The sequence below is a fragment of the Conger conger genome, chromosome 6, assembly GCF_963514075.1.
Source record: "Conger conger chromosome 6, fConCon1.1, whole genome shotgun sequence".
NCBI lineage: Eukaryota > Metazoa > Chordata > Actinopteri > Anguilliformes > Congridae > Conger > Conger conger.
Window position 1 is genome coordinate 54,556,626 of NC_083765.1, and position 52,249 is coordinate 54,608,874.

The 52,249-nt window shown below is 44.3% G+C and overlaps 2 protein-coding genes across 3 annotated transcripts in view; both read left to right on the top strand.

The window, feature by feature from the left end:
• The window catches only part of LOC133130817 (leucine-rich repeat-containing protein 49-like), a 54,214-nt gene extending 52,293 nt beyond the window's left edge, over positions 1–1,921 (top strand). For both annotated transcript variants that reach the window (XM_061245691.1, XM_061245690.1), the window contains exons 17-18: positions 333–486; positions 1,072–1,921. In XM_061245691.1, coding sequence (XP_061101675.1) covers positions 333–486; positions 1,072–1,287 — 370 coding nt within the window. In that variant the 3' untranslated portion in view covers positions 1,288–1,921. The remainder of the gene's footprint in view (positions 1–332; positions 487–1,071) is intronic.
• A 5,140-nt stretch (positions 1,922–7,061) lies between these two features.
• Positions 7,062–51,835, top strand: LOC133131604 (thrombospondin type-1 domain-containing protein 4-like). The gene is made up of 18 exons (XM_061246975.1): positions 7,062–7,391; positions 9,232–9,288; positions 9,641–9,710; positions 11,255–11,580; positions 12,976–13,375; positions 14,191–14,293; positions 18,703–18,839; positions 40,142–40,346; positions 42,905–43,080; positions 43,723–43,822; positions 44,295–44,450; positions 45,210–45,339; positions 46,110–46,314; positions 47,157–47,330; positions 48,425–48,598; positions 49,114–49,293; positions 49,817–49,961; positions 50,579–51,835. Exons 1-18 carry the CDS (start codon positions 7,357–7,359, stop codon positions 50,719–50,721), a joined length of 2,916 nt encoding a protein of 971 aa, XP_061102959.1. The 5' UTR covers positions 7,062–7,356; the 3' UTR covers positions 50,722–51,835.
• Positions 51,836–52,249: the final 414 nt, after the last annotated feature.

Consider the following 52,249-nt stretch of genomic DNA (forward strand, 5'->3'; position numbering starts at 1 on the left):
ATCCTTGTCTTGACATGTTATCATTCCTGCTATTGTTGTTCGTGGCAGCGTAGCCGTGCAGGCAGCATGCAGACGGTGTAGGCAGGGAGCAGGCAGGGTGTAGGCAGGGTGTAGACAAGGTGCCGACAGAGTGCAGGAAGGGTGTAGGCAGGGTGCAGGAAGGGTGTAGGCAGGGTGTAGGCAGGGAGCAGGAAGGGTGTAGGCAGGGTGTAGGCAGGGAGCAAGCGGGGTGCAGGCAGAATGATCTCTGTTCCTCTGCAGGGAGTGTCAGCTGCAGTTCACTGTCCCTCTCTCTCTCCCTGTCCCTCTCTCTCTCCCTGTCCCCTCTACAGGAAGCGTCAGCTGCAGTTCCTTCTGGAGGGACGTGGGCGCCGGGCCGGTCTGAGTCCTGAGGAGCTGCGTGAGAACGGCAGGCTGCTGGGCGAGGGCCTGAGCAGAGCGCTCTTCAACTACCCCAGCCGGGACGCCAACTCAGAGGGCCCTGAGGTGACCGCGGACCGGCGTGGTCACAACCCGAAACCACCTTAACCGCCTCGACATGGCTTACCCTCAGATGGCAGGGTCTTATCCAGAGCGATGATATAGATAATAAGGGGGGGTGATAGATAAGCACTTCAGGAATTTGAATCCTCTTTGCAGTTCTCTCTTTTTAGAACATGTACCGGTTCCCTGCGGTTTTGTGCTCTCCTGTAAGAATCACGTTGGCGCGATGCTGGAGGGTCCACTCATGTCAAGTCACTACTGCACACATGATGAGGTTATGTGAGGTATCTTGACTGTAACCCAGTCGAAACAAAGCACCATTGTACAAAACGCATTATCACACATCGCTGCCGTGAGGTAGGGGACATAATCTCATAATTGCCAAAAGTCCCCGCCCTGTACACTGTGCTGTGTGGGATGCCGGTACCCTCAGTGGTGGATTCTGGTATGTAGTGAAACGCTCAATGGCCTAGTTGTACTTTTACAGCTGTCCAACTAATAACACCGGATGCACTGCTTCACCACACCATAATGCTGTATGCTACGCTTCACTCTTTACGCTAACGGCCTTTTCCTCCCCGGCCTCAGGAGGGCAGCGTGGAGGCGTCGGAGCGGGCAGAGGTCACCCAGCAGTACCTCCGGGGGCTGGTGCAGCGGGCGTCGGACACCAACGTGAAGGGCGAGTCCCTGCACAAGCTGTGGCCCTCCATGTTTGTGGAGATGGTGAGGGACTGTGTGCTGGAGATGAGGGACCAGCCGGCCTACCGCCAGGCCTGCCTGAACAGACACGCTCGCGGCAAGTGAGCCGGGGAGGAGGGAAACGCTCCGCCCACGCGTTACACGCCCGACCGTCCTGCGACCGCCACACCCCCTCCGTCTCCCGAAGCAGACTAGTCTCGACTGAGCGGTCCTGATGGTTTTCCACTGTTGCGCCACTCTTTTCCAAAAGGACCTGAATCCACACCTCACAAAGGGGCCGCCTTTGAAATGGCGGTCTACAGACTAATACGTACCAGGACCTTCTGGTTGAATGTTCATATACGCACATACCGCTATGGAACCTGTTTTTTTTTTTCGGTTCAGTCGCTAGCAAACTGCATTTAGGAGGGTGAAGCTACGCTCCAGACCGACGGCGAGATACTGATGATGCGTCTTCCCTTCATGTAATCCTCGACACAAGGCCCCCTTTCCCTGGCGTGTTGGATTTCACTTCAGTTTTTTTAATTTTTTTAAATCTTTTTTATTTTTATTTTTATTCTGATTACCAGTGTACACTCTTCCAGTACAGATGGGCTCGGGCTAGAATATAACTCTTTGCCAGAAGAGGACAAATGGCAACAACGCATTTTAGTTTCCCAAAACTGTATGTTTTATTTAGTGTTTGAGTCCTTTGTAATTACCAGATTAACTGAATTAAAATGAAATGCCCTTTAAAAGACTCATTTTGGTTTTATTAACTAATGCTTGTGTTTTGGTCATATTGCATTTTTTTTTATCACAAAGCGGTCTTCCTTCACTCTGCGTCTGTCTTTCTTTCTTTGGAGAGGTGGCGCTGTTTCTACACACGGCTTGTGAATCTTGGGCTTCGATCGAGGGAACGCAACAAACTTTTGGCCTGAGCCAGAGCTGATGGGAGCAGATTATGGCAGTTGGCAGTTATCTTGTACCTTCAGTAACTGGTCCGTTAACTTGTAATGAATTATTTTCATGCAAGAGTCTTAAAACCTGGATTGGGGGAAAAATGCTAAAAATGATAAATGGTAATAAAGAGGTCCTGCTTCAGGCTTACACTCTAAACCAGGGATGTCAAACTCCAGTCCCGGAGGGCCGCAGTGTCTGCTGGTATTTGTGGTTTCCTTTCAATCAGCAGCCAATTAAGGCCTTTAGAACAAGGTGTGTGGACTCTTTAGCCAATGAAAGACTTGTATCTCTAAAATGTATCTCTCGTGCTGAAACACACCAAGAACCAGCAGACACTGCGGCCCTCCAGGACTGGAGTTTGACACCCCTGCTCTAAACAAAAGGCTCCAGAAGATAATGACCTGGCAGCCATACTTTGTGGGTTGATGAAGGCTTTCCTAACAGCTTTCTCTGTTACTGGATCATACACTTACGATCCTGTCCACTTTTCCTTGGATAGGCTAGTCCTGTACGTTCCTTTTAATGGAGAAGCAGAGACACGCGTGGTGGACTGTGACCCTGACTCGCCGGTAGTCACCCCGCTCTTTTAGCCGACGGCCTTCGTGGCTGAGCAGGCCTCGGGGCTCCTGCGGCAGCACAAAGCATCGGCTGCAGCTGCTGCAGAGATACTGTCAGAGCAGGGCCAGGGCTGACCTCAGACAAGAGATCCAGGAACACCACAATGGCCCCAGAAACAACGGCGAGAGAGAGAGAGGCGCGCAGTGCAGATACCCAGAGGAACCTTATAATGAAGATGCAGCAAAATGGGGAAACAAAACTCTTTGAAAAGGGTGGTGCGGGTAACAGAGAAAATATTAGAGACCATCGAGGGAGACCAATGCCTGAACGGAATGAAGTGTTTGACATCCACGGTGGTGTAGAGGGCAATGTAGCCGTCTCTAGGGTCGATTCTGTGCAGATGACTTGAATTGAGCCAAAACCAAATTAGCTACGTGGCCCAGATTCCCGATGGTGGGGGAAAAGAGTGGGGGATAGAGTAGTAACTATCAAAAACAGCTGACGATATAGTGGATATGTTTCACTGCATGTCCTCTCAGAAATGTTTTCGCATCACACTACTTCTGTGATTTGACGGTGCTTAATTTGTATTGACAGTGCAATGGAAAACTAAGCTGGATGAAAAGGCAGGATGGTGGAATTTAACACACTGCACCTCAGATCCAGAAGCAGACTAGATTAACTGCCTCATGCCCTGTAGGCCTGCTTCTTGGTGATGGGAGACTGAAGCTTCCTCAGATTCAACAGTGCGTAAGCCATCATAATATGTTCACTGATATGAACCAATATTTGTGGTTTGCTGTAGCGAGTAAATGTTTTTCTTCAGTAATCGACAGTTCATTGTTTCTCCGCCTAGTACGTGGTTCCTGAATCTTCTCAAAGTCCAAGTGTACAGCTTTCCATTCTTCCTCCATGACGCGTTGAGCAGAAGTGCTCCCCTCCTGATGGAAACGGTGAGCTCCAGACTCGCTGACAGCCGAGGGCACCGCGGCCCTCCCTGCCTCCCGTGAGCTCCTGACAGAGCAGGTGTGCTCCCCCGGTCCGTCTGTGTGGTGCTCCAGGAGGAATGTAGGAAGAACTGAGCGAATAATTCCTCGCTGACACTGACCCAAGGGAGAATTGTCCGCGTGAAGACGGAGAGATACTTTTTTAATTACCGGAGCTGTCAAGAGAGTCGTTTGCGAGACCTCCACTGGCAGCGTTAACGAACACGTCCTCCCTTCAAACCACCAGCGCTCGTATTACATTTTGCTTGTGTAACTACGCACAAGATTCCTGCAGTCTCTTGCACAGATGGGCAAACTCTCAGCTGAGAATCGAGGCTCCGTGGCAGTCACGCAGTTCCCTATACGTTAGACAAACAGGAAGTGCATTTGCTTGTTGCAAAGCACTGTTTGCACCAGTCCTGCGCGCATATACAAATTCTGAACCCATCCACCTGAGCAGTGGTGACAATGCAAAACTTGCTGTGTAATTAGATTTTTTGATTAAATGCTGGGTGTTGCAGTCAAACAGAAGACCTGCATTTTGACTTAGTCATTTCATCAAGTCGAGACCAGCATCAAGGTCATGAAAACAAACATATTTTCAGTTGGAGCTCCAGGCAAGTTAGAACTTGTTCTTGTCTAGATTAAATAATAGGAAGGTATCCTGTTTAGGAATCCAGGTCAGAAATTCTGACAGCTCATTTCCATTCAAACAGTAGCAATGTGCTGAAGTGTTTCGACCAACTGGGTGTTGCCACTAAAGTGGATGAGACAGAGACAAAGGTGTTTATGGATTGCTTAGCCCTGACCGCTGCTTCCCACTGCTGTCTGACCACTACTCCACTACTGCTTTCTGAACCCCTGATCCAAACTGCTGCTCTGACCGCTGGTCCACACTCTTGCCTGGTCCAATGCTCCCCAAAGTTTTCTTCTCAGGAACCAAATCTGTCACTGTTGTGGTGGGAAGCTTTGGTATTAATGAGCATTTGTATAAAGCTTATACAAAGAAGCTATCTTAGAGTGACATTATCACAATACCTTACAATACTACACAAGCAATACTTGGAATGATGAATATTTCTGTATGATCTGGAGAATCCCCTTCTGCAAAAAGGCCTCTAGCTGAACTTTGAGCTGTTATAATATAAGCAGAAAGGTACATGAAATGTGGCCATCCTTCTGAATTGCTGCCACATTGAAGATGTAGCTTCCTTCTCTTTGAAGTGGATATAGAAGACAAAGATTATATAATCATATTAATGCAACTGTAGTATGCATCCTGAATTTTGTAAATATTTAGACAAATTTAGATATTTAGACCTAATGTATTCCATGCATAATAGATATGACCATACACACACACACAGAGCATACATACTGAACAATATACAGGATATCCTGTAGCCCATGTAAATGTACATTTAGTGAATGAAATTATATGATCACTCATAGATTATGTTTGTAGGATTGTGCGATCACTTTATATTCCATTTTAATCAGTGACCATTATTATAATACTCATTTTCTATGTTAATGGCTTTATATTCAAGAGGGCTTAAATCATGAATGTCATCATTTAAAGCCATTAATAGAATAGAACACAGTTATTTTCTTAAAGAGAAGTAATAAATACCATTAGCAATAAATATTGTATAACTTGAGTGTCATCCTATCTGTCCCTGTGAAACTTTCAGTGTCACTGAAATGGCAGCTACATCTATCCAAAATTAATGAATTGCTATCCAACATGAATTAATTGCTATCCGACATTAATTCATTGCTATCCAACATTAATTTGTACCCTGCCTTTTGCATGTTTCTTTTTTTGTTGTGTTGTGTTATGGTGTGTGGTAAGTGGTGAACTACACCCTGCAATGTTAGAGCAATGACACAGCCTTTTTTTTTTGTGTCACTCACAAGCTGGGAGTGACTACGAAACATCACACATTGTTTATTGTTAACCTTAAAGCGGGTACTGAGGGATTCACATTTTTATCTGATGAAACACCTTTGCTGCAAGCCCTGTGTGTTGTATACTGTGAATTGGTTATTCGGACTCGAAATTCATTTGAAATTCGGTTCAGTCGACCATGACCTGCACCCGGCGGTTGTGGGGTCAATGGTTAATTTTGATGCCAAGGCCAAATATCACCCCAGTGCGGTAAAGCAACTGTTTAAAGACACTTGCTACTGTAAGTGGATCCAAATAGAAATTAATGTATTATTAGTTAAGGCTCCACACCGCTATGGCTCCACGGCTGCATGAGCGTCCGGGGAAGGCCTCAGAGTGAGCACTGGATGGAGACCCAACCAAGCGTGAACTCCATTTATCGAGTCAAATGAAGCAATTCCACAAACGGCGGGGAGCAAAAGCCACAGACCCTCAGAAAAGCCTTTTTTTTTTATTTTACGGAGTGGCAGCTCTGCTTTTACCGGTGGAGTGAGACTCTCAACACATCACTCTCAGTGTTCCAAACCAGCAACAACCATCTTAGCTTTATGTATATTCTGAAAGCTTCTTGGTTGGTCAGCTTCAAGCTGATATGGTACTTGAAAACACATACATATAACTATAATATACAGTACTGTATATACAGTGAGCCCCATAAAGTTGTCTAATGACAAATACATATTTTTTCTTGAATTAGCTCTGTACTCCATAATTTGAGATTTGAGATTTAGAATTGCACATGGTTAGTGCACCTTCTCAGGGGGGGAAGTAGTGTAATTTCTACATGGTGAAACCAAAATATCTAAACATGGCATTCATTAAAAGCTAAGCATCTGCACACACACTGTGACTTGTTTGATTACAAATCCAAAATTGTGGCGCACAGAGCCAAATGAAGAAGAGTCATCATGTGCCTGTAGTCTCACTTCATGCTAGCAAATACCTGTTATTGTCCAGGTTAGGAGTGATCAAGCATGATTCCCTGAATGTGATGTGATACAGGCATCTGTTGTCACAGGGGACTTGCCATAGTCCACTTCTCATTTCTCTCGTTCTGGCAGACTGGTAACCACCCAAGGTGCACGATTCTCTTGTGGGGTGGGTGGGCCTCGGAGCTGTGAATGTGAACTGGTTCTTCAAAAACGTAGTTCTCCTTGAATAAGATCAGGATGACTCCCCGGTGTCTGTACTCTCCCGTGCACAATGGTAGCACAGCGACTGGACCGTTTTCTATACCATTCCTATTCACACATCTTACACAGGCGTGTTCTGCATGTGCAGCCCTGATTTAAGATTTCTTCTTTGAAGCCTGTGGCTTGATAGAGACATAAATGTGCTAAAGAGCCGACCAGCTGTAGCTCTTTTGTTTAGAAACTCGAAACCCTGACCTTTACGCACACTCTCTCACACCGAGATTACTCGATGAAAGTAGCGAAAGGGGGCGCAGCAATTTGTTTTCTCTATGCCGTTCCCATGGCTTTAACTTACTGAGTAAAAAGGCTGCCCAGAATGCGGAGGACCGAAAGGACCATAGTGGGACGGAACGCCGCTCATGGACGGTCACACAGGCTAACCTTGGATTTTGGAAAAGGTTTGGCAATGCGATATCGTGCTTCGGAGGATTTAAGTTTAAACGCGCGGACTCAGGATTTATAAAGATCACAGTGTGTGGGTGTGTGGGATTACAAGTCTCAAAGCACCGTTCTGAGGCTCATTGAAGATACTTGCTTTGAAGGAATGCGAATACATCACCTTGTACACAATCCCGCAAGGTAATATTCAGACATCTGTATTGGATTCAATTAATTTAACGAGTGCATTATACATGATTATGATTCAATTATTATTAATGAATATGAATGAATAAATACACGAATATTATAATTTCCGTTGATGTTGGTAGTAGAAGTAGTTGCAGTATTATTCTATACAATTGCATACTTTGGAATACTTTTTGAGGGGGGTGGCTTTTTGCTTCAAGGTTCATGCAGTTTATTTCAACCTTGCGTCCAATCTTACTTCTAGTCTAAATGTTGTAAGCCCTAAACTATACCATATGCATATATCTCACTGCAGGATGACACAGAAACAATTTTTACAATAATTGATCCTTGTAATCTTTTGCGCGTAAATACCGTATAAAGTTGATGGTGGTTAGGCTTTCAATTGACTGTTTCTCCGGCGCGTGCTTGGATTGTTTTCCGGTCGCACATTTGTACTGCCAACTTTTACTTGCAAAAATATCTCGGCATTCTCCTTCTTGTGATTTGTGTAACTGTAATTTTTTCAACTGTCCACATTTTTCTGTTGTCAGGATATAACACTGTGCACATCTGTACTGTATGTCATATACGAAAGATTTGCTTGGGGTCGACCGATGGTGTGCTCTGGTTGAGGACAGACACTCTTTAGGGACAGCTGCCGTTTTTAAAATAGACTGAAAGAGAAACTTTTTAGCGTGGAAAATAAACCGAGCATGTTGCAGATGGCTCCAGCCGAAATATTCATTTAGATATTTTTTATTTGATTTTAGGGAATATGCGTAGGCTACCCTCCCATCGTGCTGTGAGCTTTCACACAATTGTTTGAATTCGAGATATGAGCTGTTGGAGCAGTTCAAATGCTGAGTTAAACTTGTTACAGCCGCTATTGAAGCGGGTGTTGCTGGATGTCACTGCGTCATCAGAACGTTTACTCACGAAGCCAAGTTCTTCGACAGTCCCTTCTCCATCAAACATCGCCGAAGATGCGTAAATTGAAGCAACACTTGATATAATGAATTATTCGTCTGATTGCATAGCTTGTCCATCTCCAGTGTCTTGCTCAGCATGGTGCTTTGCCGAACCGTTTTTACCCTATATGATATGGGAAAAATGAATAGAGATTTTTTGTATGTTAGCATTGCTTCTTGAGACAACAGAAATAGTCCATACTCTATGTTACAATCTGCAGACAATAGGTAGACAGTAGTTTTGATATAGCTTCACCTTCTTCACGTACCTTGCAATCACATTGTCTAAATAACCGTATAGTTGCTCAACTAATTACTGTCAGCCAGTGCCCAAGAGCTCTATCCTTTATAAACACAATACTACATCCAGACTTACTATTGTGATATGTGCCCTTACTGTCACCCAAAAACGGACTGTTTGCTGTCTGTCTGCTTCATTTTAGTGTTTTAGTTATTTGTGAGAGGTAGCCAAAACAAAAGGTTTTATCATTTGACAAAAAAAAGCAGTGGGACAGCTACCACAGTAAGAGGACAGTTGTCAACACAAAGAAGGTCAGGGGTTATAGTACAAGGTCAAGCAGACAGAGGAGAGAGTTGATATGTCCCATGAGACTGGATAGATGACCTCATCTTTGTTGTTGCATTTGGTATACAAATCTGACCGTCTGCTCATAACTATGAAACTTTTTAAAAAGCAGAAAGCAAACATAATTTGTGGATGATCTGGAGCCTTGTAATTTTGTGTTTGTAGAATGATTTAATGCTTCATTTGCTTTCATAAAGTTGTTGGTAATGAATAATTAATTGTCTAGGCTCTGATTGCAAAGGGAAACCACTAAATTCTGATTCCTCTTTTAAATGCAACATGGCTACCTCTTCAGACGCCAGTGCCCTCACAGTCGACAAGCAATGATAGAAACCTTCACCCGAATACTCAGGTAAGGGAACCCAGATGGGCCATTGCCCTCCAAAACAGGCCTGGGATGTGGGTTCAAATTTACTTCCTTGATTTTTGCCTCCCTTAGTTAATTGGTGGCATGTTTCCCTTGCAACAATCTTTTGAAGGCTGCAGATTGAATGGATATTTATTAATTTACTCATTTTAACCAGGACACTGTATAATATTTAACATTGACTGATTGAATCAGTGCATATTCAACCAGAGATGATACGTAGGCTAATCTTTACCCTAATATTTTCTTTACCAGAAATATTTGAGAATTAAACGAATGTGGTATTATGTCTGTCCTCTGACAGAGCCACCTGAACTAATGGGTTTTTCCAACACAGAATTTCTATGGTTTTGCTGCTGCTGGGCCCAGAACTGCTGAACTGTCAGTACGGCAATCAACACAGGAAGGTAAGTGAAGAGGTCTGGTGTAGACCCTTTAGTTCGAGAGAGCACCAGACTCTTTCATGCCTTATCAAATTTCTCCAATCGGTGTTCCTGGAAATGTGGAAGGAGGCATGTGTTGATGGACCTGCCGACCTCCCGTGCAAGTTCACGGCTGTAGAAGCTGGTGTCCTTGCAGCAACACAATGACTAAGTACTACTGGAACATACGGTTTTAACCAGGGGTCATGACTGTGTCTCCTCGACGGAGCCAAGACATTCATTCGGTGCCATCATTTATGGAGAGTGCATCTCACTTTAACTTCACGCCAGCACGTTTATAGTGCCTGCAAAGGGAAAGCTTTTTTTATGCCCCCCCACCCCCACTGTATAGCTTAATTCAACTGGACTTTCCTGTTAAAAATTCAGACTTGATATTAGTCTATAAAAGATCTCCTGGGAAATTTGAGGAAGTATAAATCTGTCTGCTGGCAGACGAGAGCAGCAGCAGGAGGGCACAGGAGGCAGTCTCAGAGATTTTTGGGTGAAGGTGCTGCCAGCTGTCATGGGTCCTTCCCCCTCCCCCATGGGACTTGGGAGCATGAATAGACTGAGAGTGAGGAGTGGGATGAGAGTGCTCTGAGAGGTCAGGCGATAGCCTATCCTCAGTCTGGCTTCCTTTCCTCTTGACCTCTGAACGACCCTGGAGTTGACAGTGGCCCTTAGGCCACTGGGGTTGTGGGGCGAAGTTCGGGTGGACGAGGCCATCGTGAATAGCTGAAAAGCAGCACAGGAGCCTACACAGTTGTGTGTCTTGGGACCTTCTATTAAAAGCCTTCCCGTTTTATTTTCATGTTTGCGCATTTATTTTGAGAGGCCGGGAATTCTGTTAGATGGGAACAGAATTCCTCTCCTTAGAGCCAGATTTCTGCATAGCTTCCTGACAGTCAGAGCTGGCATGTCCGCAGGTTGTCGCTGGCAGGGTCCCCTCGGCCAGTGAAAGACTAATACCTGCTCTGGTGAAAGCTATCGTGAGCGTGAGAATACGGATACTCAGTACTAGGCTGGGTTACAGTTACAGAAAACCACATATTTGGGATTGATGAAAATAAATACAAAAGAGCAGCTCTGTGAATGTCAATATTGTCTAGGTCACGATTCAATTTTGTATAAGGCAAGTAATAATACCAAGATAATAATTAAAGCCTATTGCTGTAACTGATCCATCTGAGACTATATGGGTCTGGCTGTTCCATGCTTGCACACACACACTTGTGTGTGTGTGTGTGTGTGTGTGTGTGTGCGTGTGTGTGTGTGCCAGACCTTGGTCAAATACATAATCGTTTTGGATTCAAATACTTTTCTGTGCTCGATTGAGATCTTGAGATTGCACTTTCTGAGAGTATTTCATACGTTGCTAGACACCAGACAACCTCATTAAAGCGTAGAAAAGTATTTGAATCCAAAACAATTACGTGTTTGACCCAGGTCTGATATATAGCATATTTATAAATGTGTGTGTGTGTTTTGTGTTAATAGTCTGTAAGTTCCACAGCTCTGTGTCTACTCAGGTTCCTCAGAGGATAGAGGCCCAGCAGGACGCTGAATTTGGGGAGGCAGCAGAGCCAGGTTCCTGGGGGCCCTGGGGGCCCTGGGGGGGCTGCTCCCGCACTTGTGGGGGAGGGGTGCAGGAACAGACCCGACCCTGCCTGTCATCTTACCCGTCCCAAACCGCCCACCCCCCTCTGCCGTCCGGGCACGTGGTGTCAGCCCTGCGGCCCTCCGTCCCCCTGCACCGCGACACGGGACAGCCTCTGTACTCCAATGGGACCGGGACGCACCCCGGGGCCCGCCGGAAGCTGATCGGCCTGCAGCGAGACCCCCGCTTCGGCCGCAGGTGCTGCTCCCACCCCCGAAAGGGACTGCCCTGCTGTAAAATCCAGCTATGCCAGCTTGACCAGCTCGAAAATTGAGCTGGTCAAGCTGGCCATACAGTAAGTCGGGTATGAGCTGGTTAATCAGCATGGCCAAGCTGGTTATAAAGCTGGCCTAGCTGGTTATAAAGCTGGCCTAGCTGGGTATAAGCTGGTCAACCAGCTACCAGCTGTTTCAAAACATAGCTTGAACTGGTTAAAACTTGAGCTGGTCTGAACTGGTCAACCAGCTAACTTATGTCAAGATGGCTGCTGGTCTGAACTGGTCAACCACCGACTGTTTCAAAGCCTTGCTGCTGGTTTTTTTCAGCAGGGTGATCTCTCCTCTATGTGAAGCGAATGGCAGGGCAGGACTTCCAGCTTCAGCGCAGTGGTTGAGCCAAGTCCAAATCGTGTATTTTCAGCGATGAATTGCAGTGCATTCTGAGCAGCCCTGACTGAAATGCGACTCATTGCTTATTTGACTTGTGTCCAGTTTTAAAGATATTCTTTTATAAATAGAGTCAATGTCTCTGCTTGTGCCAGGCCTGTTTGTGACCTCCTTGCTGCGGGGCAACTTTTATAAAAGCTTTAAATACACAGCCACTGACAGTTGATTAATGGGGTTTTTATTGAGCCCAGCAGCAGGTTAAATTTAACAGTGAATCTTTCATTGAATTGACATGGATGAAAAGCACTGCTTGGTGGACGAGAATATCTTATTTTTTTCATTTTTTTGAATAAGGAACAGTTTCTCTTGTTTTGATGTTCTCTCCCAGTACTTTGAACATGAACCCTCCTATTATGTTTGGGGTCAATTTTACCCCATTCAATTTTTGGCATCTCTTAAAAACCAGTTAACCCTTTTTTATATTGATACTGTATGATTTATGAAATTTTCTAATTTGGTGGGATTAAATATAGTAAAAATGCAATAAACAAAATGCTATGTGAAGTCCTGTACCAACTTGCCATACAAATGTGTTGTGTAGTCTTATTTTAACCCTCTGTAACTGCATAAAATTTAAGAAAATATAGAACCATTTTAATTTCTATATTTCTCAGAGTGAATGATTCTGGTGGCACTTTCCCATACATGTGCCAAACTTTCACTTATTGTTCCTTAGGCTCTAATGAGATGTTTTTCACAGATTTTTTCACCTTTATGGATAAAAGGCATTTGGGAGACAATAAGAAGGTGCCATACTACGTCTCTAGATTTTTCTATTACAATATTTTTATGTTTATTTCAACTATTTCAATTTGACCCCAAATGTAAAACCGGTCATAAAATCTTAACTGAATAGGAGGGTTAACACTGAGCAGTGGCTCCAATAGTAAGGAGAGCGTGGTGTGTGTGTGTGTGTGTGTGTGTGCAGGAGGGGCAGCGATGGCAAGCGCATCACCCCCGGCAGGTACGGCTACGGAAAGATGCCCTTCGTCATGCCGCTGCAGACAGACTCCGGGCAGGAGCAGGGTGGCCCTCCAGCCCGGAGACTGCGGCGGGCCCCTGCATCCGGCCCCCAGTACGGGGGCCACCAGAGCGCCTACAGGCAGCACGGCCCCAACTACGGCTACAGCGGGGCCCATCACTGGCCCCAGGAGTCCCAGCCAAGGACACACCCAGCCCAGACCTCACTGTACCAACCCGGCCCCGTCCACAACCCACAGCCTGGCCTGCATCCTGATGGCCAGACCACGCACGATGGACCCCACAGTCCCCTGCCTGCCTCCTCCTGCACAGGATCCCCGAAGCGGCACAAGATCTGCAACATCGATGTAAGACGTGTTCATGTGCTCATGTTGGCAGTGTTCATTCTTAAACCTTCGAGTAGGCGTGCTTTCTTACTATCGAGCTTGGCAATGATTCAGTTTCAACAAGTTGTAATGATTAGGTTCCGCTGTTTCGAGTACAGTACGTGTGATTTAATTGTGAGACCAGCTTTGGGAGCTCGTAAAAAGTTTTATTGGTCTGGATACAGGTGTGTGTGACTTTCATGCACTTCATGTGGCAGCAGGGTTATAATTTGCATGTGAATCTTTCACCGCCCGTCGATGTGTAATGAATGAGAAAGAGAGAGGGAGCTCACATGGCAGACTGCTTGTGTGGAACAGAACAACAGCGGGCTGGTGGAAACAGGCTAGAGTTTTGCTTGACATGTGGAGAAGGACTTCCTTTGGCTTCGGCCATCAAGTCGGGAATTGTCCGGGGGGAAGAATGCAGTTTGGCTGGTCCCACTGCGGTTCTTGCCAGCAGCCGGAGTGACAGAGGTCAAACCCCCCAGAAAGCTCACCCCAAGCCCAAGAGGCAGAGGTTGCCCCGCCTCCCCCCCAACTCCTACTCTCATCTCTTGTAGTTCCGTCAGGAGTCATTTCACTTCAGCACACATATGCCGATCGCAAATTCACAGACCCATCATCATCTCCTGGCCTGTAACTACAGTATTATGGTTTCAAATCCCAGATGGTAGACTTATTTTGTGCCATTAAAATAACTTCTGTAAATAACCGGAATAACCAACCAAATATTAGCTGCCCTGGATTTGGGTCTCCATTTGGGTATAATGTTTGTTTGTTTGTATTTCTGTCTGCAGTCTTGTCCCCCCACCAGCCAAAGTGTGAGAGAAACGCAGTGCTCTTCTTACAACAACCACCCCTTCATGGGTCGCTTGTATCAGTGGGAGCCTTTTAATGAAGGTAAGAGTCTCTCCGGGTCGTGTCTGTTACCTTCCCCTTCCATTACATCAGAATGGAGTCATCAGTGTCATGGCGTTCATAACTGTGTTGCCTATCATCATTGCTTCCAAGCAGCTTCTTCTTGTTGGAGTGCTTATGGAGGATTTTTCATCAGTAAACTACAGTCTAAATCCTGGCTGTGGTCATTGCACTCAATGCAGCTCGGCTCAACTCGGCACAACCCACAACCAAGACCTGGGTTGAAATTTTATTGGTTTTGGATTCAAGGCTCTATTAACCTTACCTGGTGCATTTGAGCCTGCAAGGAGGGTGGAGTTTACACTTTTGGGATCATTTAATTTGTTCCAATATAACAGACAAGCTTAGTCAAATGCAGAAAAGTATTTTAATCCAACCCAGGCCTGCTCACAACAAAAACAAAGTCCATTGTAGGACAGCTTTAAAAAAATGCATGCGTAGCTAAGGCATCATCATGGCATACTGAAATTCTCCTTCGTCTGTCGAAGAGCTAGACTACCCGAACCTGTGCATGTTGCTAGAAAACTGCCTCACGTTGGCAGACAAGATAATGCTAGGCTGCTGGAACGGTGCTTTTAAGGGACATTCCTCTTTCACTAAATGTACAGAGACCAAGTGATTGTGCTGCGTGAAACTTTACAATCAATGTTTTCGATGACAAATGGGATTACCTGTAGTGAGATTACCTAGCTGTAGAGAAAGCTATACTGTGGCATTTAAATACAATATGGCAAATTGTATTTATTTTAGCATTTATTTCCATTGACTTCTCAGCCTGCAGTTGTTTCCCTGGCAACCCATAGCTCTGGTTACTAGCCAAAATAAAATATCTTGTCTCCTGCAAAATTCATTACCTTGAGTAATACAGAGGCCAAACCCCTAACCGCAGCCATACCTCATAACTACAGTCTGGTGTACTGTAAGCCTGATGGTTAAGGCATTGTTTTCTTTTGTCTTAATGGTTTAAAGAATATAAATAGTGAGGCAGCTGCTAAATGAAATAATTCTACCAAGGAATCCCATGGGGATTACATGTTTGCTATTACATTTTTTGAAAACCATTTGCCAAGCCTCACAGGTAAACCTCATACGTTCAACATGATTGTCTGCCCACTTTCACAGTTTTGGCAGCCAGATTTGCTTACGAATGTATTTGGGATATTAATTAGATCACTGTGTGTTTTTATACAGTGTGTGATGCACTGTGCAAAGTGATTGTTCAGCATCTTAAGGCTCAACGATGATGGTGTAATTTTGAATTGGGGGGTCCATTAACAAACAAAGGAGTTCCTTATTCTGTAGTCATGCAGTGTGGGGTAAATTGCATCCAGCCTGATCTTCCAGTTTACTGATGTTGATGATTACACAAGCTATGCCTGTGCTGTGCTGCTGCTCTCATTGTCTAATTCTGTCTGTATAGTGGCTCCACTTCTCACAAGGAGCTAGTCCCTTTAAAAGGCTGTTCTCTACAGATTATTTATGGTAGCATGTTAAAAATGTGTGTGTGTGTGTGTGTGTGTGTGTGTGCGTGCATGTGTGTGTGTGCGTGCATGTATGTATGTGTGTGTGTATGTGCACGTGTGTGTGTGTGTGCATATATGTGTGTGTGCGTGTGCATATATGTGTGTGTGTTTGTGTGTGTATGTGAGTGTGTGTGTGTGTGTGTGTGTGCATATATGTGTGTGTGTGAGTGTGAGTGTGTGTGTGTGTCTGTGTGTGTATCTGTGTGTGTGTGTGTGTGTGTGTGTGTGTGTGTGTGTGTGCGCACGTGTGTATAAACACCCCCTTCCCCTTCCACCAGTTAAAGTAAACCACATAAGAATATGAATAGCACCTCCAAGAACCCATTCTCCCTAATTAACTTTGGAATCCTTGTCCATCACCAAATCCAATTACTTCAATGGAGCTCAGTTTGAGGGGGGATGGGGGCGCAAATTAGCCGAATGACTCTGGAGTCTGTATGTGAACTGTCTGAGGTGAAGTTCTTTGAGTTATCTGAGGGCTGGTGGATGGATTCGTGTGCTCAGTAAATCCACTTTGTCAATGTTGGTGTGCTTCGACTTGATGGCCCTCCAAGATGGCCGCTGGGTTCCACCGTAATCTGCTGCCACACCTGGATGTTCATACCAGGTTCATTCCCGCACTCACTCTGTGCGTTTAGATGTGAATGTGTTTAATTGTGGTGCTGTGGCGATGATGCTCGTTATTCAGTTCTCTCTGGCAGATGCGTGTTTCAGGACCGTTTCTGCCTCATTACTGTTGCAAGTAACGCTACAGCGGCTGATCTAACAAAGCAAACCCCCCACATCTAAAGCACATACGAGTCACAGGAGGGGGACAGTAATGGGGGAGGTGGGGAGGGGGGGGGTCTCCAACACTAAAAGGTCAGGGATTTCTTTCTAGATCAGAGAGCGAGAGAGAGAGAGAGGGGTGAGTGAGCGAGGTATTGGACCCATTTAGCTAACAAGATTATTGAAAATGAAATGAGAACCCAGAAGAAACCATGTGTACTGAATTTTATGTGCAAAATCACAAGATAATGACGACATCCTATAAACTGTGATGATATAGGTACACTTACATGGAAGTATTTAATTATCCAGAGTGACTTACATTACATTCATACATATCATTCATTACATATTTACTGAAACAGTTCAGGTAAAGTAGCTTGCTCAAGGGTACAGTGGCTGTTCCCCACTCAGAGCCGTGGGTCGGACCCCATGTTGGGGCGCTCGATTTCGGGATGGGGTCGCCTGAAAATCTTTCATTTTTGTCTCTCTAAAATATGTGAATGTAGGCCACTACAAGATTAACATTACAACAACAACCCAGCTATAATAAAGCAATGAGGCAGGAAAGGTTGTGGTATATTTCCAGTATAGTCGTGGCTAAAGGCACGAGATGTGTGTGGGTGGGGTGCTGGGGTCGTGTAAGTTTGTGAACATTAATTTGGGGTCACATTAGGGAAATGTTTGGGAACCCCTACTCTAACCATTATACTCTACTGTGGCCTGGAAATGAAGTATTGCAGGACTGGGGCAGCAAATCTACTGTAGGTCATTTTTGGCTTGGCCTCACTCCATTCCCAGTAGCCCATATTTTGAAGCAGGCTTATCACTCTTCAACAACGGATGATAAACATCCAAGCCACTGTGAAATGAGGTGAAATGAGGAGTGACCTTATTTTCCCCTAACAGCCAACTTGAGACGGATTGTCTAGAGCTATAAAATGTGAAAATAAGTAGGGATGTTGTATGTTTTGCTGTATTTCAGCTCATGAGTTTTATGTGTGTACTGGGCGACCATTGGCTATTTTCCACAGAACGTCCTCTGAACATCAGGGAAATTCATGAATTTTATCTTATTTTTGATATGAATACATTTAAATACAAAATGTTGCCATTTAAATTTGTCAACACTTGCCTGTTTTATGTGTTTATTTGTGACTGTAAATGAAGACATAACATATAAACAGAGGGGACTGCCTCACTGTACATCCAGACTTTACTTGCTCCCTACACCCGAGCAAGACCTCTCCGGTCTGCCAGCTCTGGTCACCTTGTGCTCCACTCATAATGAGCACCAGGTGGTCGAGCTGCACATTCACGCCTGTTTTTCCGTTCTGGTTCCTCAGTGGTGGAATGACTTGCCTACCACTGTCAGAACAGCAGATCCCCTCCCCCTATTTCCCCAAATATCCATCTTGTATAATCTCTAAGAGAAAACGTGCACTTACAATGACTATTTTTTTGGTTACAAGTGCTCTACGTGTGTGTTTTGCTATTTATGGATTTGATACATTTCACTTGTTGTCCTCATGTTATGTGTACTTATGCACTTGTGAGTCGCTTTGGATTAAAAGCATCTGCTAAATAAGGTGTATAATCAGTCATGAATGTACTTACATTCTTTTGGGTATCCTAAAAAATGTTGAATGTAAAATAGTTTTTGTTGCTATAATAGTAATCCATAATGTACGCATGACTACCCCAGCTAGATATTAAGTATTGTGGTCATTAAATAAATAATAAACATAAACCCATTCATCTTTTTTCACTCATTTGGTTTTGCAATGTTTACACAGGCAAATACATACAGGCCTACACACAATACAGTTATGGCAGTTATCTAGTTCACACTAAAATACAATACAAAATGTAAATACAAACAGTAAACATAAAAATAACTACAGACTGTTTCCTTTTCAATTGTTTTAACTAGTTATTGTTACTTTTGTGAATGTTTAATGTTCTGCATTTAATTGGAAGAGGTCAAGTACAACGCTGCCCTCTTATGGATACTTCCAGAAGATTGCGTTGTGCTTGAGATGGGAGATGACAGCCAGTGGTGCCAGTCTATTCAACAGCATAACGTGTCTGCTCTTTCAGTCCGGGGGGACCAGCCCTGTGAGCTCAACTGCCGAGCCATTGGATTCCGTTTCTACGTGCGACAGGCAGAGAAAGTCATCGACGGGACGCCATGCGGAGACAACGAGACCTCTGTTTGTGTGGAGGGGACGTGTCAGGTAGGGCCCGTGTTAGAAGTCAAATATCTTCCCCAGAGAAAATAATCATGTGCTGCTCTGTATTCTACTTATGTATGAATTTACTGACATAGTAAACCCCTGTCTTCTATAAACATGAATACTTCATAAAAGCAATGTTTTTACTGCTTGGGTAGGCAATGTAAATATTTTCATGGGACCTTTTTCTTTATTGAGTATGAAGAGGCTAGTGGTTCCCATGCACCAGGCATAATCGTTTTCAGGGCAGATGGGATTGTATCTGTAAGATGTTTTTAAAATGATAGAATAATCCGTAATTGTCTCCCATAAACGTTCCACCAGTAGAGGGCAGCAGAAGATAACTGTGGCCACAGCGTATCGGGAAACTTTAAATACAGTATGTCAATGCACATTTTAAGGGGAGAGGGTTACATTTTGCATAATACTAACATAAATCTGACCTGCACATATTTGAGGGATATTGTGTTAAACTTGTTCAATCTATAAATCTATCTATCTATTGTAAATGGTTGGCATTTATATAGTGCCTTTATCCAAAATCCTGTACATTTGATGCCTCTTATTCACCCATTCATACACACACTCACACACCAACAGCGATTAGCTGCCATGCAAGACACCAACCAGCTCGTCAGGAGCATTTAGGGGTTAGGTGTCTTGCTCAGGAACACTTAGACACGTGCAGGGTGGAATTGAACTGGCAACCCTCCGACTGCTGCGTTCTATTGCAATTGCTTGTCTATGGTTAATTTGTTTTTAAACTGCAGATTCAAATATCGTAGTCTATCAATACCTCTGTTTTGCATGATACCGTAGTCATGTGCAGAAATCATTGATCACACCTAGCACTGTATGTTTGCAAGTACAGTGGGGAAACTCTCACCATGTTGTCCTTGGTCCCAGTAGTAAAGGTTTCTGCCAGTTCCATAATAGTTTGGGTGCATTTTTTTTACAGTTTGGGTGCACTCATAATGATTGTGAGTAATCACCTTCATCTGATGTTGTAGAATATACACTCGGTGAGCACTTTATTAGGTATTTATTAGACTTATTTTTTACACTTATTGGTCTTCTGCTGCTGTAGCCTACCCACTTAGAGGTTTGACACGTTTTGTGTTCCGAAATGCTTTTTTGGACCACTCTCTGCAGACTGTTGTGCGTGAAAATCCCTGGATATCAGCAGTTTCTGAGATACTCTAACCACCCTGTCTGGCACCAACAATCATTCCACAGTCAAAGTCACTTTAGACACATTTCTTCACCATTCTGACATTTGGTCTGTAAAACAGCTGAATCTGTTGACCAGGTCTGCATGCGTTTATGCATTTCGTTGCTGCCACATGATTGGCTGAATACATATTTGCATTGCCAAGCTGGTGTACAGGTCTACCTAATAAAGTGATCACTGAGTGTAATTTATTTCCTGCCGAGATGGGTGTCTTCTAGGAAGATGATCCTCCTATTCATAAAGCATGTGCGGTCACTTAGTGCCTGGATGAGCTGTACAGCAACGTTATCCATATGCCATGGCCCTGGCCGTCTCTACCACTGGATCTGAACCTGCTCGTGCATTATGGGATATTCTTTGGCCACGCCTGAGACATGTTTTCCACCTCCATCAACGAATCATTAGCTGTCTGACATTCCTGTGGTAGAATGGTGTTACATCACTCATGCTGGTAGATTCTGTGCCAAGCTGTTCTGGCAGCCTATGTTGGCGGAATTCCCTATTAAATGTCTTTATACTGATGTTTTCAGCTTTGTGGATAATACAATACTTCTGATATACACTCAGTGAGCATTTTATTGGGTATTTATTAAACTTATTTTTTAGATATATTGGTCTGCTGTAGCCTATCCACTTAAGAGATTTGTCGCTTTGTGTGTTCAGAGATGCTGTTCTGCATACCACCGTTTTAATATGTGGTTATTTGCGTTACTATCACCTTCCTGTCAGCTTCGACCAGTCTGGCCCTTCTCCTCTGACCTCTCTCATTAACGAGGCGTTTCTACCCACAGAACTGCTGCTCACTGGATGTTTTTTGATTTTCGCACCATTCTCTGCAAATTCTGTTGTGTTGATGACAAAATGACTGTTGTGTGTAAAAATCCCAGGAGATCAGTAGTTTCTGAGATACTCAAACCACCCTGTCTGACACCAACAATCATTCCATGTTCAAAGTCACTTAGATCACATTTCTTTCCCATTCTGACATTTGGTCTGAAAAACAGCTGAACCTCTTGACCATGTCTGAATGCTTGTATGTATTTAGTTGCTGCTACATGATTGGCTGATAAAAACTTTTGCATTAACAAGCTGGTGTACAGGTCTACCTAGTGCTCAGTGAGTGTACTATCTGTCAAGTTACAGTTTTGATAGTATTGGTGCACCCATTCCCTTAGAAGGGAATATCCAATGCCTACTGATACCCAATGCCTCTACAAGAGTTTGGCACTTTTTAAAGTTTCCCTCAGAAGCAGTCCACTTCACTTTTGGTAGTGGGCAGTGTGCCTCAGCAATAGGAGGTGCGTTCAAGATCACAAACGTTAGGTAACGTTAGCTAGCTATTTGAAAAGGTAGTGCGCCGTGAACAGTAATGGCTGCCGATGGGGGAGACACGGAGAGAACAACAGTTGACAATTATTTGGCTGTTATAATACACTTTAATCAATATAATATTTGTTCTTGCCTTAACCACAGATAAGCAATGAATCAGCTAGCTGGCATTGTTCTAAGTAGCATCCATTTGTTTTCAAAATGCGTTGGTGGCGAACTAAATGGAATGTTCATTTAAAATCGTTCAACAGTAACCATTTGCTGTTACTGTTTACTGTATATCATGCTAAATTCAAGCTACACAGTGAAAAAATTTCATTTTCAATGAAGCGGAGATTATTTGAGTCCAAGCGGAGTAGACGATAGAGACTGAGAAGATGTGGTACATAGCAGATGGTGAGAATGCACTCATATGACAGCAGGGATGACCTTGAAATACTCAAGATATTGAATGACAGCTGTCCTCTGAGTAACACGGTCAGGTATTTCAAGGAAATGCACACTGCTCCCTCCACTACACAGTCTGTGCTATGCCAGCAGAGATGAGGGCTACTGGGGTCAATCAGAGCTCTGGGGAGGGTAATGGAGATGCCCCGATACTCGGCTACACGTGCATTCATCCATTATTCATTTCACGAAATTATTTTTAATAAGTATCACATTACATTACCACCATTGGGAGCTTATTAGAAAGGAACAAAAACATTGGATATGACATCAAATTGTTTTCCGCACCACGTTTTTCTACCAGGGGCTAACTGTGGTCCCTTTCATGTTCGCCAGTGCCTGTACTTGCCACGAAACAGGCGGGCGACTTCCTGGATCCGGATGAGAGCCCCACGGCTCAAACAGTCGCCGTCTGTTCTCGTTCCTCGGCCCCCATTTGAGAAGTGAGCAAATTTGTTCAGCTTTTCTTTGAGGGCCTGTCTTCCTCCAGCTGTGCTTGCAGTGGCACAAGAGAGACAATTCACTGCGAGCTAAACGCTGTCCACAGTTGATTAAACAACGCAGGACGCTGAAATGGGCAAGCCCCAGTGAACAACCAGTGAAGGCCCATTCACAAAATAAGGGAGGGTTGCCAGGTTCTGAGGCCGTCTCTTGCATGCGCTGGAGTGGTGATACTCTGGAGGCCAGTGCAGCTCCCTTCCCCGGCCTGTAGGGGTCAGTAATGCTCCGGAGCCTTGACAGATACTGTGGTGTGATACACCCACGGCATCTCTGAAATCAACCCCGACATGTGGTGTAATATCATCCAGAATCTGTTTAGCCTCACATAGGCTTGAGGGGATGTATGTCTTCTTGTCTATGAAGCCATCAGTCACTCTGTAGGACTGTACGATAAGAGTATATACTGTACAATGCATAGCTTGGCTATTTCTTTGCTTATTTTGTGGATTCCTTCATGGCTTTTTAGGTTGTGTAGCCAGATGATGGTGAAAACACGCTGTGGAACAGTGGTGCGTGCTTGCTGTGGGTTCATTTAATGGTCCATTTTCAAAGAATGCAAGACAGAATTGTAGAATAAATGCTTATAAATCCCTCAAGGGGAAGTTGTTAGAAGTTGTTACTGAATTAGATTTTTTATATGGGATTCACCACTATTTTCCTCCTGATTCTATGCTGTGATCAAATTCCTGTCTCAAGCAACTAGATCTTGCTCCTCTAATCGCTGCAGTAATATAAGATGCCCACAGGGCAGTTTTATTCCATGAAAAGGTATTTGCAGTGCAGTAAAATCGAACAGTTGAGTTTGTGAGTGCATGTAACAGTTATGATAAATTAATGATAGATTTACATTTTGTTCTAATACTTTTATTCTGAAAGTCGACTTCAAGAGTCAGAAGAAGTGGAAAAAGAAGTGTTTTTTGGTCAGATCTGTGTTAAATACAACTGTATGTGCCTAGTTTGGGGACTTCTGCCCTCACCCCCACCTTTATTTAATTCAGACAAATACTCTTAATTCATACAAAGTTCCTTCTACCTCACTTTGAATGCATTCCAGTAGTGTCCACAGTTTTCCTAGAGTTTTCTCCTGACGATGACTACTCACAAATCACAGCTTTTCTTTTTGATCTTAACACGGATCAGGGAATGTAATGTGAATTGCACATTTGCCAGAAGCTTGGTATCGAGGAAAATCCTATACTGGACGTGACTGGGCATTTCAGATGGAGGTATAATACTTCCTTCATCAAGGGATGGTGTCGGGTTGGGAGCCTGTGTCTATGCCAGGAAGGTAGACTCCAGAAGAGTGTGTATATTTGTAAAGGCTGTTCGCTAACCGCACACATTTCTGGGGAGATTCTGGGCTCGGATGAGGCTGAAATCGATAGGGGCAGGTCTGTTATTTTGCCTATTGCATGTAACCAGTGTGCCTCCTGGAGATTCATTGAGGCATGGGGCTTCGCCCAATTCTTCGAGTGTAAGCAACCGAAAAGCCCAAACTAAACCCCTTAAATCCACCACTAAGCACACCAAGTTAAACTCATTCTTATTTATTGGAGGGCTAAGGAGTTATTATTCCGATGGAGCATCAAATGACTGGATGGCTCGTTGAGATCATTGTTGACCCACCCTTGCCTCCTGAAGTAATTACTAGTTGTGCTTCTTTGGGGAAAGAAGAACATGTTATACAGTTCCTTAACTGATGGAGGATGCACACTGCTGTCCTTCATTGGTTGCTGAATTCTCCTCTCCCTCTTGTCCGTCAGCCAGGACTTGGTTCATAACAGGAGTTAACCCTCCTATTATATTTGGGGTCAATTTGACCCCATTCAGTGTTTGACATCTCATAAAAACCAGTTCACCTTTTTTTCATCTTTTATTCAAGTCCTGTACCAACTTTGCATGTGTTGTATGGGCTTATTTTGACTGTATAAAATGTCAGAAAATATACAACCATTTTTATTTTTGTCTTCGATTCCTTTGTGGATTATTCTGGTGGCACTTTCCCATACAGGTGCCAAACTGTCACTTCCATGCTCTAAAATGAGATGTTTCTCACATTTCTGGCTAGTAATTTGGGAGACAATAAGAATTTGTCTTGTGCAGTAATTTTGTGTTTATTTAAACTGTCAATTTGACCCCAAACATAAAAGCAGTCATAAACTCTCAACATAATAGGAGGGTTAAAGTTTGGGTTCTCTCCCTTCCTGTCCTCCAGAAGCCGCCACACCCTGGATGTGCAGCATCCCAGCTCTTTCCACTGCCCTGCCCGTTCACCTCCATCGCTCTTATTCTTCTGGTAGCATCTGTTTTTCTGCCTTTTCCCACCAAGAGAGCTGACAGATTTGTTCAGGCATAAGAAGGAACAGAGAGACGAGAGAGCTCATCCATACAGCTGGCAGGGAGTTGGAGAGGTCACAACCTTTCTTCCTCTCCCACGGTATGCCCCAGATATAAGCCCTGTGCATGCCATTGGCTGTTCAAAGGAAATTTAGGCAATTATGTCATTTTACATTAACATTTTAAGACATTGTGCTGGATGTTACAAAAGAAGGGATGTTGTCACATTGATATATTACATGGGATTATATTCCTCCTGTATATACTATAATTTTACAGTACGTAAAGGTGAGTGGTTGATACACTGCTCTCATCTCTGGATAGGACATAGTCGACAGCACCGCAAGCATGTCCACTTAGTGCTGTGAGCTTTATTTTAACATTTCCTCAATCTATTGGTTCCCACCGTGAATCCTGATTTTTGGAAAAAGGATATTCCTTCTGTATTTGTGGTGAAGTTTGAAATGAGATTGTTATCGTTCCCTGAATATCCAGTATTGTTTTCAGCTCAATGAGTATTGTACATAATGGTTTGTTTTGAGTCGGGATCAAAAGAGACACATGGAGTTAGCATGGTGCCAAACCCCAGTAAGCATCACTACAAAGAAAATTAAGTTAAGAAAAAGGAAGAAACTCCAGGCAGAAATTAGATTAAAAATATGTGTGGTTTACAGCTTGGATTTCCAGAAGCCTGTTTGTGAATGTAACCAGGAAGCAAGCAACTGCAACATTGAAATTAGCTGGAGTAAGTATAAACAAAATCACAAAATCAGATAAAAATGGCTTTTCTTCCAATGTATTAAAAACTGTGTCCTTGTCTTTAACACTTGCCTTCTGTGGTTACACTGCTGATCTTTAAACTCACCATGCAATGGCATTGGTCACATATCTAGCCTGAGTGTCTTCTGTGACCCTGTGCATGTATGAAACAGCTGAGGCACAGGTCTGGCACAGCTCAGTAATGCAGGCAGAACTGTGGAATCTTTCTGTAGGGACTGCAAGCATCAGGGAGACACAAATATGTTTTTAAATGGTTGGTTGTCATAAGTGTCATTGGAATGAATCTGCATCCTTTTTCTGATGCTTCCCTCTTCTCTCTTGACTGTGTAACCTGGGTGACAGTGTGGGTGATGGATTGGACAAGTCCCTGACCCTCTTCCCCCTCTGTGTAGGGACAGTGGCAGCTTCACTGCGGAGTGCACCAGTGAATTTGGGGCTCATTTCAGTGAAGAACTGCTACAACGCTTTTCACTTTCTCTTTCAGCTGATTGTAAACAAGTTTTGTGCGTCCATGTTTTATTGTTTGGGCCGCATATTTGGTGTGTTAGTGGATGTAGTGCTACTGAGTGTATGTGTGTTTAGAGACGAGAGTGTCGAAGTGTCCCTGAGCAAGACACCTAACCCCCAAATGCTCCTGACGAGCTGATCGGGGCCTTGCATGGCAGCCAATCGCCGTCAGTGTGGGAGTGTGTGTATGAATGGGTGAATGGAGAAGCATCAATTGTACAGCGCTTTGGATAAAGGCGCTAGATAAATGCCTGCCATTTACCATTTGCCATTTTTTTATTTACAAGGCATTAATGGTTCCCCATCAGAGCAAGTGTGTAACTGAAAGTGAACTTTTTAGTGCCACTGACTGGACATTGACAGAGCGCTGCCCTTGGTGTGGAGCTGGTGTGATGCATTGAGCTATTGTCTCAACGCACTGTCTGTGTGCTGAGCTCCTCAGCAAATATGGCATGGGCTATTAGCCATCAGTTTGACTGTGAAGAGTGAAACAACCCCCCCCCCACACACACACGCACACTTCACGGTGCATTGTTTTAATGTGTTACCCCTGTACAGAGGATGACCCTTTCTCATTCTGGTGCCTCCTCCCCCTGTGTCAGCTGGGTTTATGGTCCGAAGAGGTCAAAGACAAATAGTAGCTCCCCTCCTACCCCCTCTCCCCACAACCAGCATCCAGCAATTCACCCTCCTGTTTTCTTCATTAACAGGCCTCTGCGCTGTCCTAATTCAAATGCATAGCTTGAAGGAAACAATCAAGGGACCTGCATGCCTAGCCTTGCTGCCGCTAATACGTATCCCAGATGCACAGAATATATGGCTTTTCTGTCTTTTTTTTTGCCTCCACTGCTTGAGCTCCTGACACAGAGAGGCTGCTGGGAATATTTCAAACAGGAAAAAGCAGGTTAAGCAAGTACTGAAAGTTTGATTGTGGAAAAAATGGCCCGGACGTCTCCGCTGATGGACTTCTGGCTCTGATGTAGGAATCCAGACGGGGGATTACACACTCTGTGATAATAGGCAGTTGGGGAGCGCACAGTTTGGCCGAACGATGATTTAAATGACAAAACCCTTGAGTCGTATATCAGAGGGGAGACGACCGATCTACTGTATGTGTGATTCATTCTCATTTTTAAATATAACGAATGTTTTCTTGCTTCTTTAAGTTTTGTAATCTGTCATGTACAAATGCATCAAAAACAGGCATGCATACAGACATACACATGTATACACTCAGTGAACACTTCATTAGGTAGACCTGTACACCAGGTTGTTAATGCAAATATTTATTCAACCAATCATTTGACTGAAACTAAATGCATAAAAGCATGCATTACATTACATTAATGGCATTTGGCAGACGCTCTTATCCAGAGTGACGTGCAACAAAGTGCAAAGTGCATACTTATACCCAAGGATGCAGACATGGTTAAGAGGTTCAACTATTTTTCAGACCAAATCAGAATGGGGAAGAAATGTGATCTAAGTGATTTTGACCGTGATTGGGTGGTTTGAGTATCTCAGAAACTGCTGATCACACGCAAAAGTCTCTAGAGTTTACAGAGAATGCGAACGTTATTTTCCATAAGCAGCAGTTCTGCGGGCAGAAACGCGTTGTTAATGAGAGAGGTCAGAGGAGAAGGGCCAGATTGGCCGAAGCTGACAGGAAGGTGACAGTAATACAAATAACCGCACATTGCAACAGTGGTATGCAGAAGAGCATCTCTGAACAAGTCATGAAATTTACTTTTTAATTTACTTTTTTAATTCCAATGTTTGCCAATGAATGCTGTTTGACATTGAAAATACTCTGACCTAGCTTTATGTTTGCAGTGAAATTTTTGACCCAAGCTAAAGTATCATCAAGCTAAATTGCTGTAGTATTGAAGATGACTCTGAGTTGTATGCACAGCTTTCGAAGCATAGATCTGCAGCCAGAGGTCTAATGTGTGGTCTACGTGTGTTCCTGCATGCATGTTTGTGTGTGTCCACGTGTCTGTGTGTGTGTGTGTGTGTGTGTGTGTGTGTGTGTGTGTGTGTGTGTGTGAAAGTGTGTGCGTGCACACGTGTATGTTTACTTGGGAATGTGTGCGCCTGTGTGCGTGTGTGTGTGTGTGTGTGTGTGTGTGTGTCTGTCTGTTACTAATCCAGTTCACACCCTGCCCTTGGGCTGTGACATTTGGATGAGCAATGTGCTGCTTTCCTAGATTTATTAAAAGCCATAATAGTTATTTCGAATGGTTATTATTCAGTGGAAAAATTGTGCAGAATCCAAATGTGTGCATCTTTGTGGAGTGCTGGAGCAGACCTCTCCTGTAAGAGACACAGACCCCAGTGGAGACGTGAGTGGGGGCTTCTTTCACCAGCACTCTGTGTAGGTGTGGAAATATGGAGGTTTGAGGACAATCTGGCGGTAACCTCAGTCCTGGCAGAACCTCTGCTCACACTGCCTATTGTCTAGTGGTCTTTGTGAAATATTTTGGCTGTAAGAATGATCTCCAATGTTGTACTCTGAAATGCTGTATAAATAATGGTCACATATATTAATAGACTCTGAGACTGGAATTACATTGGATGTGTAGAGTTCGCAGTACAGAGCCCCCAAGCTAGTGGATTATAGCTGTTACTCACCTGGTACCTGGGTCAAGCACCTAATTGTTTTGGATTAAAATAATTTTCTTTGCTTTACTGAGCTTGTCTGGTTTATTGGAACTTATTAAATACTCTCAAAAAGTGCAAACCCCACCTCTGTGTCCTCTTGGTTGGCAAAATTATACCGGGCAAGATCAGTCGAGCACAGAAAATGATTTGAATCCAAAACAATAATGTGTTTGGCCCAGGTCTGCAGCCCACATACTGCATCACCCTGTCTGTGGTTCACACGTGTGGTTTACTGCTGCTAGGTAAAGGGACTCACAGGGGAATCGGTGTCCATCTGAGGCATGATGTACAGCCATGGAACCCGACCTGTACCCCCACACCCTCCGTTTTGGTTTTCCAACATTCATCAGAAGTGGAAAATTATTCAGCAATCTTGTAATCGCTTCATGGACATGATTGGAAAAATGCACAGAGTTCCGGCCACGATACCCAGACTCATTCAGTGTGGTCATTTCAATTTTACGTGAAATTGCAACTTGAATATTATCCCGTGAAGAGAATTCTTTACCTCATCATGTCCTGGCCAATCAGGGATTAAGGGCATGGAAACGGTAGAGATGCTGCTGGAAAAATCATAATGTATGCGTTCAAGGCATTTGGCTCAGGCTTGCTGTTTCGAGCTTCCACTGCTTGTCCTGTAATTTAGTGCTTTAATGGGCTTTTGGCGAAGTACTGATTTGTGTTATGGAATCAGTGTATTTCTCAACAGTCCTGGGAGAATCCTGGTTTGAGAAAATATGAAATTTCCATCAGGCACAAGCTACTCAGGCCTTATCATCCCCTGATTTCATTGGCAAAATAATGTTTTCTCTCTCCACCTCGGCTGATGTGTGGTGAGCATTCTGGCATACATCTATCTGTCTATCTATCTATCTATCTATCTATCTATCTATCTATTGTTATCTTTCTATCTTATCTAGCTATATATCTATCTACTTGAGGGAACCCATGGCAGGTCTTCAGCCCTGAGTATACGGTTGTCGGTGTGAAAGGGCTACATTTGCAGTGCTTGCAGTGTAAGTACCCAGTGTTGGGTCTGTTTTATCCCAGGAGCAGCTCTCAACAAGCATTTTCAGTGGAGCTTTTCCAACACCTGCTCTTCGCTGACTGAGCATGTTTGAGCGTCGGTTCTGTGGCTGACGTCCGGGGAAGTTTGTAGTTCTTCTCCAGCTAAACCACCCCCCTTCAACATTCTGTCTCTTCCTCCCTCCTTCTCTCTTTCTCTCTCTCTCTCTCTCTCTCTCTCTCTCTCTCTCTCGCCTCGAAAATGCATAAGCACCCTTACACACCCCTTCCTACCCCCAGCTCATTTTACAAGTCTCTCCTCTGGAGTGATGCAGCGGTGCAGGCCTGGTCTTCAGCACAGACGCAAGGAAGAGGGAGAGAGTGAGGAGAGAGAGAGAAGAAGGGAGAGAGTGAGGAGAGAGAGAGAAGAGGGAGAGCCAATACAGGAGCCGGCAGGCTTGCCTCAATGTGCGAATGAACGCTGGCTTCTCGGCTGCAGGGGAGAATGCTATCCGCTCTTGCTCTTCTTGCGTTCCTTTGCCTCCAAGTGCGTGTCCTGGGGAAGCCGTGGTCACAGGTCAGGAGAGTCCTATATTACATCCATGTATGACCATGGTAGCTAGTGGTTTTGTAGGGTTTATTTTTTTGTTGGTGAACCCTTGTTAGAAGCAAATTATTTGCTGTAGATAGTTTTATTTGCAGTACCTGTCATCATATTACTACTTTTGAGTAATGTGATTTCTTTCTTTAAGAAATATGATGCTCATAACTTTCTGGGAATGAAATGCGTTCTGTGTGATGGAAGTATTGAAAATTTGGCATGGGTGTGGGTTTGACTACGTAAATTGGTTTCCTGGGTCTGGAATGGCTCTCCGCTTTTATTGTCCTCAGATGAGTCTGGCTTGTGCTGATTCTTCTCTCAGCTGCTCTTCTGTCTGTCCATCATATATCTTCCTTTGCATTTGTGCCCTACTGTACATGCGTAACGTGCTTCATCACCTTGCCTGGCTCTCACTCCACTGTGTCTATGACCAATCCTACCAATGTCCTACCAGACTGATAGATGTGCAGTAAACCCTGCAGCAGCCTGGCACAAATTGGTCTGTCCTACGGTCATTATAAATGGTGCTTAGGTTCAGAATTTGAAGGGATGTCTTGTTTGATGGGTGATGATTATCCTTGTGCATGCTTATGAGTGCACAGAGCGCAGGGGGAAGATTTCTGAATGGGAAGGTTTCTGTGCTCGGGATATTTACCAAATTAAATGAACGCAACCCTACCTCTGGGTCAACATGCCTGTTTAGGGCTTCCCAGAACAGGAGCAGCATATCCTGCCGACTGTTTCACCATTACATTTGTTCACACATAAGCTGCTGCCTTTACATATACTTTAAGCAGTTACACCTTTTGAGTTTCCAAACCGGACCGACAATATCTCACAGGAAATATATATGTATATATTTTTCATTAGCCTTGAGTAAGATTTGCCTTTTTCTCAAATGTATCATGAATTTGGAAGCTATAGTATTTTTCAATAGCTGTAGACCTGCAGAAAGGACACCGTTCACGTTTCAATCCGGTTCACAAATTCTGTGTGTTTACAGCTTAGTGTCGCTCTTTGCCACTGGCAGCGAGAGCAGGGTGGTGTATGTACTGTATACATGGAGCTTTTACTGCTGGGCTTAAGGGATCCGACTGCTTTCCTGTCAAACAACAGCACTATCCTCGCTAGGTTCGCATTCTTCTTTACCGTCTTTAACTACTACTCCGGCTCAGTTGAAATCCATTATCTCTATGGATGTTCTGATCGATTTGGGCAGAAATATTTAACACAGTCACAGTAATACAGTCTGGTGAGACATGGCAGATATACAGCAGATAACTGCTAAAAGTCCTACTTTTCTATAAATGGTTCTTCATCTGACACCTAAGAGAATCAGTTCAGTATATGCATCTAAACTGAGCTAAACCGACAGATTGAAGTAAAGGAAAACAGCAATAGCCATTGCACCATTATTACATTACATTACGTGGCATTTAGCAGACGCTCTTATCGAGAGCGACGTACAACAATTATGACTCACTAATGCAGTCCACATATCCCAAATGTCTCAAATATCCACAGACTACATTGTATACGTGTACCCATGATTTCGGCGCCATATACGACATAAATACTGCCAGTACATTGTAAAATCTCAACCATCTTAATGGTAGAAAATAGTTTTCAAAAGATATTCACAAAAAATATCAGTAGGCAGATACTGTTCAATAAAGTGGACCAATTGGAGAGTAAGTCATAATAATCTTTTTGAAATAAGTTTAAATCTGTTGTATAAGATTGACACAGCAGCAGGCATTCGGACCGTCCCTATTCCTGGTGGTGTGCGTGTGAGAAAAGAAATCAAATTTCCACCAACCAAAATCCTTTTGTGACTGAGTTGTTTTCAGAGCTTCTGACGGGGGGCTGTTTGTCAGGGCTGTAGAATGTGAAAACAGCAGCGTGGCTGTCTGAGCTTCATTAACTGCAGCCCTTATTAAAAGTCTTGCGGCGCTACGTTACGGCATGTGCGCTACACATGTCTGTGTAAACACGTGCGTCACATGAATTTGTGGGGGAGCTGTTGGTGACCATGCAGAGCCTTGACACGGCGGCCAGTGAGGATGACCAGGACACTGCACGGCCTTTCTGTCACGATGTTACTTCAAATTTAAATTGTGTGCGAGGGCCTGTCCTATTTCAACTTCTCATTTGTTACCTTGCTGCGAGAACTAATCTAAGATAAAGCGTGTGATAAACAGTACGAAACTAGACAATAGACAATAAAACGGTCAAAAAATTATTTGTTGTTACAGCACAGGGTGAATTTCCGGATTTTAAATAAATTTTTTCTGATAAAACTGAAAAGTTTTTGACAAAACAGTACCGTGCGACAATATAGAATTAACTGTATCTGTAATACGCACAGAAGCATTTGCTTGTCATCATGGTGGTTCTCATTCATACTAGATTCTGGTGCCTTGTTGATCAATGCAGAAAAGTATGGTGAAGTATTCCTATCCAACACTCCAGGGCAGATTCCTGTCACATTGCAGTATCGTATGCTACGTGCCAGCGCTGAAAGAGCCAAAACGTGTGATGGAAAGGTTATGAAAGGAATTTGAGGAACATTGTTGAGCTTTTCCTTTTCTCTTGTGCCAAACCTGGCTTCTTATTCACTTTATCTTCTTTAAGTCCCTTAGTTGCATGGTTACGCAGTGCGTACAGAGCGGTCTTCTGCTTGTGAGCCCATTTCCTGTCAACAGGAAAATGTCCAGCCATTTTCAGTCTGCTTAGCATTTTGTAGGATGTCAAAGCAAATTGCAAACGTCTAATAAGTGTCAGGATATGCAGTCGGTAGCAGTTTCAATGTCCATTGTTTCATTTGGCCAATAATTCCCTTCCTCTCCACCATAAGTAATGTGCTGTGACCCTTCTTTGCAAAATGGTAGCCAGGGGTAGCACATTAGTCATGGCTGAAATTAGTTTCTTCCATTTTGGGGTAAATGTGATCCATTTGTGTCATTATCCATTTCTAACACTTTGTGGCTGTGGAGTCTGTTTTTCAGATTAATGTACAGTATACCGTATTTTGCTAAATACTGTAACTTCTTGTTCTGTGTCGCACAATATGTCCAGTGGTAATGTCCAAGGTGCATGTACATGAGTCTCATGCCTCTCCAGTGTCCTAATAGACAATGGATGTAACCAAAGGATGCTGACAATGGACTCGCTGCAGCTAGGTTTTGAAACCGCTGGTAGCTGGTTGACCAGTTCAGTTCAGACCAGCTTCCAGCTCGACATGGTATAGCTGGTTGACCGCTTTGGGCCAGCTCCCAGCGTGACATGGTTTAACCAGCTCAAGCTATGTTTTGGAACAGCTAGTAGCTGGATTATACTGCAGGGTTGCCAAGGAAGAAGATTTATCTGAGTGCATCGCTCTTTATGATAGTTTAAGAGGTTCAAAAGCATCTGTGACATTTATGGTTTGCCAGAGAGCCCACTGGTACCTTTTATATCAAGTGGACAATCATTTTATATGCTTATGCTCTATGTTGTGCCCAGTGTTTGGGATCATGTTGTTTTCAGTAATATCATTTCCAGGCCATAGCCACTTTACTGTAAAGCCATCGCCATAGTAAATTATTGGCTGGGATGGACCTTGTCATGATGTTCTCAGGTTTGTGGCTCAGCAATGTAAATATAGCATTTCCAGATGAGTGTGTGTGTGACCGCCAGCCAAGTCATAATAATCAAAATGGAGGCATTCCAGAAGCCCCTAGTGGTGGGGAAGGGATGCTGATCCCACAGTGCTGGGGTGCGTCAGTTATAAACATGGCCGCATCTGCCAGCTTTCATGGTGAAATACATTTTTACTTGAAAAATAGAGCTGGGGACACAGAGCATCGCATCTCAAAGCTCAGTGGGCTGATGGGCAGGAGAAATGAGAGGTACATTGTATGTTTAGCCACGTTGTTTGTCTTATGGATTGTTATAGTCTAGTCAATCATTCTTGATTGTGGGGACTTTTGGGGCTTGGGCGGTTTTCTGTAGGATCTCAAGGCTCAAGACCACGTGGATCTCGTAACATATGTCAGGACAATGAGATGCAACTGCGGCCCCTGTGCCCGAATCGATCGGGAGAACCACATCTGCGTCTAGCTAGGCTAATTTGAAGTCCACACAATTAAGATGTTTTCACTCAGTAATGTCAATGTGCAACCTTTACACTGTATATACCTGCTATATGCACAGGTGTGGCTAGAATTCTGGGCTCCCAAAGAATATTGCTCTGAGCCCCCCATCCTACTGGAATTTTTGTGGGCCCTCTACAGATGTGGGCCCCTTGAATCTTCACCACTTTTCAGCTGACTAGCTATGGCTCTGGCTATGTGCACAGTTTTATTCTTCCAATACTATCATGGATAATGGGAGGGAAATGAACTTGCATGCCTGTTTATATGGACTTATAATATGTGTAATGTCATCTATCTGAATGGCCATTCTTCACCACATCTCTGTGTTCATGGTCCCAACTTGGAATGGAATGTGCTGTGCAGTGTCTATATGCTGTATGTTCTCTAACATTCCTCCTTAATATTGCCATAATTTCACCACTAATTTTGCAAATCTTCCCTCATTCTTCTCGGAGTGCCACAAACGACCATGTTTTCCAAAGTGCGACTTTGCCAAGCATGTGTGAAAAAGATTAAGACCCATTTTATAGAATGACTTATGGCTTGCAACTGTTTTTCCTTGACCGCATGTATGCTAATGTTTATAGTACAGGCTGCTTAATGTTATAGAAAAGGCTGCTTATTGCACCTCCCATCCATTCTGGTTTTCTCTTCTCTACCATTTATAAAATGTCCCATCATCTTGTCAGAAAATGTAAGCATGGCTAATGGTAATTTATTCATTTGACCATCCACAAAACCTCCCAAAAGGGGGTGGCGTGTGCTCCTCATGTCGTTGGGGCCATTAGTCTGTCCATGCAGCAAGATATGTCTTATTACCACTGTTATGTGATACATTCCCTTGCCTGCATTGTGATTTTGTTGGCAAATCCAGCCACTCTTCAGTTCTCTGAAAGGGCTGAGTGTTGAAGCTAGGTTTGGGAATTTAACAACGGGAACTAATTAAAATGGATACTACTGCTTCTCTGTACCTGTGCAATTCACAGTGGTCCGTGCTGCTGGCAAATCCTGTTGTCTGCTCCAGTAGGTCCATGCCCCTCACCACCTTGAGCCACCCTACCCACTATCAAAGGATTTATAAGTACACTGGTGCACAATGGTGTATAAGTCATTATTACTCATTAATGGATTGTGTGGAGTAACACTCTTTAACCATATTTCATACTTCAATAAACTCAATAAATCAAGGTTGCGCCATCACGATGTTGCGATGTAAAAAAAAAGTTGGCAATGGTAAAAACAGTTAGGCCGTCTTTCTTAGACTGTGCTTAATCCACACTGTTGAAAATTTCTGAACATTGCTAGTGGTTAAAATCTTGGTTGATGGAAGACTAAACATTTCTGTAGATCATCAAAATAGATCCATGCTGAAAATAAAATGGCTCAAGCTAGGTTTTGAAGCAGCTGGTAGCTGTTTGACCAGTTCAGACCAGCTCCCAGCTTGACATGGTTTGACCAGCTCAAGCTATGTTTTGAAACAGCTGGTAACTGGTTGACGAGTGGTTGACCAGCTCATACACAGTTAGACCAGCCAGCTTTATAACCAGCCTGCCATGCTGGTTGACCAGCTCATACTTTGCTTGGCCAGCTCAATTTTCAAGTTGGTCAAGCTGTCATAGCTGGATTTTGCAGCAGGGATACAAAATAGTCTTTCTTATGAGTCCATTGAGGCAAAGAAAAAACTGCACCACACAAGCTTTGTTACAGCAAAAAGCAGGATTCTGGCCCAACATTTTAAGAAATATGTACGAGAGCAATGCGAACAGATTTGAAACAAACACTGCTATCAGTGGCTCTGGTCAAGCTCTGTTATTGCGGTCTTCCCTTTTGTCTTCTCTACTTCTCTGCTTTGCTATATGGCTTTGGACACCTCTCCAAGCTCTGTGAAATAGTCTTAAGTGTCTGTCTTGCAGACAGAGGCTCCAGATGAGGTCTATTTCAGAACACAAACCCTTCAGGCCGTTCATTTGGTGAAGTGGACCATACAAAAATGTTGCTGGCTGCCCCATCCCACCCCCAGTAATCGAACGCACAGAGGCATGTGGTAATTATTGTCCATGTGCTATGGCAGGGGGGCTGCTTTTTCAACAGTCACCAGCCTCACTGGCAGTCATCAGGGAAAGTGATACCCTTTAATAAAGCCTTAGCAGTTAAGGGCACCCAGACTCAAGTATTCTTCTGAGATCCAGCTTGGTTTCAGGCTGCCCATGCAAATAATTTCAGGAGAAGGACTCTGGGGGTGGGGGTGGGGGTATGTCTGCTGGGGGAAGGTGACTGGTCCAGTATGCCCTTTTTGTACCAAATAAATTGCCCAAAAACAGTGCCCTGTTGAAGAAAACAGCTCAAGCTAGGTTTTGAAACAGGCTGACCAGTTCAGACCAACTGCCAGATTCACATGGTTTCACCAGCTCAAGCTGTGTTTTCAAACAGCTCGTAGGTGGTTGATAAGCACTACCAGCACTAGCTGGGTGACCAGCTCATACTCAGCTAGACCAACTTATGACCAGCATGACCAGCTCAATTTCCATGCTGGTCAAGCTGGCATAGCTGGATTTTACAGCTGGCTGAGCATACAGTGAGCAATCACTAACCTTCTGAAGGTAAAAAGGGGCGAGTCATGAACTGTGTTTATGTTATAAACTACTGGGTATTTGAAATAGTGTATTTAATTGGATGCTAATATAATTTTCAGTTATTTATTGAACTGTGGGAAATTCTGTACCACCCTGTAAAATGTAACTGTTTCCAGATGAAGGTGGTTTTTTATGGTATTTTAAGTCCCATTACAGTCTTACTGAAAGGGGATGTTGAATGGAACCAGACAGCATAAAATTAGCTGGCAAATTTGAGCTGGTGAGAATAGAGAAGCAGGGTGGTTAATGCCATAAAAACTTTTTTTGCCTTGGGATATCTGTCACTATCTTTAGCAGGCAGATCTTTTTGTGTTGCCCCTATATTGATGTATGCAATCATTTGCCTTTAATGGAGCGATGATCCCAGTGTGGATATGACTGAGGTTGGGAGGTTCAGGCAAAGCCCAGTGTCGGGGTTGGAAAAGCTACGCTTGGGGAATAGTTTTGTGGGTTCCACAGAAGAAGGATGCACATGATGTCATCTTTGACAGGTGACGGTTTGAGAAATACAGCAGGCATATCTGCGGCCATCCGTAAAAGCAACCAATGAAACTGTCAAGCAAACGTTGAGAATCCTCCCAGTGCCTGGGGGAGCAGAGGCTGGAGAGTGCCTGAGCCAGCAGCAGCTTCCCGGTCTCATGAAATAACATGCTAAGATCATTTGGATAGTGCTAATGAATTATGAGCCATCTCATTTTTTTAGATGAAGAAACTTTGATTCTGATCTTTTTCGCCTCAGGGTAGCAGCCAGAGATAACCCGCTCCGCTTGCCGGGCGTGAGGGGAAAATGTAACATTTTTCTTCTTGGCGGGTATAGACGGGACTTTGAAGTCATCTCTGCATTAATGTCCTGTTGAGAGGCCCCTTTTTCTGTTGGGGAAGTTTAAAAGAGGGGAAATGAGAGCTAATTGGCGAAACTTGTGAACAGCCCCCCTCCCCAGCTTTTGCCACGACCCCGGCCCTCCCAGTTGACACTGTGCCAAGATGGATGTGGGGTTAAAGATTGTTCCCGGTGAATTTAGTCAGTCTGTAAGCTCCGGAGGCTGACCTGACCCCCTTAGCTATGAGGAAATCACATGTTCACTCTGCCCACTTAGATCCTGTTTGACCCAACAGTAGGTAAGATCAGAAAACTGTGAGTAAAAGCAGTTTGGATAAAGTAGTCTGCAGCTGCCTGCCCGCTGATAAAGAATGTTCTAGAGATCACTTTTTTACACGGTCAAACCACATGACATGTTTCATGTGTCCCTTGTCTGGGGTCCTTTATATGACTGGTCTTCCACTCATACCAAATGTATGATGTTACTTTTCGTGCTTGCGCTATGGATCACATCTGGTAACATGCATTCAGTATCAACACTATGGCATGTGTCGTAAAAAGCCAGTCTTGCTGCCTTGGCTCTTTGGTCATCGTCATGTTCTGGTCGCGTTCTGACAGTGCACACAGCCTGTGATCTGTAATTGAATGACGCGGTGTGTGAATGAGCCATTCTCCTGTCACGGTAGGACAGCCACTGCAGATGCTGGAACTGTACTGTAGCGACCCACTCGTCAGGCCACATGGAGGGCATCTGTGATTTAATGGCTCTGAAACGTTAAAGATGAAAAGTCGGATATGAGGCCGGCTTTTGGGGGATAGAAAGGGGGTAATCTGGTTTTCATTGCATGCATTTTTTCCCTTTTGACTCAGTTCAGATGAACAAGTAACACAAGTGAGTGTTCACAATGCTGGCTGTTTAACTCCCCACTGTCATGGGGTGTTCATGCCCGTGGACCACCAAGCCCACTGCGCTTTCATGTGAACTGAGGTGATATGGACTTGCTTCGGACAACAGCTGCACACAGCGGTCTCCATAACGTTTGCTTGGACCGAGCTCCAGGCTCCCAGCTTGCCTCTCTGACTCCAAACAGAGCTAAGCCCCAAGAATTCTGGGGATATTACGCAGGAATCTATGATAAAACCATTTTAATTACTGTTTATGTGAGCCGCTTTTTATAAAATACATTTCACATGGTTTTTAGAGCAAAAGGAAAATCTTGTTTGTTTACCATGGAGAAAACATGTCTGCTCTGATGAGCAGGATCTTCGGAAATGCTCAACATGGATTACTGTTCTGGAATGTTGGAATGAATTAATGGGAACCTGTGTCGATGGAACTTCCCTGTAAGAGACATTTGACAAGTTGTTGTTGAGCTCTGGTGAAGCCCTATGTCATTATTTACACTGCGGTTTGCATAACCAGTGTGAAGTTTGCTGTCATAGGTCCCCTCTCATTCTGGCTATCCCATTGACTAATCCCTCTATTGCTTTCACATAGAGGGAATTCTCTGCTCTCATGCGTGTAAGCATTCCCGGGGTCTGCAAAATTAGTATGGTGATGTACGGTGTCCTGCTGTGTTCAGCTCCTCCAGAAACGTTTGACAAAGCTAGGCTTTTATGGATGCATGTCCTAGATTTATGGGCTGCTGATATGAGTGTCCTTTACTTAACAATCCTGCCTCTCAATGATTTATGGCTTCTCTGTCCCCTGCCGGTACCTGAAAACGCAAATGCCACCAGAAATGTGAGGACTTTACTGAGATAAGCCGAGAATTTTCTTTACTGAAGGAAATGAGTGTGGGACCTTGATTCCATGTTATGGAAAGGATTTGGGATATGCTGGGATCTGCCTTTTAAAATCGACAGTGACACCTGTGCTTAATGGACACCTGTGTTCATGAAGCATAAAACTTTGTCCAGTGAATGCTAAAGGTTAGTTTAAATCAGGGATCTCCAACCCTGGTGCTGGAGAGCTGCAGGGTGTGCTGGTTTTCATTGTTATCCAGCACTTAACTGATCACTGAAAGCACAGTTACCTCACCTCAACTTGTTTCTTTGGTTGGTCGGTTGCTGATTTTATGGTGAGAACAAAAACCAGCACACCTTTGCAGCTCTCCAGCGCCAGGGCTGCCAACCCCTGGTTTAAATGAATAAATCAACAACAACTGTCTCAAATCGAATTATGCCTATTAGAAAATAGTAGACATAACAATGATAAGGGAGGGTGGTTCAAAGGGAGGGTGGTTCTGATGTTCAGGTGCCTGGTGCCTCCTGGATGCTGCTGTGACCGACCGGTCTGTCTGTTCCTCTCTGACAGCGTATAGGCTGCGATGACTACCTGGGCTCCGGTAATGTGCTGGACAAATGCGGCGTGTGCGGTGGGGACAACTCCAGCTGCCAGGTGGTCTCCGGGCTCTTCCAGCACGCCCTCACCAAGGTGGGCTATCACAAGATCGTGGAGATCCCAGAGGGAGCCACCAGGATCAATGTCACCGAAATGATCAAGAGCCGGAACTACCTGGGTGAGTGGTTCAGGAGCCCGCGCCCATATCGCAGCTCTCCGTAAAACCCTTTTATATAACTCAAGATTTCAAGTTCATTGTCCTTCAGAGAAGGACAAGCAAGTAAGTACAATGTGGACACAGTCTTCTGGTCAAAGGGCAAAAGCCTAAACAATACATTATTATTGTGCCATGCAGGAATCATTTTGGGTTCTTAATTACAGCCAATTTTCTGTTGGATTGAATGAGCTTTGTGACAGACGACCGGGTCTTTCAGTGTGTGTATCACGAGCAGCCACACCGGGACCTTGCAGCGCCACTTACAAACAATCCTTTATTGGAGCTCCTCTGTCCTCCTCAGAGCAATCTTACAGTGTGGCAAAGATTATTTTTCATGAAATGTTAGGGTTGTGGTTTTCAGAGCAAGGGTTTAATTGGAGCTGTGCCTCAGAACCGGAGTGGGTCAGAGAAAGAAGGAGGGGTGCAACCCCACTTCCCCTCGCCCCCTGCCCTCCGGGACGGTGTATAAACAAGCTTTCGTTGGACTGCCTTTTCACTCTCTCGTCCTCATCCTTTTTAATTAAGGTGAGGAATTTTGCTGATTTCCTCCTCAACTGAACCCTGGTGGTGGGACCATGCGTAGGACCTTTTCAAGTCCAATTACCGGCATGTGCTATACGCCCCTTTTTCCTAGTGCGAGTCACCTCCACATAATACTTCCACACTAAAGGGGAGTAGGTGCCTGAACAATGTCCCCTTTCAGTGCCTGAATTGTGCCCTGGCTCTTGTTAGAATTGCACAGTCGACTATTAGGAGGGGTCAGAGGTCAGGTAGTTGTAAATGCCACCAAAACATTGGTGGGAGTCAAGCAATGCAAGGAGATTCGATGTGACAAACCAATGCCATTGACACTCTTAGAGACCTAAACTCTGCCTAATCGTGTCTGTGATGTGGCAGACACCAACCAGGTGGCCCCAGTCCTGTTTTGGACTATAGCCCAGATACCCACCCACTGAGCTTTCACATACAAACTCCCCTGTGATGTGGCTGTGGACTTTAAATCTGTCTACTATAAATTAGTCATTAGTCTTATGATCGTTTTTTCATTCAACTATCACTTGAATTGCCACTGTAATCCGGTAATGATTTTCACATTCAGTATTTTCATGATTTTTTCCATGTTATGATTATCTTGTAACAAGTTATGATTATCTTAGCTGAAGTTAGCACAGCTTAGAAGAAACATCATGCTTCTCATCATCCTGATTGCCCCTGCTAACAGTTACATTCCACTGTTCTTAAGCTATGGAATGTTATTTCAATTTCTGTCATAAACAATGACGTTTTTGGTAATCAGTGTTGGATTTATGAGGCTTTTGATGTGGTGAATTTTAATTTGTAAATAACGGTATGCAACTGATTTGCTCAGAAGCAGGAACAGTGGTCGCCCTAGCCCATGGAATGCTGAGTTTTTGGAATGGAGGACCTTTCAATATCTGTGTTTTACAATAATTTACCAACTTACAACAGAAGCACAATACATGTATATCATTTACCTTCATGTTTTGTGACAAGCGGAATGAAGATTAGTGGGGTGAAATACTGTAAGTAAGGGATACTGTAATGGATACTGGATACATTATCCCTACATTATTCCTGTCTGGCACTTATTTCCTCATAACTGACTTCTTCATAGGTTATTATCCCGCTTATACCACGGCTAACTTGCCAAAGTAATGTAGCTACGGACAATTTATTTTTAGTTTAGAAACAAATGTAAATGGTAAATGGTTGGAATTTATATTGCGCCTTTATCCAAAGCGCTGTACAATTGATGCTCATTCACCCAGTCATACATACACACACACCAACGTTGATTGGCTGCTATGCAAGGCACCGACCAGCTCGTTAGGTGCATTTGGGGGTTAGGTGTCAGGAGCATTTTGAAGGATTGAACCGGCAACCCTCCGACTTACCACCTGAGCCAATGTCGCCCCATTGAAAAAATTGTACCTGTTGACATGACACCCACGTGACATGTCTCGGCCAATCAGAATGCCATATTTGCCCTAGGTGGTCAGTTATTTTTCCATGCCATGGTATAAGATGCAATTTTTGCAATTATATATTTTTTAAACCTTTTTTAAAGCCGTCAAATGCATGCATCTATGAATATTAATGAAGGGAAATTAATGTTACAATGGTGTTATTTCTTTGTTCATACCTTTTCATTAATATTTATAAACTAGTGCATCACCAACACCTCCTGTATATGAAGATATTCATATTTGAATATCTCAGCTTTGTGTTTCAGCTTTCAGGCAGACGTTTTATTTTTAAACTTTTCATTCCAACCTATCTCTACGCCAGCTGTTTTCACTAATTAACACACCTTCAACCAGAGGGGAGGGAACTAATTAGTGAAATCAGCTGGTGTAGTGATAGGTTGGAATAGAAACATGCATACTCCTGGCCGTCCATGGCACAGGATTGTGCCACGCCTGGTCTGTAGAATCAGTGGCGACACTGCGATGTGGTTTATGTACAGACCGGTGATTGGGCGATGCTCTCTCTCGCAGCGCTGCGCAGTCGTTCCGGACGCTCCATTATCAACGGAAACTGGGCCATCGACAGACCGGGGATGTACGAGGGAGGGGGCACCATGTTCACATACCGCCGGCCCAATGAGATCAGCAACACGGCCGGGGAGTCCTTCCTGGCTGAAGGGCCGACCAATGAGATTCTGGATGTCTTTGTGAGTTAACCAATCACATCACAGATCTTGAGAGCAAAAGCTAGCCAAAGAACTTACCTGTTTGCTTAATCTGTTTGTTTCCAAAGTGGAAGTGCTATTTTAGCCTCTTATTTGACAGGACGTTCACCATCTTGTATGCAAAGAGGACTGCAACTTAAGCAAGTGCACTGCTTTGATGCAGTTTGCCAACTTTGCAGTTTGCTTGAACAGCTCAAACTAGGCTTTTAAACAGCTGGTAGTTGGTTCACCAGTTCAGACCAGCTCCCAGCTCTACATGGTTTAGCTGGTTGACCTGTTCAGACCAGCTCCCAGCTCTACATGGTTTGACCCAGCTCAAGCTATGTTTTGAAACAGCTGCTACCAAAACTAGCTGGTTGACCAGCTCATACTCAGCTAGACCAGTTTCACCAGCTCAATTTTCAAGCTGGTCAAGCTGGTATAGCTGGATTTTACAGCAGGGATGACAACTGGTCATCTGTGTAGCAATAACCCAAGAATTCCTGGCTAATAAACCCAGCTGTAACATCTGTGGGGCACAAATTCAACTGTGACCTGCTGCAATGGAATGCTTCCCCACGATTGGTATTATAAATTGTGTTCATAATTGTGTACACACATTAATGACCGCCTCTTTCTCCTCAGATGATCTATCAGCAGCCGAATCCTGGAGTGCATTACGAGTACGTTCTTCCTGCGGAGAATCCAGCCAATCCGCAGTTTCCTTCCGACACCAGGCCTGGTGGTGAGCGCCTACCCCCTCCTGCTGGAGACACAGCAGGCCGCACGTAAACAGAAAACACTGCGAGGCACCCGCCGACTCGGGATGCTGAGGGAGAATCACAGCGTGTATCTGTTTAATCTTCCGCTCACTCGTTTAAGGAGCCCCTTAAGAAATTCAGCCGTTCGCAGCAAGTAGGGAAATTAGACCCAGTAATCACTCGGTAATTACATTTAATGAGGTTTGCTGTACAAGTGTGGGAAATTATGGATGTAAACAATGTCTGTAATCGTTATGTAACAGAACGTGCTGCAAGGCAGCTGCCAGGACACGGGAGACGGTGGCTGTGTTCGAAACTTAGCACACTACTCATACCACATTTCAATGAAAATCAAGCTGAAATTTAATACGAGTAGTGTGCTTGCGTGCAGTTTCGAATGCAGGCAGCGTGAGCACGTGTGATTTCTCCTGACCGAGTAAGCCGTTTACTTTTCAGGGAACACTGTGAATGGCCGGGGCGGGTATATCCACCCCAGCCACCCCCGACAGATCCCCGACAACCAGGTGCCAGCACCTCAGCCGCCCAGACGCCAGCGCGAGCACAACTGGAAACTTGTGGGCATGACGGACTGCAGCTCCACGTGTGGCCGAGGCAAGCACTGCCGTTTCTGAACAACATCTCCCAGGCTTCTGTAGTTCAGTTGGAATACACGTCACTTCACACACAGCCCAGTGGAAACATCAGGGGGTTCGTGCCCTTTCTTCCCAAGGTCTCCGTGGCTGAGGACCTCTGTTGAGGGCGGCCTGTAGCGTAGTGGTTAAGGTACATGACTGGGACACGCAAGGTCGGTGGTTTGATCCCTAGTGTAGCCACAATAAGATCCCCACAGCCGTTGGGCCCTTGAGCAAGGCCCTTAACCCTGAATTGCTCCAGGGGAGGATTGTCTCCTGCTTAGTTTAAATCAACTGTAAGTCGCTTTGGATAAAAGTGTCTGCCAAATAACATGTAATGTAATGTAAATAAAATGACTGACTGTTGAGAAGTATATCCAGCAATTTATAGGATATGAAGCGGTAGCTACTGTACTTATTACACTTGTAAAAGGAAGCACGTCAAACACAGGATTTCACATCCCATGCATCTGTATCTAACGTGTATTTGGTAGAATTTAAATATGATATTAATTACAATGATTATAATATAACGGAGAAAGTACTCTATGCTTACTTGTAAACCAGGCTGATATTATCAGATATTATCAAAGTACATTGGTGGGAGTCCAGCAAGGTATGTTACTTATAAATTATGAACAAGGGGAGAATATTCACTCAGCTTCTTTCTTAGAGGTATCCCCGGGACTCAGATTTGTGCCGTGACAGTGTCGCTGGACCCCTCTGTCGCCCCCTGCAGGTACCAAGTACACGGTGTTCCGCTGTGTCCACAGGGTGACTCATGAGGAGGCGACAGATAGCCTGTGTGACAGTGCCACCCGGCCCAATCCACAGGAGGAGCCCTGCAACATGCACCCGTGCCCTGCATAGTGAGAACCGTCTGGACTTATCCCGTTTACTGTTCACAAGTTTATTCAGGTTTATTCAGGTTTATTCAGGTTTAAAAAAATAAGTTAGCCTTACTGAGCCGTGGTGGCGTAACAGGCTAAGACGCAGCGGACGTACGGTTGCAGTTAGTTACAGTTGCACACCAAGGACGGTTGTTCGATTCCCGGTCCTGCCAAAAAGCTAAGTTTGGCTGGCTCTCGTGGAGCGGCACAATTGGCTAGGGTTAGTGGATCGCTGCGTACGACAGCATCCCGGGAACCTCGGAATCATGGTCACGAGCGTGAGACGAAACGGCTTGAAGAAGGCGTGTGCTTCTCAGATTGCCAGATCCCTCCGGTCCGCTGAGGGATGGGGTGTGGGAGGTATATCCCCAGCTAACACTAATTGGATTAGATAGGGTACAATTGGCTAACAAATTGAGAGAAAAAGGGTAAAAGCTGAAATAATAATAAAAAAAAAAAAGTTAGCCTTAACAAGTATCTTAGTCTTATATTTCGACGTAAAATCCGTTATTCTTCTGCTAAATGAGACGAAGGAACTTCCAATTAGGTGAGAAAATGTCACTTGTCAAGCAAACTAACTAACTACCTAACTAACTTAAAATGAGCTAATACAGTGTGGGTAGTTTAGGCAGCCAGATCAGGTGTGATAATTGCATGATAATCATTTAATGAGAATAATCCCTCACTTGGATGAGACATAATGAATGAATAATGGAGTGAATATGTGATCTCTCCTCTGGCGTGTTTAGCTGGGACATTGGCGAATGGTCAGAGTGCAGTAAGACCTGTGGCCTGGGCATGCAGCACAGACAGGTTCTGTGCAGACAGGTGTATGCCAACCGCACCCTGAACGTACAGACCAGTCGCTGCAGGCACCTGGAGCGGCCCGAGACCACCAGCACCTGCCAGCTGAAGATCTGCAGCGAGTGGCAGATCCACACTGACTGGACCCCTGTGAGTGACGCCTGTCCATCACAGCTCTGGCAGGATACCGCATAGAATATGACCCGCAGTTACTGTTAACCAGACCTGGGTCAAATACTCACTGAAGTTACTGTTAACCAGACCTGGGTCAAATACTCACTGGAGTTACTGTTAACCAGACCCGGGTCAAATACTCACTGGAGTTACTGTTAACCAGACCCGGGTCAAATACTCACTGGAGTTACTGTTAACCAGATCTGGGTCAAGTACTCTCTGGAGTTACTGTTAACCAGACATGGGTCAAATACTCACTGGAGTTACTGTTAACCAGATCTGGGTCAAATACTCACTGGAGTTACTGTTAACCAGACCTGGGTCAAATACTCACTGGAGTTACTGTTAACCAGATCTGGGTCAAATACTCACTGGAGTTACTGTTAACCGTATTATTGGAGTTCTCTATTGTGTCTCTATTTTGTGAGTGGAGTCAGTGAATGCTTGCTTTGTAGCATCAGGTCTTTTACCACTTCCGTGTGAATGGGGTAAGCGTGTGCTTGTGTGCTTTAAGGCCTGTGTCTCTGTTTTGTGAATGTCGCTGGTGTGTACATGTTGTATGGTATAAGGCCTGTATTGTTGGTAGTTAACAGGTCATTGTTTTGGACTCAAGTACTTTTCTGTGCTCGACTGATCTCGCCTGGTGCAATTGAGCCAAACAAGAAGACCAGAAGGCGGGGCTTGCAGGTTTTTTGTATTTCATAGATTCCAATACACCAGGCAGGCTCAGTAAAGCATAGAAAAGTATTTTAATCCAAAACAGGTCTGGTTTTTAGGTACGTGAATGATCGCCCCTGGCGTTGCCTGTGTGTCCCCAGTGCTCTGTCCCATGTGGGGTGGGGCAGAAGTCCCGGGAGGTGCGCTGTGTCAGTAACGTGGGAGACGCCGTGTCGGACGAGGAGTGCAACATGAAGCTGCGCCCAAACGACGTGGAGAACTGCGACATGGGCCCCTGCGCCAAGAGCTGGTTCTTCACAGAGTGGGGTAACCAGGTAAAGACGTGCCGTTTCTAAACCACTGAGGAAGCGGGGGTACTCAGGAGTACATATAATGCAGTCTGTAAGTATTTGGACAGTGGCAAACACTGGTCAAAGTTTTGTTCTTTTGCCTCTGTACTCCAGCACATTGCGTTTGAAATTAAACAATGACTATAATGTTAGCGTGCAGACTGTCACCTTTAATTTAAGAGTATGTACATCCATATCAAGTGATCCCTGTAGGAATTACATGCTTTTTTATACATAGTATACTTCTCCTGGATAGTTGGCTTCTCAGCTCTTTCTGATGAGTCAGGTGTATTCAGAGCAGGTTTAAGAAAGCTTTCAGTATCTAGTCTTGATTCTAGGCTTTTCATTGCCTTTGATGTCTGTTATTTGTATTTGTCAACATGAGGACCATACTTGTGTCAATGAAAGTCAAAGAAGCCATTATAAGACTGAGAAATAAGAAGATAACAGAGACATAGGCCAAACAATACTTACTGAATGAAATGGTTTGAGACATAATTAAGAAGAAAGAGAGCACTGGCATATGTTTGGGATCATTGCCTTGCTGTGGGATGAAAGACCATCCAATGAGTTTGATTCAACTTGAGCAGATACAATGATTCTGTATACTTCAAAATTCATTCCACTTCAGCTATCAGCTGTTACATTAAAATCTAAAGAATGTCTAAAAAGATTTTGCTGCCATCTTATCTATTTTATATAATCATAACGATGCTGTAACTGCAACTTCTTTGTACACTCTGATATCTGATATATTTTCCATAGTTAACTATTTTATGAATGTTTTAATTGTGTGCATATAATTCATACTCCAGTAGTTGTTTGTGTTAAAGGGCAGTGACATCACCTGTGTGTGTGTGTGTGTATGTGTGTGTGTGTGTGTGTGTGGGCGTGTGCATGTGTGGGTGCGTGTGCGTGTGTGTGTGTGTGTGTGTGTGTGTGTGTGTGTGTGTGTGTGTATGCGTGCGTGTGTGTGTGTGTGTGTGTGTGTATGTGTATGTGTGTGTGTGTGTGCGTGTGCATGTGTGGGTGCGTGTGCGTGCATGTGTGTGTGTGCGTGTGTGTGTGTGTACCTGCAGTGCTCAGTGGAGTGTGGTTTGGGAGTGAGAACCCGGAGCGTGCTGTGTCTCAACAATCACATCAGCAGCCTGCCTCTGGAGGGCTGTGGGCCGGAGCGCCCCCAGGAGACCCAAGTGTGTAACAGCGGCCCCTGCGACACTCGCATAGAGTGGTTCACAGGAGAGTGGAGCCAGGTGAGTGACACGTCCCTGTCCTACACCTGTCCCAGTAACCCCGCTCTTCCCTCTTACATTCTTCATCACGTTCAACTCGACAGAGCTCTGCAGCACCCGGTTATCTCAACACCAGTGCATATCGCCAAGTGACCTGTATTTGATTTTACCAAATCATGGCTGGACAATTGCCTGAGTTTTGGAACTTGGAGTTTGGCAAAATTAAAAAGACATATTTTTAGGACAAAATTCTAAAAGGGTTTGGATACTCAAGCGATCGGTGTGACCTCAGGAAGAGGGTGTAATACAGCTTTAGGTGGGGTGGTTTCGGCTGTGTTACATGTGTGAGTGACAATATGGGTATTGTGTGCACAGTGTGTATGCATACAGTGAGGTCCGTAAGTATTTGGACAGTGACACAGTTTTAAAGGGCTGTAATTCCTACACTCAATATAGATGTGCATATGACAGCCTGCACTTTAATTTGAGGGTATTCACATCCGGACACGCGTGTGTTTCTGACGCCGTTGTTCCAGTGCTCTGCGGAGTGTGGGGCGGGCACTCAGCAGAGGGAGGTGGTGTGCCTGATGAAGTCGGACGGGGGCTTCTCGGTGCTGCCGCCCTACGAGTGCTCGTCCCTGAACCGCCCGCTGAGCCAGCAGACATGCCTCCTCAAGCCCTGCGGTGCCAAGTGGTACCACACCGACTGGAGCGCCGTGAGTTACCGCCCAGCTTGTTATTTACACCTGCTTATTCATGCGATTATCTAATCAGCCAGCCGATTGTCTGGCAGCAGGGCAATGCGTAAAATCGTGCAGATATTGGTCAGGGGCGTCAGGAACTATGCATTGGGTACAATTTAGTGGTTGGGAAAGGTGAGAATTGCTGGGCTGAATGGTCTGTTTTCATCATTATGTTATGCTGTGTTATGTTATGTTATGTGCTCCTTGAAAAAGAGATGGGATCCCTAATAGGGCTTTCTCCTACATGAATAATATATATAAATACAAATTTCTTCCAAGTGTTGTGCACTGCTTACCAGCAGGATATTTTGAGGACTGACTTGTTACCTCGTCTAGACTTTCAGGTTTTTATGTCCAGTTGAAAATGGTTTTGCATTTTAAATGAAAATGATTTAGTGCATTTTTTCAATCTAGTTCTGGTTCTAGTTATTGTTCTAGTCATTGTTCTTGGTGTGGGTGGGCCTTAACTCCTTAACGCTTTGCTGCTCCTCCACAGTGCTCGAAGACGTGCGAGGGAGGGTTCCGGGTTCGGGAGGTGCGCTGTCTCTCAGACGACAGGCTGGCCAGCGAGGCCTGCGAGGCACAGGCTAGGCCAGAAGAGCGGGAGGTCTGCAGCCCAGAGCCCTGCACGCCACAGATAGGTGAGCGACCCACTGCCCGTTTGCACATGGAAAATCCAGTTATGCCAGCTTGGACATTGGTCATATGCTGGTCTAGCTGGGTATGGGCTGGTCAACCATCATGGCCAAGCTGGTCATAAAGCTTGTCTTGCTGGATATGAGCTGGTCAACCAGCTAGTGCTGGTACATTGTCTGAGCTGATCAACTACCAGCTGTTTCAAAATATAGCTGGGACCTGGTCTGAACTGTTCAACAGAAACCTAGCTTGAGCTGTTTTTTCAGCAGGGTGGTCCTTCTATTGGGGCGGCACGACTGTTGGCTCTGCGCCTCAACGCCGTGTCATTTCTGGGTCGACAGCGATCAGTTTGCTTTCATTCTCACTGCTGTTCTCAAGTTCCACCTGTATGGAACACACCTGTACAGCATGCACACACTCGCTCACACCGCAAATATTTTCTGCACTCACGAACATGTCAGTTAAACATCACTGTAAACCATCAAAACTTATTTTGCTTAATGTGGATTCCTAGTAATCTGTCTTGACAAGTAAGTGTAAATGGATATTTTTTTCTTGGAGAGTTTTTCCCGTGACACAAAGCTGTAATGTGGAGAAATTGTTTTTTTTAATTTTTTTGCAGATGAGAACTGTCGAGACAAGTACTTCAACTGCAACGTGGTGGTCCAAGCACGCCTGTGCGTGTACAATTACTACAAGGCGGCGTGCTGCGCATCCTGTTCCCGCATGTCCCAGCGACAGCCAGGACTCCGGGGGGCCAGATAGCACCATCTCCTTGGCTTCTCCACCAGTGGGCGCTAACTTGTTTCCAGAGCTGGCCCTGCTGACCCAGGCAGGCAAGCTATGGCGTGGGGATAACATTGACTGTGGATGGACACTGTGGATATTCAACAGAGCACAGACAAATTTTAAAAGACTAGGACTAGTTTGGATATACATGTGACCTCATTCTTATGCTGGAGGCCCCTTGCACAGCATTCGGTGTGGATGGCTCTCTCTGATTGGATAAGAGGGGCCAACCCAGGAGACTCCTAAACTCATTTTTGGATTTTGATTGGAAAGGTTAGATTCATCCACGTTCTCTGTACTGAAGGAATACCAGGTTGTGCTGTCGCTCTCCTGTTTTCGAAATCAGCTGTGAATGGACTCTGATTCACAATGGTGCTTCAACATTCAAAATTCACTCCTCTGAAATTCTGGTCATGGACAATGTGGAGTATTTTTCCACAGTTTCACTGGAAAGATTGTGTAAGGTTCTGTTATTGGGACTGTATACTTGTTTTTTTACATACATAATGTACATATGATGTATACTTCAAAATACATGTATTTATGATGAGATGATGAACATTAAATGGGATCTACCTTGTTTTACCACTTGTTAATAAGACTGAATAGTGTTCCTAACCTATAACATGCTCAGATTTTTGCCAGTAATTGGTGCTTCTAAAGACACTGCAGATTACTGTGTTCATCCTGCCAGCAACCTCAAAATAAACCTGAAAGTTTAGGAAATTATGCTTTAACCACAACCATTTCAATTAAGTTCTGGATTTATGTAGGCCGCTTGCAGTAATATAACTTACTCAAGAGAGAGATTTGTTGTGTCTCATATCTTCAACACTCTGAACCTCATTTGAGTTTTCCCTGTATGTACAGTAAGGATAATTATAACTTTTCTTGTATGTAAGGTATTAAGGTGTTAAATTCAGGTCCAGAAAGTAAAAGTCATCCCCAGTATGTTCTTCCAATCACCTTGGTTTGCTAATTATCACAATTATTCAGCCAGAACCAGAACCAATTAGTGAAATCAGTTGGCTGAGATAGTGGGTGGAAGAAACTTTTGGCAGGACTTTTACTTTCTGAACCCTGGACTTTCCACCTCATTCTGGGCCTGGTATAGAAGGTTAAAACCAACATAATGGCAATATGCACATGGATATTAGAAATTAAAAATCAGAGAAAGAAGGAAAAAAAGTTTCAAATTCCAAGTAAAATAAAAAAAGTCATAAGATAGCCAATGGTCTATATAGTATATGTAATCAAAAACTTTGTGATCTAAGGTATCAGTCATTTTCTGACTGATACCTGAAATCTTGGTTGTTGTTAATTGAATCTGCTTAAGGCAGGGGTGCACAACTCTGGTCCTGGAGGGCTGATCTACGTGCTGGTTTTTGTTCCAACCAGTTACCTTAATTTTAATTGTCTGACCACTCTCTAAACCACACTGGTTCACTCCTGTACTCCAGCACAGTAACATCGTTAGGATGCACCTGCAGTCTGTCACTGTAGC

What these genes read in the sequence shown, in the direction of transcription:
- LOC133131604 (XM_061246975.1), top strand. Translation starts at nt 7,357, where the DNA reads ATGCGAATACATCACCTTGTACACAATCCCGCAAG. An exon ending in ACCTTCACCCGAATACTCAG is followed by an intron (nt 9,289 to 9,640) that starts GTAAGGGAACCC and finishes TTTCCAACACAG; the next exon opens with AATTTCTATGGTTTTGCTGC. An exon ending in ACCACACCGACTGGAGCGCC is followed by an intron (nt 49,294 to 49,816) that starts GTGAGTTACCGC and finishes GCTCCTCCACAG; the next exon opens with TGCTCGAAGACGTGCGAGGG.